Here is a 72,089-nt window from a genome sequence, read left to right as displayed (position 1 = left end):
AAACAATAATGAAACAAACTGTTTTATAAATAGTTTTTTCTGGTTAAAAGAAATAAAATACTCAGTAAAACACTTTTAAACTACAGTATATTGGTCCCTGACAGAACAACACTGAAAAACACTTTGTAACACTGCAGAGGGTTTCTAAATGGAAGTGTGTTTAAAACTGGACTGAACCAACATAACAAAAGAAGAACATCAGAGAAAAGGTTCCTCCAAGCACAACACCTTCGTTAAAGTTAGGTAAAGATGTTCAAAGCTTCATGCTTCTGGGACTCATCCAAAGTTTTTGTGGCTCTAATTTAGTTCTTTACAGACGGGAGTCATGACACGGCCGCAGAAGGTTTTTGTTAGATGAGTGTAAAAACAAATGAGAAGACTGTCTCAACTTGAAGGTTTGTTTACAACCTACTCGTCTTTCTTGACCTCCCTCTTGGACTTCTTTCTAGTGATGTGACTGTGGTCACAGTGGTGAGCTCATAGTGCCAAAAGGTAATGGGGTACTGTGGGGAGACTGTGTGAGACAATAGACGTAGTCTCCAATTGGTTTCCTGTTTTGCTGTTTTGAACTTCAGTGTGTGTTCGTCTTAGCGGTGCCTATCTCCTGGCTAATCCACAAATGGGCACAGAGGTGGTTTGTGGATGGAGTTCAGGCAGTTTATCTGTACGGCTCTCTGTGACAGTCGTTGGCTAAAGCTTGAAAACAGCCAGTCTACTCTGGCTATATCCACCTGTCACTCAAAGAAGCTCCGCCCCCTAATTTTTGTACCTGGCTGTAAAAATGTTTGTTTGTTTGTTTTCAGCTGTGAAATTGAACATTGTAAAAGGGCTGACTATGAGGATTGAATTGCTTTTGGAGTCACCCTCAAGTGGCCGTTTGAGGAACTGCAGATTTTGGCAATTCTGCATTGCCTTTTTTTATTTTTCAGTCCTGGAGGTTACTGCATGGGGAAAACACACTATTATCACTTTTACAGCTTTATATGATGAACAAACAGCGACAGTGTAGCTAAAAGTCTTTTGACTAGTGTTACTAATAAAAAGAGAAAAACATTTTATGCTCATTTCAACAACAGACAGAAGACTTGGTAGACTAGATACATTTTTCCCCTAAAACACGAAAGAGGTTTTGGAACCTGGAAACTTTAACACCTGGCCAAGCAATCACTGAGTTACTGGTATTGATCAGTAACCCTTCGCAGACATAGCAGCGTCATCATGTTACACAGCGGGAATATGTGACTCATTGCCACTGAGAGAGAATCCCTGCAGGGGAAACTGTAATGCAGATTCAGGTGTGTTTAGGTGCATTGTTTGTGTGGCTGCTCAAAACAGCCGAGCGGCCTGATCACTGAGATGAGTCTGGAACTCAACGCTGTTTCCACACGCGCAGATGGCTTGAAAGGGCATGAAGTTGAACAGTGAATCTTTTATACTTTTCTATAGCCTACAGCCTTTCCCCTATGGCTTATGTAACTTTGTTATTTGCTGCCTACTCACACCCTTGGAAAATTGCTTTTTCTCACCGGTTATAACAGAATCTGGATGAAAGTTTTCATTTCCCTTCATATTTGACTTTTATTTTAGGTCTGTAATTTAATTTTGTGTGTGGAGACCGAGTTGCTGGCAGACCAACAAAAATGATCATGAAAATGGTCTTTTAGTTAAGGAATTAGCCATTCAAATGCCAAGCGTCTCCAAAACTATTATGTTTTAGAAGCACTTTGCCAGAGAGTTGAAAATAAATTTTCCTTTTGCATAGCAAGCACGTGACTGAATACATGAGATTTGTCTCACATGGGTCGACACATGCCAGCTATCTCTTGTAGTGAAAAACATCTGATTCAATCTCTCCAAATGCACTGTAATGTTTGAGTGTTTTTTAGCAGTCAAAGTCAAATAAAAGTTGTGCGTGCGTGCGTGTACTCGTCCACTATCACATGTTTGCTCTTCATCCAGTGAATCTATTAATGCAACATGTATTCTCAAAACTGAAATAGCATTTGGTACCCACATGGCAATTATGGAAATGGGTTTGTTGGATTTATTATATTATATGTCAACAAGTAAAATCTTCAAGTCATACTGTATATATAAGTACATGTCAGTCTCTACTTAAAAAAAAATCTTGATAACAGTAATTTCTTGTCAGATTTAGTGTAATCCTACCCCAGTCATCTGTAACTGCATTTTCAGAGACTCTAGTGGGGGATCATTTAATGGATATGCTACATTTATTTTCCACTTTTTTGTTTTGTTTGGACTTGTAAGAGTCCCTGAGATAAATATGTAGGGTCGCAAGATGATGACAGAGATAAGAAACACAAACCAATCAATCATTTCTGTTTCATATATTGTTAAATATTTTTATTTTGGGGACATCTAAAACTCCTTTAAATGAAACTATCTGTGAAGGTAAAGTCCATTTCAACTGTTCATAATTCATGTGTACATATGGGACAAGGGCGACAGGCACACACTACTTCATTTTAAGGGGTCACGTGCCAAAAATATTGAGAACCACTGTTTGAAGGAAATATGAATGTCATTACATGGACTTGTTTTTCTTCTTCTTGTTTTTTGTTGAACTGTTCAAGTAGATAAGATACATAGTGCAACCCAGTACAATCAAGGGGCACTATTTTAGTGCAGCGCAAGGGGCTTGTTAGCACTCTTGCACTGATTTGTAGTTTTGGATTGATTAACATGAACCCGGGCGTCCAGTCCAACAGGGGGTGTATCGTTGAAGATGTGCCGTGCAGCGCTGCTAGCTCAGACCAGATCAAAGTGTGTCGCGACTAATTTGCTGCTCTAATGGTGTTTTCGTAAAACCGTCTTTTACTAAAAGCTCAAAATCTCCGCCCTCAATAACTACACTAGCTACTGTTCTTAATGGGGATATCAATACAAACTGGCTAATGTATATCTTCCATTATTCAATGACGTTGATGACATGCTGTGATCTGATTGGTGTGATGCCAAAGGGCAACTGGCTTTCCTTGACATAGTCCTGACCCGACCGTAGCCTGATCTGATTGGTTAATCATATGTCGTAACTGTTTGCTAACACATTTATCTCATCAGCTTCATAAGGTTTTAATATGTCAGTGCTGTCTTTTAGTGTTCCATTTACAACAAGCTGCTTTAGTGTTTAATTGAATGGAATAAACAACTTCTGCAAGTCTCTGGGTCTTCTTTACAAGTAAGGGTACGAAGTAGCGGAGGTTGACAGGCAGATCAGTGCGGCATTAACTGCAAAGCAGGCGTTGTACGGGACTGTTTTCGCTGAGAGCGAGCTGAGCCAGAAGGCAAAGCTTTTGATTTAACAGTTGCTCTACGTTTTGACCCTTACCTATGGTCTTGACCTTTGGGCAGTGACTGAAAGAATGAGGATACAAATGGCTGAAATGTAAACGTGAAATGAAACTTTAGACAAGGTAAGAAGGGTAAGAAGCTCGTTGACGGGCGACGTCCGGAGGGAGCTAGGAGTAGAGACGCTGCTCCTTCATGTCAAAGGGAGCCAGTTGTGATGGTTCAGACATTTGAATAAAACGCCTCCTGGGCACCTTCCAATGTGGGTTTTATGGTCCCGTCCAACTGGTAGGAGATCGCAAAGAAGACCAGAACACGCTGGAGGGATTATATATCTCATCTGGTGTGGGAACGCCTTGGGATTACCAAGAAAGAGGTGGAAAGTGTTACTGGGGAGAGAGACGTCTATTCTAACTTGGTAACCTGCTGCTGCTGTGACCAGACGCTGGATAGAAAATAGATGGATAGACGGACCTCCGCAGGTTGGCAACTGTTTTTAAAATAGGCAGCTTTATACAAAGACCATTATGGGAAATGTGATTAATCAGAGTTTGCAGTAGAGCACGGACCCGTCATACAGCAATGAGAGGTCCACACTAAACACTGTGTTGTTCAGTATATCATCGTGCACCCCAAGCTGGCTCCCCTCTTCTCCCACTTCCAGATATACAATTGTGTAATGCACCACTCTGCTCAGGGGCATTAGTACTAATGGAATAAACGGCTCGGATACAAAGTGATAGGCTATAAAATGACTCTTTATAAATGTCAACTCTGGTCTTTAACATTAGTGATATTGCAAAGTTTACTGGAAAAGGCTCCCGGCACACAGTGCATAACAGGTACCATGCTGGGACGATGCGTGTAGCTCGCCTGGCTGAAATATTTGACCACCCCTTCTTCATATTATATTTTTCATTACACAGTAATTAATATGTATGCATATGTATGCATATGTATGTGTAACATTACTGTTGTCCCATTTATCTTGAATTCCACAGTAAGAAAGGAGTATATTGTAGCTATTAGTGTGCTGTGTTGGTACACAATATTTACTAAAATGCCAGGAGTTACACACTTCACTCCACATAGTGCCCGTGGGTATTTTACTGGCACTTCATTCATACATCTAGATTGCATTGTAAATTGCGGGTGGTTGCGAGCCTGGCTCTCCTTATTGGTTTTGTTTTCTTCATTGTGATTATACCCTGTTAAACCACTCTAAAGAGCAACCAATCAGCGACCGGGGTCATGTTTAAATGCAAAGTTTTTTTTTCTACCACTTTCAACACTGAGTTTCAGACAGTTTTAGTGATTGGTTGGCACATACCGACTAGTCAAAGGCTGCTGAAGTGACTTCTATTGTTGAGACTACGTAGAGTAGATGCACACAAATATGCATATGAACCCTGGTAAAAAAGTATTTGCCAAAGTTCACTAATGCCTGCAGAATCATTTTGCCCATCCTTGTGAGGAGAAGATCTGGTGAGTGCCTGGTGACACTTTTGCAAATGAACACCCGGAGTCATCAAAACAGAGCGTCGCCTCCAGTTCACCATTCCTGATCTGACTCTGTGCAGGCTTCTGGAACAGTAACCGAAAGATAGTGACGTTATGCTGCAGCATGCAGCCAGTCCAAGTCTTGCTCTAATGTGGATGCTTTTGACTGCGTAATCTCCCACTGTGTCGAGCATGAAGTGAACAAGCAGGCAGGCAGACAGTCGGCCTGTAACCTTGTGATGACCATATAAGGCAAGGGATACACTTGCAGGGCAATCCCGCCAGTTAGCAAGCAGAGGCCCTCCAAGTCACACAAACATTCACACACATACCACACACACACTTTTCCTTTTAGTGCTGATGGCACTACTCCAAAAAAAATTGTTTCAATTTAATGCCTTCGTCCCACCGATCAAACTGTACAATGTGACAGCAGAACTTTACACCACCAAAAGGAGCTCTTAAGAGCCAAAAGCCTCCTCAATAAATCAAGCTTACATAAGTACCTAGGAGTGCCATTAGACAGCCTCATAAAGCATGTTGTAGACTAAGATGCAAGAACATCTCTGTAATGTTCCAAAGAAATCCGACATTTAAGATGCCTAAACTGCCAAACAGCTGCAGAGGGAAGACCAGATGCATCACCGGCGATGTGTAGTGCACCATCTGAGCTTAAAACCCTCCCCAACACTGCGGCAGTGCTGTTGAGAGTCACCAACCTTGGCACTTATTGGACCATTAATGTCTGTATTACACTCTGCAAAATTTCTAGCAAGTCAAAATGACAGAAAGTAGTTGGAATGGAAAAGAACACCCCATCCAACCTAACTGAGATGCTAACAACTTGTAGTAACAAACCAGTATGTTTCTTTAAATCCCATGCCCATGTAGATGCAGCATGTATAATCAATATTTCAATATCAACATTAGATCAAATACTATGTGTAAATTGAAAGGGGTCACTCATAGCGACAAACCTACAGAGAATTATTCTACCATTTTTCTCAACTCTACAGAATTTTGGTCTCTTTCAGCTCATTGTTTTGGTTTTAGGGCCAACAGCTTTACTGACGTGCTTGAATATTGGAGGTATTTAAATAATTGCTAATAATGTTAAATGTCTGCTAGACTAACACTATGTCAACATGTCAGTGTTTGTGCTTTTTAAATGCCCCAAAAATCCTTACAGGTTGAAAGTTTCCTAAGGCAGATTTAAAGTGCTTCTGTTGAGATGAAAGTTGTGTTAAATTTGAATCAGTCAGTGAAACGAAACCGCCGGATCCCTTATGTCGTTATCATCCATTAACCACTCAGTATCACATCAAGGTATGTAATGCACATCAGTTCACCACAGCTTACTTTCTCACCACCTCACCCAAGTGTGAAAAACTACATGGTTAGGTTTAAGCACACAAACTACAGGATTAGGGTTTGGAAAAGATTTCTATGAAGAAATGAAGATCACTTTTTTACAGACTCGTACCCCAGTCTCTTCAAAAACCTACCTCTGTGCCACTTTCGCACTTTTGTACTTCATCAAATTAACTCTGTCACATGACCTCCTTCTGTGGAGCCGGTCATGCGTGCGTGTACTTTTAATGCCTGGGCGAGGCACAACATGACACTAACTCGGTACCCTCTAGTGGACCGACAGGTGTATTATATGCTTTGGTGTGACACTGAGCTGTCATTATACAGAAAGTACACTGAAACAAAGCACAGCGGCCACGTTCACTGATCAGCAGTAAATAAAGAGTTACATTTAGATGTAGACTTGACGACAGCGAAACAATGGTCAGGAATGAAAGCTACACTTTTACCTACAGGCAGGAGACCAATGACACATCATCTGCTGGGACCTCAAACTGCATCAAAGGTGAAGACTAACTGTTATGTAAACTGAAGACGAGTTATGTAAAAACACATGGAAGTATTTCCCTAAAAAAAAAAAAAACACTCAAATCTTGAGAGCCACACAAAGGCGTACAGCCTCATCATAGGAGTCGATTACTACACAGGCTGCACACAGAAAAGCTTCAAATTGATTCTTTTAAAACAATAAATCTGTGTCACATAAGTTAAAGCAGGAATATGTGGTGTGCCTGCAGGCAGCGGCTTTGACAGCTCTCGCTTCTGTATGTAAGGGGGTTCTCCTTTCTTTCAACGAAATTATGAGTCCCAGGGAAGGAAGCCACCTTCCCAGGACTTCAGTAGGAAGTCAAGATCGCAACCACGCTGTACGGTGACCAAGACGTGCATTAAAGGTTGATCTGATTATGTAACTGACTGGATGGTTTGCTATTGGAAAATGTGCGACTGGCCTACGGACAGACAGGTGGGCGGATAGAGTTTGGAAAGAGAAACTGAGCAAGATTTTTCAACTTAAAATCTGGAACATTTTCACATGAATAAATATGTTTTACTACTTACTATCACTCAACGCTAATTGAAAGCTTTTACATTGACTGTTGCAAATGCAAGCCATCTCTCTCTTCCCCCTAATACACACAATGTTTTGTTTTACTGCGTGCTTCTGTTTAGAATAAACAGAGGAGGATGTGGCTAGTTTGCGTGAGCTGTGGTGACAGCTCACAGGGAGAGAGCGCTCGGCCTAAAGAAACACTGATGAAGAAGGAAAAAGTCCATCCAGAAAGGAACTTCATCACCACACAATTTATTTAGGACGACTCGAAATAACATTTTGAAAGGGTGAATCGATGGTCAGGATCAGGAAACTAAAATACATGGTTGTGAGAAAAGATTGTGGTTACTGTCAAATATAGATATGGATTTATCCAAAATCACAGTGTTGTCCACAAATGTAACAAGATGGTTTTGCAGGCATTTACTAATAAAGTGTTTGACTAAAGAACTAGAATTATTCTCTCCTTCTGTTCCTGATTTATGGTGTTGTAAAAATGGCCAGAAACATGTCCTTACTGAGCATTTTGCTGTCACAGTAAAGCTGACCTTTGACCTTTTCGATGATGTCACCTCACAATTTTGTCCTATCAGACACATTTTGTGAAATTCCTTCATAATTAGCAAATTAATTATGGTCAAAAACATGTGAGGTGAAAGTAACCTTTAACCTTTGGCCACCAAAATCGAATCAGTTCATCCTTTGGACCAAGTGAACGTTTGTGTCAAGTTTAATACAATTTCTTGAAAGCTTATATATCTTGAGATTTGATTTTTATACACTTTATTAATCCCCGAGGGGAAATTATCGTGTTAATGACAAGGGAATGAACAGATGGACGAACAACTCAAAACATAATGCCTCTGGATGTATATATCACTAGTTACTGAGCAGATAAAACTTCTTTTTTTTTTAATGAAAACCTGAATTTTTTTTTTTCCAGCGTTTGTGAATGAATTCAAACACAGCCAAACTCAATAGGACGTTTAAGGGAGAGGTAAAAAAAAAAAAAAAAAAAAAAAAAGTAAATTTCTTGTCAGGCATCATTAGGTTGAAATTTGTGATATGATAAATTTCATGAAAATAATCCATTAGTTTCTAGACATTTCACTCCGTATCACAAATTTCAACCTAATGATGGTACTTAAGTCAGGAAATCCTCCGAGTGATTATGAATGTTGATACAAATATTTGATCCAATCCCTCTGGTAGATATTAAGATATTTAAAGTGTACAAATTTGGACCTGCCTGCTGTGAAGTAGTCGCATGATCACAAAAAAAATCATTACTCTTTGCAATATGAATGTACAACGAATCCATTAAATATTTGACAAGATATTTCACCATAATAAAATTCACAGATTTCCGCACGCAGCAGCCTCAGAGAGGCGAGATAACAACAACATTAGAGTTCTGTTTTAAATTCATAGAATGTATTCATGCCTCTTGCAAGAAGTGGCGCCACTTCAACTTCAATTCAACTGCTGACTCGGACTCATCTTCAGCATTGTAAGGTTCATCTGACCTGTGAGGTTCAGTGTTGTCCCAATTTTGCCATGCACCTGAAGTTGAGCAGAGAGCGCATCTCGAAGTTTGTCATGTTGGAGAACACAAGTGCCATTGTGCCACAGTTCAGGTCAAATGCACCGAATGTTTTCCCTTTAGATGCCTCAGAACATCATTGGTAGAACTCCATGTCTGATCCTGGTGGACGAAGTCACTGTGCTCAACCCTGCCATGTACCAGGAGAACTCAGCTGGTTGCACTCCTGACTTGATGAGTCTTTTTTTTAAATTTAAGACAGGGACATTCTACCCCTCTTGAAACATGAATGTCTCTCAAAACACTTTGCCTGGTCCTTTGCTTTAAGCTTTCTCAATCATTTCAAGGGTCTTTCGAGGGTGTACCAAATTTAAAGTCATTCTTTGCTACCTAATGGCACATTTTGCCTTAAAAATCATGAGGTGTGGAGTATTTAAATATGTGTAATTCCAAAAAGCATCACACAACTGATATGCTGCATGATTGATGGGAAGCGCAGTGCAAAAACACCTCCCCGCAATGACCTAAATGATTTAATATGGCAAAGAGAAGTGTCTGGAACATCATGATCAGAGACGGAGTTCAGACGAACAGCAATAAAAGGAGGTCTGTACAGAAAGCAAGACCTTAGTTTTAATTAGGCACATGATCCTCCAAGCTGATATTGTTAGATGTTTCAGCTGACGTCACTCTGACAGTTGAGGTGCTCGGAATTCAGAAGACAAAGGCCATTTTACTTTGATGCGAGGTCTTGTCTAATGAAAATGGTACAACACAAGGTTTGGTTTGGCCTGTGAAATGTTAATGTAGGCTAGGGGACAATTTGGACAATCAGACAGCTCTCCAAACAATGATCCCATTGCCCTCTAGAGGCAGCAGAATTATCGGACGTTGTAAAGTGACCAGCAAAGTGTGTGTTTTTTAGTCCTTAAAAGCCATGAATACAAGACGTCGGTTTATCACTAGAAGCCCTCTGGACTGAAGTACCACATGTTTACCTTCAACTTCCTTCCTTCATCAAAACACTTTGGGACTCCACGTGATTCAAAGGAATTTACACTGGAACAAAGACTGGATGTTCCATGTCTGGCTAAAATGAGACTTTAATGAGAACAGAATAAATTCTGAGCTGTAGTGGAAATAATCAAACATGGAATTAAGCTATGAGAAGCTAAATGAATGGAAATTGACATAATACAGTAGATGGATGAAATGATCGTATTGCTTCTATTAGAAGGTATTTGGTACAGTGAAGCTATGGTGGTCACACATGAGTGAAGCTGCAGAAGAGGGAGAAATCATCTTAGTCAAAACATCTCAGACGGCTGTCATCAATGTCCCTGAATCATGGAAAATAATGGAAGAAACGTATTCACTCTTTGCATAACTGCAAGATGTCAGCTACACGACTGGCCAGTAACATAACCCAGGTCCCCGGGTCACTTCTTATAATACAGAGCTTGAATGTCTAACTATTATTTTCTGTGGATACAAAAGGCTAATGAATCTGGCAAGGATGTGATTTGTGGAATATTCCATTGAATCCAACCCCTCCATTGATTGGGAATGTCTGACATGTGTATTAGTCATGCACTGTGTTTTATTTTTCCTGGCAGCGAGGCTCACCGCAGTATTATCACTCTCCTCACAAACTGCTGTATCCAGTTTGTCTAAAATCTGCCTCCGGTCGTTCACGTCCAGTAGATAAGCCCCAAATGTAAACAAGTCATAAATGCATCTGCAAACACATTTTTGGCTCTGCAGTAAAAGTTTACAAGGAACAAAGTAAGAGCCCAGCGTTACGCAACGGGGCTGTAATGGGGACAATGCATGCAGGGTGAAGGGGAGGTGAATGATGGGTTCCATCGACCCATAAGTCAGATTCATCCACTTCTTTTTTACCCAACAGGTTCACTGCACTTTTGTTTTAACCTTTTACTATGAATAATTAGCTTCCAGCTGTTCAACAGTATAAACAACACAGTCCCATAAAAAAACAGCAAGGCCTTTACATAGTTCTATTTTAGAAAATATGATTTTCCCCAATAACTTTGATGCATTTAGATTCCTCTTAGAGAACTCAAGTCTGGGGTAAAGAGATGGACTTTATCTGATGGATCTAATATTTATTAGAGTCCAAAACCAACAAAATTTCAACAAAATTCTGTCCAACCAAAAAAACACAGTGTCATCGACCAGTACATGTGTCTTATTGACTAAAGATTGCCAGGAAAGTAAAACGTTGATTAAGAAAAATAGATTTTCTCCAGAGCTTGATGTAGTAATCACGGTTTTTAAAATAAAGAAGCCATCACGGCTCTTTGTTAGATAAATGTTGCTTTAAAAGCAATAAATTGTTCATTCAAATCTGAAAATTATTGAATTTTTTTTAAATTTCCACTGCAAAGGAAAGGTCAAACCCTCATTAATGACAAGTGTTATTTCCATAAATTCAAGACCCAATTTGGTCTTTTTAAGTACGTATGTTCAAACCAACTGAAAATTGATCACTAAAAGCTCTAATGAAAAAAATAATAAAATGCTGTAGCTTTAGCCTTCAATCCAGATGTTATTTTATTGAGTGTAAGCATACATTTGTGTACATTTATTACATAGTTGTAGTGCTGCTTTTCTATGTTGTAATGGAAGAAATGTCAGAATGACGCAACAGGGAATAACATCTTGGTTTTTTGGAGCCAGCGGTGACCATATTTGGGTGAGCTGGGAAGGAGCGAGTTGTCGATAATATATATGCCGGGCCACCTATAGTGGAGGCCTGACTGCACCCCATGGCAGAGACACCCCCCGAACATACCTCCAATTGAGATCTAATATCTAATTAAATGCGGAAGTGTTTTCAGAAGGATCACCAGAACACTGGTCAGGAGTGAATTCAGCGAACGGCATCATAATAACTTGTGGAGAAAATATATGAACTTTCTTATTTCATGAGAGAAGTTAAATGGAAGTCTATGGAGGCCGAGGCTTTTTGGAGTGAACCCCTTGTGTCTGTTGGTGGTATTGCACTTTGAGGGATTATTTATTTAATGCCTGTGGTTGTGAGATTGCCCGAAAATGTTCATGCTCAAGTGAAAATATAATGTTAGGTCAGCTCCAAGCTCCTATACACAAGCCTGTATAACAGGTGCCAATGTTCGAATATGAGTAACTTCTATTGAAATATTAGCTCATTTGGTGTAATATCCACAGGGACAAGCAAACTGGAAGTAACAATCTATGGAAATCAATTCAAGAAATACATTTTGCAAGATCTCTTTTGCTAAGCCCCTGTGGAAGGTTGGCTTCTACATTTTCAAAGACAACAGCTGTGTTTTGGTTTTTAAAAATGAAAGAAAAACATAGTAGTTAGCTCTGGCGGCAGCTGTCATGAAGGCAGACGAAGAGAGAACTCAAATTTCATCAACACAAATGAAAGGAAGAAGAAACAGATGAATTGCTTACAGGCTTACTGTGACAGCACATGATTAGTGGTAAAAGTATGCTGCGAAGGCTGAGCCTTTGTTTTCCCAGCAGCACTATCAGATAATGGTTTCATTGGTTGCTGTGAAACGCTGAGATTTTTGTGTTTTATGTTTATCTGCCAGTTTTATTTAAAAGACAAATATGATATTCCACTGGAAAAGGTGAGCTGCATAATGTCCAATGCAGAAAACTACCAGTGTCCGTTAAGTTCCATGACAAACTAATCAATTACCTATCGAGACATAACTGATGCTTTACTTATTTTACCTTTTGTTACTCATCCAAACTCCGCCACGTGCCTTTGAAACAACTCCAAAGGAGATCCCGAACTGTTGAGCAGCTGAAATCCTGTATCAGGCAAGAATGGGAAAACATTTCACCTTCAAAGTTCCAGCAACTGGTCTCCTCAATCCCAAATGTTTACAGTGTTGTTAAAAGGAGAGGTGATGCAACACAGTGGTATACATGACCAGTTTCAACATTTGATGTGTTGTCTTTGGTCTATTTACAATTAAATATAGGTTTACATGATTTACAAAGTTTTTTTATTTACATTTACATCAAATCCCCCTGCCCGAAGTTTACCTGTCTCTGACCAGTCTGTCAGCAGAGGGCAGAAAGGGGTGATTGGTTCGTTGGACCAATCAACTGTCGTCATTATTGAGTTGAAATATTATTAATACACCAATTAATGCGCTTCGGAAAGTTTGAAAGTCACGCTCAATCTAACACTAAAATGGTCAACGGTAAAAAAAAAAAGTACTGCCAGGGACCGCAAGGAAACTTTGCCGTGAGTGCAGTTCAGACTGCTCATCATGTGTTGCAGGATTGAACAGGAGGACAATCATCTCTGGGCCCAATCGTGAGTGAACACCAGCGTTGGCCATCCAAGATGACAAACACTCCAAGAAGTGAAATAATGATGCGCCATGCAGATGTGACTCCTCAGTGAATGTTAGTTGGGGCAGTGCCTGTGTGGAGCCTGGAACATAAATACACTGAATTCTCATGAGCATAACAATGATGCTTTGACTATACTCAACAAAAATATAAACACAGCACTTTCTTTTTTTCTTTTTTTTTTACTCCCCATTTTTCAGGAGTTGCCGTAAACAATCTGACGCTTCTTCTGTGCACACGACAGCTGTATTTCTCAAAAATGTTGTTCACAAATTTGTTTCGATTTGCGATTGTGAGCGCTTTGCTTCTGCCAAGACAGTCTGGTCACTTGACAGACGTGGCACATCATTACGCTGATTAAACAGCATGATTATCGCAAAGGTGTGCCCAGGACCGGTCCCCATGAAAAGGCCGCTCTAAAATGTGCAGTTCTATCACGTAACTCAATACCACAGATGTCACAAGTTTTAGGAGGGCGTGCGATTTGAACAATGTTGACTGCAGGAATATCCACCAGAGCTGTTGGGTGTGAATTGAATGTCTCATTTAACCACGGTAAGCCGTCCCTCGACCTCGTGAATTTGTAGTACATCGCAACCGCAGGCAACTGCATAGGTAAAACCGTGCCGCCGGCCCATGAACGCCACATTCCAGAGACTTCACATCGAAAGACCTACTCTCGTCCCACTCATCCACCGCCATCACCTCGTGTTAACCTCGTGATAACGTACGGCCCCATGTTCCAAGGATCTGTACAGAATTCCTGGAAGCTGAAACCATCCCAGTTCATGCATGCACGGCCTGCGTACGCGCCAGACCTGTCGACCGCTGAGCGTGATTGGGATGCTCTGAATGGGCGTGCGTCTAAATCGGTGTATTCTAATTCCCGCCAAATATCCAGCAAGGTCGCACAGCCGTCGTAGAGGAGTGGACCAGCACTCCGCAGACCACAATCATCGACTCTATGCGAAGGAGATGTGTCGCACTGCATGAGGCAAATGGCACATCTACACTTATCGAGCTTATCTACACAACCAATGATTGGCTTTTTTTGGTGACCACTCCCAGACACACCTGTGCAACAATTATTCTGTTTACACTTGGCAAAGGTGAAGGTCTCACTAACACAGATTTTTAACAAATTCATGAACAAGATTTGAGAGAAATACTTTTTTTTTTCTTTTGTATGAGAGAAGTTCTTAGAGCTTTTACGTAAACTCATGAAAAGTAAAAAAAAAAAAAAGCTTCCCAACAGGAGACCTCAGAACAAAAGTCTCATCTGAGGAATCTGAGTTGTAACAAAGTCAATAATTTGAAGCCGGCCGGAGATCTCATCACCTTTGTCATTTCACAGCAATCTTTCACAATTTGTTTTCAAATAACAGAAAGAAAAGTGTAGAAAATTTTACAAAATTTGAACTGAAATACAAAACTTCAGCTGTAACGAGGACAAATCGGCATCATATACTGTGTAGTCTTATGCCTACATTTCTCTCTGTATGTTGGTATATATGAGGCGTTTTTCTGGAATGCTGCTTCTCTTCTCGTTTCCTTGAGTCTCTAAAACACGGGTGATTACTGCAAAAGTTAGCATGACACATAAACCCACAATGGCCACATAAATAGGAAATAAGCCAGGTTGCAATAAACCGAAAAGTATCCATCATTTAAGTAGTATGACAGGATGGATCAACTGTACAGAGTCCTGTTAATGGGGGATTAAAAGATTTTTCTCATGACAACTTCCACTGGGATCATTAGACCCCCGGCTCATACGTGTAGGATGTGAGTACTGGATTAAGATTGATTAGTAGAAAATATTACTGTACTTTAACATAGTTTAAACCCTTAAAAAAAAAAATCGGATTTTAAAAAATCTACTCAGAAGATTGCTCTCCTACATTTCTTTCTTAGCGATCATATACAGTCTATTAAATGTATCACCAAATTCAATAAGCTATTGCTGCTTTGATTAATTAATAAATCCTCACACAAGTTCATTGTCTCATTCTGACTTAAGTTTTTTTTATTTACATTTTATACTTTTACAAAAACAACTCTTTTTTTTTTTTCTTTTTTTTTTTAAGAACAACAGGACTGCAAAGCCAGAACACTAGCAAAGATCAAGAACAACCATAAACTCTTAAATACAGAGTGGTCTTGTCAGTTTTTGAACAGCCAACTGTGGAACACGATCCAGTTAAAACACTCAACACCACAAACGTCAGTTCTCCGTATACAGTGTGCAGGTTGCGTTACTATCTGGGACGTTTTTGTACAGTTTCTCCAAACTACAATTTAAATACAGTATCAAAGACACAAAATACAACATCTGTCTCAAAGCAGATTGTAATCAAGTAGCCTACAGTATAAAGAATATGCAACATAGTATGAGTGTATATTCTGTATATTTATATATATACACACACTGCAGACAGTCACAAAGTGAAGACTACCAAGGCCCCCCATACTCCCAGACTAAGCTGTTCTATTCACATTTAACAAGAATATCCAAAGATGCCATGAAACAGCAACTATAATACAAAAAATCACCAAAAATATATGTCATTATGAAGAGCTACCAGGGGTTTTTTTTCCTTACATTTTTTTCCTACTTCTAAATAAACCATATTGGACTGGAAAACATATACAACATCAAGTGTACATTGAAAAGGCATGTCCTGTATATAATAAAGATATTCTTTTAAAACATTGCACATAAAAAGGGATAACATACAGAAAAGAAGAGGGCATGCGGAACAAATAATCAGAGCTACGCCAGATGAAGAGTCAACAACAAATAAGGCCTTGAACAGAACGCACCGCCAACTCAAGACATGCTCTCCTTCCACTTCACAGAACAATATGAACATGCAACTATAGAAAACAAACACAAGGGAGCTGAATAGAACCAGTCGTTTGATATCAAAGCTTTGATCCTCGTTTCACAGATCAAATGGGGTCCTTCGCCTATTTGTTTCACCTTCAGTCACATTTGATTCAAACAAAATGATACATTCTTTTTTTTTTTTATTTAAATATATGTCTATATAGATATATATATATATATCTATATAGATATATATCTATATATATAATTCACCATTCCAAGGACAAAATGAAAACCTTTAAAACGACACCAGTCCATTTATTGCACACCATCGGTTCACAAAAATATTTTGGGCACTTTTGCGTTTTCAACAAACAGCAGCATTTCATTATAAAAAAGTTATCTGTTTACACACACCGAACACAACAGATGAAAAGCATGACATACAAATGGAGAATAGAAAATCTTCTTTTTTGTAATTCTGACATTGTGCAACTAGAGTTAATAGGTCCGTTTACTAAGGCTAGCCTCTTAAATGCACAACATCATACAGTGTTTTAAGGGGCGAAAACAGCAGGACCCCTTTGCTAAATAGCATGGACCACTTAGAATGATTATCTCTTTCTTTTATTATGTGCAATTATTGATTGCCATGGCAAATCCCCAATGAGACAGAGAACATTTGGTCCTGTAGGAAAAAAGCTTGATTTGTACCCACACAAAAAAGGGCAAATGGCACGACATTTAAAAAGTGACTGAAAGGATGGCACAGGGTGACACCAGCTCTTATTAAGACAGCTCTCATTGGATTTCAATGACCAGGACAAGGGGGGGGGGGGGGAAACTGATGCCCTCAACCACAGCAATATTCATCTTCACATTTACAATCAACCCTGTATGTGAGGTTTTACATCCTGCTGGGATAATCCGAACGTTCGTTTGTCCTACTTTTAGGGGTGGGAGGGAGGGGGGGGGGGCAGAAAACAACAGTGAACAAGGAGCCCAGTTACAGTCAGTAGCATTCAACTCGTGGATTATCACGAGCGTCATTATCTTCTCAATATACAGGCACAACAATGAGTACGAGAGCGGCAACCATGTTGGCACCACGTGAGTAACAGGAGTTGGAGGTTTGACCCAAAATCAGCAGAGAGAAAAAAAAGAAGTGAAATGAGTAACATCACGGACAGGCTACCGCCGAGCTGTGTTGATCAGCTCCCGCTTAACACGTTTATCGTTTTCAATGGTTCAACTCACAGTATTTGCATTCACACGTTAGCACGCAGCTGGTCGCTTCTCAAACGACGTTACCACGCGAACACCCGACGGCCTCTCGATCCGCGCCGGCTGAAAAAAAAAACAACAAAAAAAAAGTGCCATCGCAAGACAGCCGCCATACTGTTTGTCTCGCTTCCCGCTTCCCAGGCTGCAGATTTACAGTAAATGTGCACTCACAGAGCACTTTATTAGGAACACCGGTGACAATGCAATGCAACGGCACAACAGCTGTCATAAATTCCACTTTTTACAAAGCGCGCATTTTCAGCTTTAAATGATAAATCTACTTTATGTTTATATTGAGGTCGTAGCAGGTGGTGGTGTTATTATATTATGTTAATCCTCCAATGATGTGTTTTAATTGGAGGAACCCAAAAAATTAGGAACATGTTAAGAAAAAGGGTGACATTTTTGGTAGAGCTTTTGTATTGGATTGCATTAGATTGCGTAGGTATTTCTAATAAACTGCTTAAACTGCTCAGTGAATGGAAAAATAATAAGTTGGTGGTTAACCTCAAAGTCACACAAGGCTGAAACTTTTAAAAAAGACAATCATGTTGTACCAAAAGAAAAACGTCACTCCAACAGACATGCATCCTAAAAACGATGTGACGCCAGATATGAACATCTGTAACAAACTGAAAATTAATTGCCAAACTTCAGCTGGGATGAAATGCTACATTTTCACATCTTAAGTGATCATTTGGATATACAACACTGCAGTTGTGGGCCAACCTTGTAACTCCATTTTTTTTTGTTTTTTTTGTTCTTGTTGAACATAAATTTTAGTTTTATTTTGTGGATTACCCGGGTTGGATTTCCAAACAAAAGATGCATCAGTGCTGATCCAAGTTGATTGTTTAGGTTTTAGTTTTTTTTTGGAGAAACAAGGTTTGATTTAAGTGTTCTTTAAAAATAAAAATAAAAATGTCAAAAAAATGATATATGTGTGTGTCTTTAGGGAATATTTTGTCAATATATTTCAAGTTTTAAACATTTAAAAATGAAATGTACTGTGTTCATATTGATCAAAGAAATGCACATACACACCTGACATTTCATATTTCACAACACCCAACATACACAGCATTCAAAATAGTAAAACTACAGTACAAGCTATTGCAGTATAGATAATATTGACATTTAACAGTTTGCCTATAGCGACGGCACTGAAGGAATAACACAGTCTCTGCCCATACAAACTAGCCTTACCACTACAAATGAAATACAAGGAGTTTTTTTTTCTTTAGCTCAGTTTGTAAAGACTTGATTTGTCACTGTTGGCAAAGTCAAGACCTTTTCTTCCTCTCCACGTCACTTGGGTTAAAATGGGAACTCTCAGGCACTTTCCAAAAGTAGAGCAAGGCTTGGATTTAACAGACCTCAAATTGGCTAAGACAGAAAAGACTTTAGTAGCTAGTGCTGCATTCACGTCATATGGGAAAATACAACCTTCCTGCTTCAAATGACTCTGAAAAAAAATACTGCCTACTTGCATTTCCAGGTGGTAAAAATGCTTTGAAAGTCAAACCTTCTGACTTACCGGAACCTCATATCATCAGTCAAGTTTAGGAACTGATATAATCATTGTAAAGACAATTATCTTACTTTGCTGGATTTGGTTTGGTGTAAAAACAAATAAGTGCGTCTTTGTTGCTTGTTAGAAAAATGTCATCAAGCCAACTGATGTCTTCGGAAAACTTCCATCACTTGCGTTGTGACGGCTTCACGTGATGATGATGATGATGATGATGATGATGACGATAACGCGTCCAAGTCGTGCCTTTCAGCCGTCAAATCATTTCAACAGATATTCCCATATGACATGACTGCATAATAAGACATGACGGGCAAGTAGAAGACTTGAATCACTCTATGGTAATGGAAGCCACATCCTTGGCCTGAGCATGCTGCTGCTGCTGCTGCTGCTCTTCTTCAAACCCCTCTGGGGAACTGCCTCCTTCACTGTGGTCCATCTTGGCCTCCTCTGTCATGGCTGCCGTCTCGTCGGCGTCCATCTTGAGGGAGGCTGGGGCTTCCAGGGGATCCAGGGGCTCGGGTGAAAGGAAGCCAGAGGAACTCTCACAATTCTGGGTGGAGGAGGAGACCTGGGATATGACGGGCATCTGGACTGAGGAGGAGGATGAGGCGGCAGTGTTGGTGGAGGTGGAGGTGCTGCCCGGGTAGACCGGGTGATGTTGGGACTCCTCCAGCTCATACTGGACTCCCAGCGCCTCCTCCTCCTCCTGTACCTGGCTCAGGTAGTCGGGCACGAGGAAATCACTGCAAATACCAAGAGAGAACGTTGAGTTGACCGTCCTTTCATTTGGTACCTTCACACAATTTTCTAATTTTCACATCTATACAGTGGAAAATACACGTTTACACACACACACACACACACACACACACACACACACACACACACACACACACACACACACACACACACACACACACTGTAAAGACAGCTGCTCTCTAAATTACTGCACAGTAAACCTTTGTGATTTGAAATAATTCCCTCCAAAAACGAGGCGATGTCTTCACTGAGACTGTGCCTGACATTTAAAAAGGATACTTTAAAAACCTTCAGAGAAAGCCATGAGATGTGGTATGAAGACAAGACTTCACCACTCGTGACACAGAACATTTACCCAAACCATGTAAAAGTGAAGTGACAGAGACTTTATTCCAATTAAAAATAGGATCAAAGTGTTCAAGCATTCAGTAATTTGCAGTAAAGCTGAGATGATTGGTCCATTAATTGGTGTGCCGATCTAAAAGGTTGTTGGATTGGTTGTTTAGGTCAAATTTAAAGGCTCCAGCATCACGAACGTAAAGATGTGTTGCTTTTCTGTCTTATGTGATAATGAACTGATTATCTTCAGGCTTTGGACTTGCAGCCTTGCCCTCCTCGTACTCCAGTAATTTGGTATTTGGTTATCAGTTTTCCACCATGTAGGACGTATTCAATCAGAGGGATATTTCCCACGATGCCTTTTAACAGCAACAAGATTTGTTATCCATATACTCAACGGTGTTACGGTATTGAAACAGAAATAATCAATATGCAGGTAAATTGTTTTTATCCACCCATCCTCTGCTGCTTATCATGGGACCGTTTACAGTCAATTATCCTCCCTGAAAAAACACTGTGTCGTTGCCCCAGTGCATTCTGGTCCAAAGAGGCGACTGCTTCTCTGCGGTTGGTATTTAAGCGTCGTCTTGGATTTTATCGCCGCGTGACAGCTTTGTTGCATGAAGCGCAGGTTTAAGAAGGTGTTTCACATTAAGAAACCTGCAGCTAACAGAACACATTGCCGGCTTTGCGCCCGCTATATTGTGGCTGCACTGAAAATACCTGAATGTCATGTCTTTATCTACAGAAGGCCAGAGAGGACGAGGACCAGAATCCCCCTCTGACAGTCCTAAGGCTGCACTGCAGCTCTATTAGGATCACAAACACCAGAATTACCTCCAAAACTCAGAGGTGCTTTTTGTGATTAAGTTTGCAGGATCGGTTACTTTTAGCCTCGACAAACGCAAATAATGCCTGAACGGTTCAAGCGAATACACAGAAACCGGTGCTCGTCTCAGCCACAACAAGGCCGGGCTTGCGCTCTTCATCACGTGATTAGTACCTCCAAAAAAAAGTCCATTTGGAGTCTTATGGCAGAGTATCTTTAAAATGTAATCTATCAAACACCACGTTCCTGCGGCAAACAGTGGGGAATAAAGTGAAGAGGTCAAAGGTAACTGACAACAACTGAATCTGACAAACTGTTCTGGAAATAAGCGAGTTAGAAAAAAAAAATGAAATAAATACAGTGGAGTTAACATATCTTTTTATGTGAAGACTTAGGGTGGGAGTCAAGAGTCTGACTGAACTGCCAGAGAATTCTCCACACTGTTATAATCTCAGGCGCAGACCTTCTGCTATAAAACTTTTGAGGAGTCAATGGCCCATTTGAGTCCTGCTGACCTGTGAGGGCTTGAGTTGATTAAGAAGTGGAAAAGTCTGGGAAATAAAAACACACTTTGAGTTCATAAAGACACTGTGTTCTGACTCTCAGTGGGCTTTGTGGGCTGAGCTGCTGTTAAAAAGCAAACAACCCACGCTATCAAGTTAAGAAAAGCCAATTCATGTAGAAACAAATACAGATGACAAAGGGATGAAAGTTGTGTTTTGCAGGTACTGTATGACTTCATAAACAACACTGGAGCTTTGTCAGGTGTTTAGAACACGATACAGCTGAGTGATCATTTTGGCAGTAGGTCAGTGTATTAAGAAAGCAGCTTGAATTTGGACACCGGATAACCCACTTCAACCTCACATCTTATGGGATTTTGTCAGTCAGCAGAGTCGAAACAGACTTGAGGGGTTTGCAAACTCCTCTCAGCAGTGGATGTTAAAGTTTGACATTTTGGGAAATGCACTGATTCCCTTCCTTGCCGAGACTGAAATGAGAAGATTGACACCACTCTCGTGTGTGCAGGAAATATGAAGCCACGGTGAGCAGCTGCTTTACTTAGCAGAGAAAGAAGACTGGAAACAGCCTGACTCGGTAAGAATATCCACCCAGCAGCACTTCTGAAGCTCTTTAATTAACACGTCGTATTTCAATCGCTTCGTCTGTACTAAAACTGTGGTACATAAACGGTATTCAACGAGTCATGGGTAGTTACGTTCTGGGCTATTTTTGGATCGATACCAGTTTTAAGACAGCCGGCGGAAACGCCAGGACTCGGGAGTCCGGAGCATAACCTGGTGTAAAACCAAGAGTAGTTGTATTTTACTCCCCCTGCTTCCACTTTTAATGCCAAATGAATCTAACCAGCTGCTGGTGGTAACTTCACAGATATTAAGAGTGGTTTCTGATTCTCTCATTCAACCCTTGCAAAGAAAAACAAATGAGTGCACTTCCAAAAATGTCAAATTGTTTAAAACAAGCACACAAAAAACAAATCAAAAATTTCCCACAGTCAAATACGACATGTACATTTGATCTGAGCATTCAAATCAATTGCAATCATCTGAAAAAAAAAAACAATTCTACACAACCAAAGTCACGACAACGATTCCAATGAAATTCAGGTGTTAGAAATCTACAACTGAAGTTATTTTCTGATCCAGGTGAGATCTGAGTAAATGATGGGGGTCGGCGCCCCCGGACTCCTCACCTGCTCTGGAAGTAGTTTGCTAGCTCGGATGCCTCATGGTTCAGACTCCTCAGGTGTACAATTAAATTGCCAGAGTTGGTGAACATGGCGCCGCACGTTTTGCACTCATAAATCCGCGGCTTGCGGATTATGTGTCGGGAGACCCTCATGTGGTGCTTATATTCACCGAAGGACGTGAATGTGGCGCTACAAATCTGGCACCGGAAACAGCGTTTACCTTCGTGCTTCAGCCGATGCATCTTTAGGGAGTAGGCCCGTGTGAACTTTTTCCCACAGCGGTCACACTGGAAAGGTTTAATGCCTGAAGGGAGAAGACAAAGCCAATGCTTGTTGATCTGCACGTTAGCATCACACGAGTGTCGGTATTGATGTGCGGGGTGAGGTGGAGGGCTTCACGTTGACCGCGCTTAAACAGCACAGTCAGCCTCAGTCGGTGCTTCCCAGAACGCTTCGCAACAAACAGTCTCATGGCCAAGGTGGCTACGAGGCACGTGAAAAGTGCAGCGACCGACTGCCGCTCAGCTCTTTATGCAGATCTCCGTTAGCGCGGCCTACTCGATGTCGAGTTTTGACGAATTCCAGTTCACAATTTAAAAGGACACCGCTTATGCGTTTTCCCGCATTTTCGTTCATCTGTTAAATGTTACAATTGTCAGATGTTCGTATGAAACGTGGCCAGAGTTTCAAATAATGAGGTAAAGATATGTAAAAGTAAGGTTCGACTGCTCTGAACATTTAGTTTGTGCCGAGCTCACGTCAGCGTGTCACAGATATCGTCATATGGCCGTCTGACACTCCGATCCGGCCCGCTCTACGTCTATATCGCCCCAAAAAATCCCCCGAGTTGACAAACAGTCGTTAGTTCAAGCCAACGGTCGACGAGTCCTCGCGTGTTTATGATATTAATTTCATTATTTAAACACATTCATGGGGTTGAAGGACTGTGAACGTGTTCCCCGAGGTCAGACAGTCAACACCGAGTTCTACTGCGATGCACTGAGGCGTCTGAGGGAGAACAGACGGTGAAAACCAACCGGACTGTAACAATGGTACATCGTGATATGTCTTTTTCATGCCCCCACCCCCACCCACCCCACCCCCATTTCACCTACCGGAGTGTATGAGCATGTGCTGCTTCAGGTTTTGAATGCGCGTGAATCTGACGCCGCAGGTGGGACACTGAAAGGGCCGGTCGGGGCCGTTGGTGCCGGGCCGGGCCGACGGGCTGATATAGAGGTGGTACGGATACTGAATACCTTCCAGCCTGAGGCACAAGAACAGGGAAAAACAAATGTTTATATGTGTTTATACATACAAATAAAGCCATTCCGATACGAATGCTGAAAGGCATCATCTTTGACAGCTTAGTAAAGTTACTCTTTCAATAAATCCTCCTGAATCCTGTAAGTTTGAAAGAGTTTGAGGACATTGGACACTGTGTGGTTGGTGACGATATTGACGTGCGGCAGGTTGGTTAAAGTCGGAGGCTACGTTAGCTTTCACGTAAAAGTGTATTACGCGTGTTTAGTGGCTCGAGGCTGGCACAGTACATGACCAGCATTCTTTATATCACCTACGTTTATTATCGAAACAGGTGTGGCTCGCCCAGTCGTGAGGCTCACACGTCTATATGTTCTTTCAGTGCTCGTGACTCGTTCGCTGCAAGTTCGAACAAATCGTGATACCTCTCATCGTCTTCGGCATGTCCTCCAGCGCTCGAGGTGCTCTGCATCGACGGCAAGCCCTCTGACACTCCCTCATCCATCGACCCTGGAGAAAGGAAGAAGAAGAAGAAGAAAAAAAAAATCACTCACGGTGGCTGCCGACTAACTTTCTGACTCGAGTATAAAAGCCTGAAGCACGTCGTCTTGGACGGGGTTAGACTAATGTACTTTAGATCTTTAAAGACTAATCCCCTATTTAAGGATTGATGCTATTGGATAACAATGCACTGGGCTATTGCACAGTTTAGGAAAAACTGACGAATGTTTCCATTTTCTCTTTTGTTTATGGCAGTCGCAGAAAAAAAGCCTTTCAAACAGCATTCGGGCCACTGGACAATAAAACTTTCCACTGAGACCAATACAAATAAAAAAATCCTGTGGGTGGCAGGCAGCTCGGAGCAGGGTGAGGCAGGTCTGACTGCACGCTTTTACAAAGTAACACTGTGTTAACTGGGTCAGGACACAGCCTCTATTTCAACAGCGATAAAGACAGCAACACCGGCACTAGAGCTACCGTTATCTTTAGTCTACCGATTAGTCCATCAAATAATTGTAGAAATTGGAAACAAAATACTTTTGCTTCATTAAAAGAGCAACACTGAGTATACAAAAGAGAAAACCAAATGCAATTGAAATCTATTGAGATGAACAATTTTCCCTTTTCCTTTTAAGAAAAATCAACATGTTTATTGCTTAAATACATTTAGTACATTGAAGTGCCAAAGTGAACTGCGAGTACTGCATCCTTTATCTTAAACACCGAATGCGGATCGTGTTATAGGTGTACTGCTGCATTCACAGCCTATGCAGCTCGCGCAGCTCCGCAACGATCAGTGAACATCCGTCCTGATAGCAGCCAACGCTGCTGCTCCACACACACTCTGCTACATTAAGCCAGTTAGCCATTAGCCTCCACACGGCAGCCAAAACACCGGTGATGCAGCTGGAGCTCATCGCGGTTGGGCAAGAAAAAAAAAAAAATGGCATCGAAAATCCAGTCGGACTTGCAGTTGCATATCGCATCACTACATCACCCTTCAATCCCCCGGTCTTTCAAGTGGGGCGAGAACCGCATTGTTCTTCTGCAACTACGCGTGTAGAATAGTTAGGAAATCATTTTGAGGATGAAGCTTTTTTTTCTTTCTTTTTTTTTTAATAAAACTAAAACAAAGCAAACTGTAATAATTGTGTCGGTAGGCTACAGCGCGAAGCAGGAAACAACAACAACAAACACAAAACAGAAAAAAAGAAACCATTTTAACATTTGTTTGAAAATGAAGGAAAAATGACCAAATTAAGGAAGTCAACAAAATCAGGCAGACAAAACACTTCGCTTCTGAAATGCTTCCGGTGGGAAATAAAGCGACACCCGTGGGTGACGTGATGGAGCAGTAGCCAATGGAATCCCCCGGTGAGGACCGCATACACGGCGGAGTCATTGCTCTTCAACACGACTCACGTCCTTAACTTACAATTACCGACAAAAGTTTGTTAAATTGAAAAAAGAAAAAAAAAAGAAAAAAAGTTTAGTTACACAGAGCAGATTTTGGGTCGTGTGTGTGCTAGGCTAGTTCAGATGTGGTTTTAGTTCAGCTTGAAGTGATCCTAAAACTTTGGACACGGTATCGTTTCCTTTGCTCTTCCTCAATTTCTCTCTTTCTCCCTTTGGCAATCAGCACCACCAAATCATGTCTTCCTCACCTCGTGTGTTCACAGCATCAGTGTGTTGCACGACAGTATTAATCCTCTTTGCGCAACACAGTGAGCTGCATGGAGTTATGTGGACAAATTACACAAGTTACTCGAGGAATCTTTTCAGACCTAAATAGCACATTGTTATGAGATTCTTTTTACAGTTTTTTTCTTTGAAATGAGTATTAATGTAAAGTTAAATCATAAGACACAAAATGCCCACCTATAGAGGAGGACTGAGGACTGATAAGGAGCTCCTCCTGGACCTGCTCACTCCCTGGCACTGTCTGCTGGTCACTCAGTGAGCTCTGAGAGGCACTGACGGGCTGCGACGACGCCTCCTGGACCTCCTCGTCGCTGAGACGCTCCACCTTCACCCTGACGTCCTCCTCTTCTGCCGCTACGGGGGACGACACCACCTTAGAGCTCTCGCATGTCAGGAAGTCACTGAGCCGCCGGCCGACCACCACCTCCGAGGTTCCCGGGGTGCCCTGCTCCAAACAGCGAGGGCTTTCCGGGAGCTTTGATTTGTCCGAGTGGAACCTCCGGTCGATGCCGAAAGGGAAGGTCCATGGAAAGGCCAGGGAGGACTCCACCGGCTGGGCTGTGCTGTCTGAGAACGAGGGGGATGGGTTGGGGATCTGAGGGGAGGTGGTGACCATCTGTGTAGTGCATTTGAGCGGACTCTCGGGCGACGCCATTGTGACGAAGCTTTTGCGTTTCCGTCGGGATTCGCGGCAAATGGGAACATTTCTCTCCATTACGCTGCAGTCAGACGACACGGGAGACACGCTGCCGTCCAACGGCGTCAGGGCACAATTCGACGAGGCGCTCTCTGGTGCGGATTCGTGCGGTTTATCTGCGGTCATGTTGTTGTTGTTGTTGTTGTTGTTGTTGTTGTTGTTACCTGGGCTCCACAGAATACTGGACTTCATGAACTCTGAGCAGGTGCTGGCCACAGCAAACATTTGCATGTAACTTGCAGCCGCCAGGACATCAATGATATTCTCTGTGCTGATGGAAAGGGTTGATGTGTAGGCATATTCCAACAGAGGTGCAAAACCACTGACTGTCACGTGATGAAGGTCCAACACAAACTTGTCCTCCTCCTCTGGCCGGCCCACCAGTTTGGAGCGGAAGAATTCACTGCAGCAGGCCAGGACCACTTTGTGGGCCAGGAAGAGTTTGTCTTGGACCCGGATGGTGACATCACACAAGTGGCCCTCATTGCGCAAAGCGTTAAGCTTATCGAGCATCTCCTGGCTGTGGGAGGTCGAGCTGTGGGTGAAGGTTTTAACCCCCATTTTGGACTCCCTTTCTGACTGTGTACAGGAAATGCGTCCTGCAGAGAGATAAAACAAAACAAAAACAAAAGACTTTAGTTCAAAAAGATCTATCTCTGATAAGAAAGAAGGGGGCGGAGGGGGGGTGGGGAGGGAGGGGGTGAGGGGGCTATTGGTAAAAGAATATGTATGCTGGGCTTTGTTATTCTGATTAAACAACATCACATCAATATCGTGCGTCTAAGGTCATGTCAATGTGTCCGGCGTAAACTAAACAAAAATCCAGGCTCGGCAGTCAAAGTACCGGGTGTGAAACCACAGATGTCACAGCACACACTCACTGACCCGCTCCGCTAAAAACCAAAAGCACAGCGACAAAATGAGTTGTTGGCGGATGAAAATAGGAAAGTGCACTGAGGAAGGCAGTGGGGTGTAGGTAGAGAGAAATACGAAGGTGCACTCTTAGGGGAAGGCATGGCAAGGCGAGCGGGGGTGGGTTGAAAGCAGGGTAGGGAGCACGGAGGACAAAACGCCAAGTTATGTAACCACAATCAAAGCAGATGCGCAGCGATGCGAGCCAGACCCATGTGGAGGCCAGTGCACTACAGGACGCTCAGCAGCTGTCTGTGAGACATGTGGATTCTCTGAGGCATGAGATTTTCCATCAAACAAAAGCTCAAGTGAAGGGGCTCTCGCAGGGAGAGCGCGCTCCCCTTCACACACACACACAGACCAAAGGAAAATACTCTTAGGCTATGTTGGCCCACGGAAAGGCAAAGTGAATTATAGACCTGGGCTGCAGTGGTGCAACAGGAGAGTGCCATGTCTGAACCAGCAAACAGGGCTAATAGAAAAAAGCTTTAATTCCACCGGAGGGTGGGGGTGGGGGGTGGGGGGGGGGGGTTCACACGGCTACAACTTCTCCTGTCAGAGAACTTATTTAGCTACATGAAGTTCTTGCAGAAAAAAAAAGAAAAGGACAGTCTTCGGAGTATATGCACTTGAGAGAGAAAATCAATGCTCTCTCAATAAACCATAAATATATATATATACACCATCTTGCACAATTACATTTGTAAAAGTAAATGCATCTACTGATTCTACAAAATATTTGCTAAGAAAAAGTAAAAACCTCTATTTTGCTTTATGTTTTGCTCCAAATTAGTCTCTTAACTTGTTGATTAAAGAGAATCATTCATGTTATCAACAATATGTAACTGATCAAATAAAACTATAATAAAACTTCAACAGTAGCTTTGATCAACAAAAAAATCCTACCCAATATTTTGATGATAAATTTATAAATAAAGGCCTTGTGACGGACTGGCGACCTGTCCAAGGTGTACCTCGCCTTCGCTGCTCAGTATAAAGCAGGTAGAGATAAAGCAGATGGATGGATGGATTCATAAAGAAAAATAATACAACTTTTCTGGCTGCAGCTTCTTAAATATGAGTAGCATTGATTGTTTCTGTTTTATGTTAATTGTACACCTTCGCTTTGTTTTGTTTTTTGTTCCTTCATGTGGTCAAACTGAATGAGCTACATGGATCTATCACTGTGCCATAGGTTATTAGTTATGAACATGGTATAAACATAGAGATGAATTTATCAACAACAACAACAAGTTCACAAAAAAATATTCTCGATGGCTGTAGAGCAGAGGGGGCGTGGCCTTGGGACTTCTCTGTTTACATCACGTACGAGCAAACGACCACCGGCGCTGGACACCGGGCAGGGCTGGTCGTCCAAGTCAAGCAAAAAGTGTGTGTGTGTGTGTGTGTGTGTGTGTGTGTGTGCGTGTGTGTGCGTGCGCGTGTAGTTTCTAATGCACAAGATGCTCAGCAACCATGCTTACAACAACAACCACAGTTTAGCAAACACGAGCTAACAGTATCAAGCCAGCGTAACAAATCAGCCAGGAGATGAACAGTACATCCGATTATAACTGTCAAAATAAAAGACACGTGGCTGTTGCGACGCTTTTAGCGTATTATCAAAATGCAAGTAGTCTTGTGTGCATGGATATACGTATTGGAAAGGCAGCAGTTCTAAAATATCTATATTTACATGTCGATGTAAACAAACATGTCCTCGAGTTTGAAGTGATTTAACATCTACTGTTCGTGAACTGTTTGTGTATTTTATACGATTTACACTTTTCCATCCCACGTAAATACAGCCACTGCAATTCACACGTCATGTTGGGCATATCATTAAAATGTACAAAACTCAGTTCGGTGCGGTCCATTTATTTTGAAGATGAATTCGCTCCATTTCCGTTTCAACTGTTGTGTTTTGACGCGGCTGCTCCACATTAGCTTACTGCTGTTAGCTACCAAGCTTGCGCGAGCTGACACAACAACGGCGCCATTAGTCGGCTCGTTCGCTCGTATCAATGCCGAGACGGCACAGCAGCCGCGCAAGAGTCCACACAGCTGGGTCAGCGACATCAGACACACCGCACGGAGGGGATTTACCTTGCGGGGTGAGGCCTGTGATAGCGGCCGGGCCTCGGGATGCGAACAGCTCAGCTGACAAAAGCGGTCGGAGACAGCGGTGCGCCCTGCCGCTCCACTCCGCTCGCTCACTCACATTCCCCGCTCTTCCCCAGGCGGTTGTCAGCCTGCCAGCCGCCAAAAGTCACAGTCTCGTTAACGCTCGCATGAATTCACATCACAACGAGCCGACGTTAAAAGTTGTCGAGGTGCTGTTTTCATTCCTTTGTGCTCCCCGCTGTCCTTTCTGCGCTGGTGTTTGTACCCCCACAATGCAACGCGCATCTCTCACTGTACCGTACTGTAAGAAGCAGGAAGTGTCACATTTAAGCGACATGTACAGCCCGGGAGTTCCCGCTGTTTATGTTTGGATGGCCTCTGCGGACTTGTTAAATCCCATCGTAACACAGCCTGGTAGATGTCCTGGAAACACACATTTTATTCAAAAGATTACACGCCTATCTTTAAATGTATTCAGATTTTTGGAAAATATTATTTCATTTCTTTGGCTCACTAGAACATGCAGGTGTCGCTTCACAACCGTCTTTTATGCCTTACATAAAAACACTTTGCTGTACTAGTCACTTTTTTTTTCTTTTTTTTTAATTATTCTTCTTTTTTTTAAACTGCTTCTTTTTATTCACCTAGATATTTAATTCATTATGGCAAATAATGTACAGTCGCCATGGCCGGATTAAGAGTAAATTGGTTCCTGGTCACTGATATGTAAGGGCCCCCCAACCCTATGACGTAGGAGAAACTGCCTTTTTTGGTTTTACATTGGGCAGAAGCTGTGGATAGTATGGAGAAAAAAAATATGATATATATATATATATATATATATACATATATATATATATATATATATATATAGAGAGAGAGAGAGAGAATAAATATTATATATATAAATTATATCAAGGGCACGTTGCTACTTGTTGTTCCCATGTTATAATTACTTTGTAATTCGTCACAGTTTTATGATTATTTCAGTCCCATGTTTTGATTAATTAGTTACCACATTTTTATTAATTGGTGCACATGGGATACGTTTATATTTAATGAGACAGTACAGCACAACAGGCACCTTAAATTACGGTAAGTCAAGTTAATCAGTTTTCCAGGGCGTTCCAGTCGACCAACTATGAAGGAAATAGCATCCTCAAATATTATTGCCGATGATATAAACCATGAACTCTCAATATCCTTGCTAATTGCCTTTTACTAACAATAATCTCTTGCGAAGCAAGGGTTGTTGACATGTCTTGATAATTCATCCTCAAACTAAAGTAGGCTAAAGATTAGTTAGACAGTCTCCATCCATCAACAGCGAGGACAAGTGCCTTAAACAGGTGGTGGAATGATGACTTGGCTTTGTGCACTGCCAGGAATATTTATTTAATTTGTGGGAGTGGAAAAATGAAAACATGCGAACAAATTAATCAAAATGTGGGCATGAACTAATTCAAACAAATTAATCAAAACATAGGAATTAATTAATTAAAACATGGGAACAAGTTCTATCTCGTGTACACCCAACAGCATCCCCTTCAAAAATAGCAATGTAGTAAAACGAGGCCTCGATATAAATATTTCTTCCTTTCTATGACCACTCCGGGGCTCTGTAGTATAGTAACTGGTACCTGGAACTTTTTTTTGGTACAACGTCCATCGAGGTTCTGAACATTTCTGTGTTTCTTTGTACAACCCTGTTTCAAAACAAGTTGGGACGCTATGTAAAATGTAAATAAAAACAGACTTGCAAATCACATAAACCCATATTTAATTGAAAATATACCAGACATATCAAATGTTGAAACTGAGAAATTTATTTTTGGAAAATATATGATCATTTTGAATTTCTCGCCAGAAACACGTCTAAAAAAAAAGTTGGGACAGCGGCTTGTTTACCACTGTGTTGCATCAACTCTTCTTTTAACAACACTGTAAACATCTGGTGACTGAGGAGACCTTTTAAAGTGAAATGTTGTCCCATTCTTGCCCGATATAGGATTTCAGCTGCGTAACAGTTCAGGATCTCCTTTGTCATGTGTTTTCATTTCATGATACTCCAAGTGTTTTCAGTGGGGGACAGGTCTGGACTGCAGGCAGGCCAGGTTAGCACTTGGATATTTCTACTACGGAGCCATGCGGTTATAATACGTGCAGAATGTGGTTTGTCATTGTTTTGCTGAAATAAGCAAGTTCTTCCCTGGATGGCAGCATATGCTGCTCCAAAACCTGTGTAGATCGTTCAGCATTCATGGTTCCTTCCCAGATGTGAAAGCTACCCCTGACATGTTTCACTAATTACATCCCTATAAGGTCACGGATGCTGGCTTTTGAACTGTGCGCTTTTTGTATAAATGATTTGTTCTTTTCATGGTAAAGTTTTAACAAGTATTTGCGGATGTAGCGATGAACTGGGTTCACAGACGATGGTTCTCAGAAGCGTGTCTGAGCTCACACAGTGTTTTTAATGCAGCGCCACCTGAGGGCCCGAAGATCACGGCCATCCAATATTGGTTTTCAGCTTTTTCCCTTGCGTACTACGTATTTCTCCAGATTCTCTGAATGATGATGATATTATGTACTGCAGATGATGAAATTCCCAAATTATTTGCAATTGTACATTGAGGAACATTATTATTCATTTTTGCCTAAGCAGTCTTTCGCAGAGTGGTGAACCTCTCCATATTTTAATTTCTGAGAGACTCTGCCTCAGGGTTTTTTTTTTTTTATATACTCAATTATGTTACTGACCTTTTCCCAGTAAATGTAATTAGTTGTGAGATTTTCCACCCGGTGTTTGTTTGAGCTTTACACAACTTTTTCAGTCCCAACTTTTTTGAAATGTCTTGTTGGCATCAAATTATTGAGCATATATTTTCTTATGTTATATTTATAAAAAAAAAATAACATTTGAATTGTTGTCTTTTGTCTATTTTCAATTAAATATGAGTTTTAAATGATTTGCAAATCATTGCATTTTGTTTTTATTTACATTTTATAGAGCATCCCAACTTTTTTTTTTAACGGTGTTGTAGTTGTTTTCCATGTGTCATGTTGTTCAGTGTCACCACTGCGTTCATTTTGCATCACTTTGTAGTCATTTGATTGACTACCCAAGAGCTAAATATCACGTCGCCGCTTTTAAATACTTTTTAAATGTCAGACATCAAAGGCCTTTTTCCTTAGTAATTAAGCTTGATAGTTTGTAAAAACAATGGTATGGAAACCCAAACCACCCCAACTTGGTATGTGATATTATGACCATGTTGGTATTTGTAATTTATTATGATGTTCATATCTACCAAGCTCGGTCTGCTATGAATATAGAATAAGAGAGATGTTAAAAACAGGACACTGTTAAGTTGTTGTTGTGGCCTGTTAAATGGAAGTTCCTCCCTGACCACAACTACTGATTATGTTTTCATATGGCTGTTTTTTTTCCCACATGTCTAAGCTAAAACGTTATTCCAATGCGGAAGAATTTTTTCTGAACACCGTAAGGGGTTTCAGTTTGTAAAACCAGCAAAATCTGCCTCACCCTGTTTTTAAAAGCTGACGGCCCACCTAAAAAAAGTCCACTAGTCTGACCTTCAGTGGACAGTTTTAGTGTCATACAGTGGTCTATTTATGGTTCATTTGGAAGTTTGATCTGATAGTGGCAAAATTGCTGACGTGTTCTCACCCGCCTGCACACAAGAATCGATAAAGTAAGATTACAGGGTTTTTACACACTGCTTTGGATGCACAAGCTTTCAGAAATGTTAAACAAAGTTTCTTTTTGGTTGTCGAGGAAGATAGGTCACAGTCAGAGAACAGAAGCATGTATTGGCATTAATGTGTTTATTTGACCATTTTATAGACAAAAATGTCAAAGACAGCATCTGCCATGTTAATTACATGTTAAAGGTAAAAACTTTACAAAAATAAATAGCTTAAAAAGGAAGCTGTAATAATAAAATAGTATGGTCCTTCACTGAAGGGATATAGGCCTAATGCTCCATCTCTTTTGTTTTATAACATACTGTAAATTAACAACAGGAATGAAGAAATCAAATATACATACAAGAGTTTAAAAACAACTGAGTGGCAACATATAATGAATTAACAAATAAAAGTCTGAAATGCATAAAATTAATGTTATTCTTTGTATAGATAGATAGTATACTTATCACCTAGCTTAGTAATACTGACTCCAAAGATGTTTGTGGCATTGCAGATTGTTTGTACTTCACAACTGCATTTTAATGCACATGGAAAGAGGCCAAAATTCGACTACGGGGCAGAGGAGAATTCTCTATCATTTTTTTTTTCTGGTCAGGACTGACTAATCATTATCTAGTCTAAAAAAAATTACACAATGTGTAAAACTCAATTTCTATCAGCTTATATAAGCTCAGTATTAAAAACATATTTTCATGTTGGCTACAACTGGCACATTGAAAAGTCATTATCAAATATGGTGTCAGTGAATGGTTTGCCCATAGCCCAGCAATGCTCATTTTCAGGACAAAAGCATGACATCTTCACGACAAGCTCTTAACACAGATCACGTTAGTACGTGTGCGGCATAGAGAAGTAATCATACAAGAGCGCATTTCCCAAAGGCTAAAAATCTCCACACCTCAGTCGTATGATTCATCTCAATAACAGTTAAATGGCTCCATCGAAGCTTTATAGGGGGTTGAGTTCTACGGAGGGCGACTGGAGGTATATTTACACTGTGCTGGTGTTTGACAGCAGGTTTCATGCCATTGTTCTAGCCCCACTTTGAGTGACAGCTAACTGCAGATTAAACCAAACTTCATCCAAAAAGTTTGATCCTTTTGAAGTGGGGCAAGAAAAACTTCTCATTCTGGAGAAAACACACACTGCACCTTCATCTAGCTTCAATATATACTGTAGCATCACATGTATGTCCTGAGGTAGATTTCCATTGTTCCAAATTTCAATAGTGGTTGTCAAATGTCAACAAAAGATGACGAAAACAATATTCAGGTAAAAGCCCCTGATGTGACTTGATGCAACCAGTTGGCTAAATGGATGGGTTATGAGACAATGGGCCGCGGGACACAGACATATAAAAGCCCCCCCCCCCCCCAGTCCTGTCACATAGGGGCAAGACCCCCACAAGAGGCACACAAAAAGACTACTGATGATACATTCGATTTTGCAGGTAAACCATAGCTTTAAGAATCGTAGAGACATATTTGTTTTGCATCTCTTTCTTAGTCCTTTTTTTTGTTTTTAAAGTCTGTTTGTGATCATTTTGCATATTTATTTTGGCTGTTTTTGTGTGTCTTTATAGTCTCTGTTGTTGTTTGTGCCTCTTTGTAGTCACTTTGCCCCTGATCTCCGGGCCCCTAGGCCTGTCCCTGGTGTGCCCCTTTTAGTTTGCCCCTGATCTCTGGGCCCCTAGACCTGTCCCTGGTGTGCCCCTTTTCGTAATGTACCCATCCATAGTTGGCAAGTGCACTCAGACCAAAAAGGGAAAGTTCACTGTACTCATGTTCTTCATAAGCAGTCCTGGTTGAAACATTCTCCAGAGACTGGCTCTGGGATTTTTTTCAGATCGCACTTCTCTGTCTCAACAGTCTTCCCAGTGTAGTCTATACAGAAGACATTGCGGCGGCGCTCCCCCTGGCCACAAGTTCGTGAGCAGGCAGACCAAGGTCCCATCTGCCATATGGGACATGGCTGATCTCCGCATGGCCTGATGTCTACGGGCTTCAGATCTTTGTCACACAGGCTGGAAAGGAAGCCTTCGCTGTTTCGGCATTCCACGTTCCTCCTGGACCATCCGGAGCCGCAGCTCTTGGAGCACTCAGACCACTCTCCCAGTACCCAGTCAGGCACACCAAACGGATGGATCACATGCAAAGACAGGGAAGAGCCCTTCTTCTCCTTGGATTTGTTGAAAGTCACATCTCTGGGAATGAAAAAGGTATATTTGACCTTGGGAGGGTTGGCATCACCTGCAGTGGCCAGGAGTTGGATGGTGATGGCCTCCTTCAGCTGCCTGAAGCTCTGGATCCTTTCTAGTGTGGTGGAGGAACCACTGTACTTTAGTACTGCACCCAGCACCGGAATGTCCTGCTCCACTGTGGATACAGAGAAGTTACCGTTGAGGATGTAACCACCTATCTCTTTCTTTATAGCCAGGTAGTTCCCGTCATGTTTGATTCCTCTGTGGCTCCGCTGTTTGATGTCAATGTTTGTTGCACCAATGGGAATTGTGACAATGTCACTATATCCGTACCTGATAGAGAAGACAAAAAAACTAATTTAGACAATACTCACTTAATACACACTTTTCATGTTTGCATCCAAACAGTTTGGGTTATAAAATTATTTGCTTTTTAGTTAGAAGACAAGTTTGATAGCATCCATTTTTCTGTGTGTTAAGTGGAGGGCTCAAGCTTAAAGGTGATTAGCCTGACATGAAGAGGAAAGCATCTACTGTCAAAAGGTCAGAAATCAGCCAACCAACATCAGTAAAACTACAAATCTGATCTAATCTAACCTAATCTAATCTAATCGAATCGAATCGAATCTAATCTAATCTAATCTAATCTAATCGAAATGAATCTAATCTAAACTAATCTAATCTAAACTATTTACTCGTAAACACAATAGTTTAACATTTTACATAAGTATGAAAAGGCCATTATGTTGAGAAGTGTTACACGATGAAGCTACGTCATGATAAACGGTGACTACGGTTGCGGTGACTATTAAATTATATTTTCAAATACATGAATTTGTTGAACTGTTTCTTTAAGCCTTTAAGAAATAAAAATAAAAACAAAGTTAAATTTTTTTTTAATATATTTGTTTGTGTTTTTTTTTTTTTACATTGTTTCTTTTCGTATCCGCTAGCTCTAATATGCCCTGAGACTGGTCTTTTAGCAGAATTCCTTTCTTTTTGCAGATGGTGATGGTAGCAAGAGTAGCTGCTTGTGCATTGTTAGCAAACAGCAACAATAGTGAAAGGAAATGGAAACATACATTTCAGCTAATCTAAGCTTCACTTTATCTACATGTACATCAAGTTGTAATTACATATGAGGTCTTTTTTTTGAGAGAGCTTACGTTGCTTTGTTGTAGGAGCCTGTGATTTTTCTACAGGTAAGTCCACTTCCTCCGCACTCTCCACACTTATCCACCCTCTTGTTGGAGCCAATCACCTGGTCGCAGCCTGCCTTCACACACTGGCCTTGGACACACACCGATGTGGTGTCAGGGCCACAGGTCGTCCCGTCAATGACCTGCAGGAACACAGCAAGCATTGGTACATGTTTCATTACAGGTGAAATGCAACATTCATATTCACCTAATAGTAGGAGATTTGTTATTGTTTCCTCACTTCTGATCCAGTCACATCAACCTTTCAATTAAAGACCAACTTTAACTCAGGCTCTTCATCAATGGTTGACGGTCACAAATAAATTTTGGACCTGATTATAAACCAAAAATCCAAGGCCATAACATGAATTTGAAAGCTCAGGAAAGCAAAGTAAACCTTTTATGAATCTATTGTTTTCTAACATACAGTAAATAATAACTTTGATGCCCAAGTTTGTTTTACTGAAGTAAGACATCCGATTTTTGATTTTCCTCCCATTGGAGGGCTTTGGATATGCATTCATACAGCTGACACGAAATTCAATAGAGCATGCATTAGCTGAAATGAGAAGATAACTTCCAGCCTAAAACTACAGTGTGTGAGCGGTGCTGCTGAGTGCACAACATACTGTACCTTGGATTCAAACACCTTAAATTCACTGCTGCCTCTGGCCCTGCAGAACAGCTTACACCTGTCTCTGGGAGAGACGCCGGCGTACTTTGGTATCCACTGTTTCATGTTCCCGTTGTGGTCCAGGTAGTTGGGGGTGTTGTACTTCTCACACTGCTCCTCTCTGAAACTCTTACCTGCAGCTAGAAGAAAGAACGATGAATAAAGTTCCCCCACCAAAACATTATTTCTAATAAAATAGTAATTTTATTAAGTCTACATTTATATTTCTATAATGGTATAATTAAAACAATATACCAGCAGCATTGGGTATATAAGGCTGATATTGCAGTTAAAAATGTATATGGCCCAGACTAAAAACATAATGGTATTATTGATACAGACCCACTTGATTCTGGTGAGCCACTGAGGGAAAATGGTATCGAGTACTTTAACTCAAGGACCCTTGAGGACCCTTCCAGAAATTATGCCACTGAGTTTGGTGAGGATTGGACTAAAAATGGAGATTAGAGAGCCAGCTAAGTTGTTGGCAATACAAAACGAAATTAGCATTAAAGCTGGACAGACATGAATATGCCCTTGTAAAAAGCTAGATCAAAGTCTCCTCTGTCATTGAAAGTTTAATTTACACCTCTAGGTTAAAAGATTTTATAGTTACACAGCCTTAAAGAGGTAGGTAATGGTTGTTATTGTAGCAGCTCTTGTGGACGTAATTCCACCGAACTTGGTTTGCTGGCTCAGAGGCCTTACATGCACGTGTCTAGTCAGAGGTTGAAATAAAGTGTCGTATTGAAAAGTTATCACATCACAATTTCAGGGCATCCTTTTTTCCTGACCTCTGCTAAACAACTGTAGAAAAACCGAAAGTACTATCGTCACCAAAATTACCATTCCATTTCTCCATCGCTTAAACACGTTTCACACCAGATTTGGTGACGATTGGATGAAATATGAACACGGTGTGGGAATTATTCACAGTAAACTGAAATATTGAGTAGCGCACCACATGGTGGCACTATTGAGGTCATTTATTTATGAGTGAGGGAAATGCCAGGGGTATTAGTCTTACCAAGTATAATATCATTTGCTATTCGATTTTTTTTTGAAATATTACAACAACAAAAAAACCTCTATTTTGAAGCCATTCGCCAAGATCACTGCTTTTTTCGCGATTTGTACAAAAATGATACAAGCAGCATTACCACCTTCAGTGCAAGCACACTGAAATAAATATAAATATCTGAACACCGGCTATCGGCAGTTAAAGATATTGGGGTTTTAAACCTGTACTGTACTGATTCTCACCTTCATTATTTTCACATGGCTGTATGTTGCAGGACTGGTACTGAACTCTCTGTCCCTCACAGTACTTCCCTCCGTTCTTCGGCACTGGGTCAGTGCACTCCCTGTAGGAGAACTCCACGCCGCCTCCACAAGTCCTGGAGCACTGCTGCCAGGGTCCCCACGAGCTCCAGCCGCCGTCCACAACCATCTGCGGTAAAACATAAAAAAAAGAAAAAAAAAAAAAGAAAAGAAAGTGCAGTAGGAGTAGTTGGTTAGAGCTCAGAGCCAAAGCCAGACTCAGCTGTGCAGCCTAAACCACAGTCTGTGCTTCTGGGTTTGAGGCAGCACAGTGTGTTGGCGTGCTGCGACTCAAGGCTAAATCTGTGTTGAAGTTCGGCACGCGCCTGCTGTCTGACTCTACCCACATTCCTGCCACATGTGTCACTCACCGCTAGTGAAACCTGCCATGCTGCAACTTTGTAATGCAAAATTGAAAGTTTGTGTGGGTATATGTGTGTGTATCTGCTAAGCATGGTCTCCAGAAGTTTTATGAGTTTGGACCAACTAACATCCCAACTGCCAGCATAAACAGATGTGTTCATAACACAAGGAGAAGATATCAAGTCAAGCAAGCTAAAAATGAAACAGTGAGATGTATAGGCCTAAATGTTCTTTAAGGACATAAAAAAGGCATTATGAAGCAGCTGCATTTAAACTCACCAAATTCTAAAATCTATACTCCTGAAGAAGAAACAAATATCTCCTAACTTTACACTTTTAAAACAGCCAATTTTCAATGGACGTTTTGTATTGGGTGGTTTATTGAAAAACACAAAAAACCTTATGATAAGTGCTTTGGAGTTTTGACAGGCTTTTCCTTTTTTGAGCATTTTAATAAGGTCTCCACAATAATGGCAATGACAAGAAAAGTTCAAACTACATGTTTTGCTGTAGGAATGGAATACACTGTTGAAACTTAAAGAGTCAAATGGAACTTGGATTTGAATGTCTGTAGTCACCTGACTGGAGAACTAAATTCATTTACGAGGTCTTGTCACAAAAACACCTGACCTCGGAACTTGATGCTCAAAATTTCATGATGTTTTTGGTCAAGAAGAACCTGTTTCAAATCAGGCAAATTGGCACAGCTGCACATGTGCCGATTTGCTGAAACATTAATGTAAAATGATAAGATTATTGCTAGAACTAACTGTTAAACACAGAATAACAGACATAATTTCTTAGATTATCAACAAACCCTGTGTGGGATCAGAAAAATCTCCTGAGGTAGTTTGCTCAAAGTAGTTGACTTCTGATTTTTCTAACTACAAACTTGATTACTCTGTTTCTCAACCAATGAGCAGAGCATTTTAAAGGAAGCGACTCATCAATACCTCAACAGCGAGCACGTGCAAATAAACATCGTCAGCTTGCAAGATGCAACAAGATGTATCTGAGGTTCAAAGACAGATTACTGATACGATACATACGATGCTTTATAAAAAAAAAAAAACTACTAACAGCTGGGAGACCAACATGGAAGATTTCCTGATGCAGCTTTGACATGTTCTTGGGTGAAAATAAATCTTTCATCTTAAAGCTGCATTGATCCTTTTTTAAAGGCTGATCGACCCCTCCCTGCTCCCCAGCTCTTACAAACATGCTCACTTCTGTCTCAAAAACAAACAAAATGGCAACGGCTGAAATACTTGAGGTTTCAAAACAGTAGTTCAAAAACCAGTGGGTGACGTTACACAGCTGACTTTGCTTTAACATTACCCACCATAAGCTATTGATCTTACCAGACCAGCAAGGACTTAAGCAGTTAAACCCATGAGTGCATTAAACAAAACCTGGCACCGTTTTACTGATAATGACTTTAACTCTTCATTTGTAAGATGCAGAGTCTCACTTTGATAAGGGAAACCGCTTTGTCTTTTTTTTTATTATTATTATAAAAGTGTTGTCTTACCGGCGGTTGCATCACCTCCTGGGTCGACATGCAGGCTCCATGGAGGCACGTCCCGTTGGGGCTGCAGGGAGTGCCATCAGCCCAGGGCAAGCTGCCGTTCTTGGTGGAGCACTGCGATGTCCCGTCCTCTTGACACCACAGCTGGCTGCAGATATCGCTGTCTGAAGTGTTGGGGCAGTGGATAAACTCCTCTCCAAAGATCTGCTGGCACTGCTGGTCTAGGCTGTACTTGGTGCCTGGCAGTTCTCTCGGTAGGGGCATGGCACTCTCTGGGACATCCAGCAGGCAGTCCCCTGTGATTAACAGTACAAAACAACACTGTATGAGATTGATTATAGTGTGGTTTATAGAGATTATGGGCTTTGTGGCACTTTGACAATTGTAAATGTGCTGCTCTTTGTGTGTGGTATGACAACAGTGGAAAGATATTCAAAGCAAGTTGTGTCCTGACATTAATAATGAATAAATGAACTTGAACTAATGCAGCGCACTTTTATAGGCAGCCTAATGCTCTGACTCTGGAAATTTGACAACTTAAATCTGAATTTATTCATTATTCCTCTAATGATGTTTATTACATTCAATAAGCTTTGTCTGGAGTTGTCAATGACATCCGCAGTTCGGAATGAACATTCTCAGCCATATGAGTTTTCATTGGAGACATTTTCCAACTGATAAAGAACATATTTTGCTGACACCAGCTGTTGCTTTTGGCTCAGGAGGTGGAGAACAGGAAGAAGTCCATAGTGTGACTCAGTGGAAAAGAAGGTTCACCGATAGGTCTAGCAAGGATACAAACAATACAAGATGCACAACACGAGATGGGGGAACGGGAGCAACTGAGGCAAGGCGAAGGCAAAGAAACAGAATGGGTGAGGAGTGAGGAGAAGAGGATGTGGAAAACTAGGGCAAGATAAACTATCTTTACAGCCTATAATTTGAGGGGAGCAGCATGTTTAAGCAGGAAAGCCTTCACTCACGAGACAATAAGAGGAACAGTATGTTTTATTCATCTGTGATTCACCACTAATAACAGAGCTGCAGTCGTGGCAGATGTCCACATTGGCAGAAAGTCTCTACATACATTTTTGACATTCTGGGGCAACAACCGAAAATCTTCCTTACCATGCCCGTTGTCAAAGAATTCAGTAATGTGCAGAGCACTGCAGGGAGACCAAGGTGCAGCCTTGCTGAGGCTGACAAACAGAGGAGCCATCAGGAAATGTCCTCCCAGGTCCCCAAACAGCCTCTCACATGTCTTGGAGTCATCATGAGGCATACTCAACACATGACCTGCAGGAAGGAAGGATGCAACAAAAAGATTTGTAGGTTTGCAGAAGCCCAAAAGTGTCCAAAAGACTAAATCTATGCTGCTGATTACACTAAATTTCAAAGGTGTCTTCATTATTACAAAGCACACACCAGCCCACCCCTATGACAGCAAGTGTGACCTAACCAAGCTCATGTGCAGCTGTGAAGGCAGTCTGCAGGCCGCTGTCTTCGATAACCGAGCAGCTTCTCTTGGGATCACACATCGTCCCGACATCGGCCACACCCAGCGTGTCACAGCTTTTCTGTCCGCAGATGTCCTGTAACTCAAACAAGGAGAAAAAGCACTGAAACTCACTGAAAACTGAATACATACTGAATTGATGAGATAAAGATGAGGATGAGAGTTTAAATGTGTCCATTTTCATGACAAACATTTTTTTTTTTTTTTTTTTTAAATCATTTTCAGCAATTATGTTTTGTCAAAACTGTATTGAGAATTTTCTCTCAGGAACAGAATGATGGTAATGGCATATTCTTTTATTATCCAGGAAAGACAACAATGTGCTTTGACCTTCTGGGTTATTTAATACATGAGAGCCATAAATGGGACTAGGTAATGTTGTTGCTGTGTGTCACATAAAAATGGCATATGCCACTTGTGCCCCACTGACAACTGCTTCATCTACCTGCAGTCGTGTAAAATTTGTGGCTCAGCCTATATGCATTATATCATTATAATGGAACAGTGGCTCCCAAGTTTGTGAGTTTAAACTGGATGTTTTTTAACTATTTATTTAACAATTAATGATATAAAAGCCGATATTGTTTTGTTTGTGTCTGTGTACACCTACTGTATTTGTACATTGGTCTTTGTATCTTGCAGAGCACAATATAATAATTTGTTGTGAAAATGTACTTTTTATGTTGGAAAGGTTCAATAAAACAAATAAAAAAAGGACTTTTTATAAGTATATGGTATTTTTTATACAGTTCAAGAGTCTGTGTTTTGGTTGATTTGGACAAGTTTGAATTTGCAATGTAAGTGGCAGAAGCTACATTTAAACAATTATTTCTTGCCAACAATATGTCTGGTACTTTGAACTCTGTGTTACCTTTTGGTACCAAGTCCAACAATGAGTTCAACAGTTTCTTTTAGCTAACTAGTTCATTTGTCTCATTAGGTCATCTATTCTGCAGCCATTAAATACTTTGAAATAATCATTTTAGCTAACCAGTTCCACAATTTCAATTTTTTTTTATTAACTAATGTAAGTTTCTTTTAGGCAACTACTTCAACAGTTTATTTTTCACATTAAGCTTCCTATCATCTAATTTTTGTTATCCATCTCTTACTACTATTTTTAACTGCCTGTAGCTGTCTACATCAACACAGCGTATGCTGCTGTTAGCTCAGTGTTTAGTCCATACTTTTAGCTGTTTGTTAAAATATTTTGTATTACTTTTCATCCATTATCTTTAACTAACTGAGTTTTTGTTCACTAGTTTTCAAACACGACTCTCAGTCACAATCGGTGGCGTCACAGCCAATAGGCGCACATTGCACATTGAATATATTTTTGAATAAAATCATAATTTTTTTTTTTCAAACTAGTTGTGCTACTAATCTATTAGCCCTGTAGAGCCAGCACAGTCCGTGTAGCATTGGATAAAGTTTGACCATCGACACTGGCATCAATGTGATGTGTGTGTATATAATTTATATATATATATAATAAAGGCTATATGTATGAATGCCAGTAAGTCATAAGATTCCAGTGGGGAGTCATTCAAACAGCTGTGACTATGAGTCAAAGTGACATGAATATTTCCAACCAAGAAATAATGTACAACATTTAAGTCACACGCATACCTGCATATCATAATCAGCAGTGGCATACAGTATGTCAATAAGGATCGGTATGTACTGGTGGGAAGTGATGATTGCCAGCTGAATATAAATGACATGGCATTTATAAGTGCCATTTCAGTCAGAAGAACAGCAGTGGCATAGCGAAAGCCAACAGTGACATACCACTCAGAATCAACACATGCTAATGGAATAAGAGCTGCATACCGTCAGATACTTTTTAATTGCTTCAGAGCCATGGGACACCAATGTTTTCCACTGACACTAAACTAAAATGCATACTTGTATTAGATTCCCACTACTTCATTCTGGTGGGATTAAGATATGGGCAATCAGACAAACAGTTGACCAATCCTTCAATTAACCTGTAACTGGTGACATATGGATTACAGTCGTTCCAGTGTTTAATACATACACACCACATATTTGCTTGATACATTATTATTAAATGGCATTTGAGGGCTTTTTTCCATAAAAAGTAATGACAGTTTGCTTAAAAAAACGCTGGCAGACTGGACTATTGAAGAGTTAAAGGTAATCAGTATGTCAAATAGTAAACATAGTAGGTGTATAGACAGCCCTGATTGACTCATATTATTTATGCGGGATGGCAAACCACCATCTATTTACAAATCAAAAACATGTTGCTCAGTGTTTCCGTCATTAAAAAAAGGCAAATAAATATACTCAGCATGCAGCGTACAGAGCTGTGATGTGGGAAAATTAAAAGTGTGGTGAATCAGAAATCTTTCCCTATATGAGAAGACGCCTTGCTACGTAGGATGGAGACACATGCATCCATGGCCTCGCCTCAGGCCCCTCAGAAAAAGAACCACAAGGCCAAACCCTCTGTGATTCAAAAGACATCTGGACTTGGAGCTGCAGTTTGAACACGGCACAGCGTGTGTTTATACACCTTGTTCCACAACAGCAACCATCACTCTTGTATGCAGACACGCAGATGCCAGGTTAGATGTATGGGTCAGTACTCAAGCCATGGTATTGCATTTGCAGACAGTTGAGGCAGGCTTACAAACACACAGTATGAGACCACAAAAATGCATGAGAAAAATGTTTCCACTACATCCAACACAGTGTAAGTTTTGAGTTTCACAACAGCCAGTAGTAGCAGCAGCCTTCTCTCATGACTGTGGGATGCATGGCACACATTTTCAACCTCGACCCGCATACTCGAGCCCTGACCATTTAAAGTGGCTTCATGATGTCAGGGCTGATTTGTGGCAGCACTAAAGTTAGCTGATCCACGAGGAGCCTTCCGTCCTCTATGTTTCAAAGCACATCTCCGCGGAAATGGAAAAACAAACCGGGTTTGCGTGAATGATGGTTTCCCCCGATCGAAAGCTGCCTAAACAAATCCACCCCAAGACTGCAAAAACCCATATGTTCTATTCATCATTTCCCTGATCCAGAGTCAGATTTACATGCTAACGTCATTCGGTAGGCGGATAAATGCCAAGCCTGTCATCAAATCAAGCCACAAACCAGGGCCCTTAGCTATACAAATTTAATAATAGAGAAGTTCCTCGCCTAATGTATTGTCTGCTAACACCTTGTCAGCATGCACATACCAGATGGTAGAAGGCAGCCAAATACAGCGGAACAAGCCAATCACAACTCAAACCCTAAGGACTTGTGAACTTATTTCCTGTCGAAGCATCCATAAAGTACAGTTTGTTTGCTCTATGTTGACATTCCCCCAGCTTGGAAAAGATTACAGCTATTTCATCTCTACAGTCTGTTTTCAGCATCCTTAATTTACTGAAGGAGCAAGAAAGACTTTCCTTTCTAACCTCACCTTGTTTTGTAATTTTTCTGATCTCACATCAGCTTAATAAACAAAATATGGCAAAAACTGCTCCAAAGAAAGAGCTGTTTTTCAACTAAGACTCATTAACTACAACTGGCCCTAAAATGCACCTGTGTTACTGTACGGCACTTTGGGTTTGGATAATTGTTATGTGGTTGAGTGTGCTGTCTGTGAAACCACATTATGTACCACAGTTGGCCCGGGACCGAATTCCTCCAGGGCTTGTTTCATGACTCATTCTGGCTGGGTTATTGCCTTCTGAATGGGAAACAAAATATACCAAACTATTATGGGTAAGATTGAAATAATACACTGTAAAGCACTTGGATTGTTGCTTTGAAGAAAATCTTGAATTGCTCCCTTTTGGATTCACTAACCCCAGAGAAATATACATCACCCAACAGCAAATGCTCAATATGTCCATCAGCTATCGCCTAACTTTGTACCCAAAAACAATACATTTGCAAGATATAAACAAAAACAATGAGCTGAAGAAGCTAAAATGTCTTGTAGCACTGACAGCATCTGCACATTTGGGTCACAATTCTCTGGCTTTCACATAACATGGCATTCAGACTATTGGTTCTATGAACAATATTCATCAGTGCAGCTATACATTGTAGTTTCATAACTAGGTATTTTATGCAATCAACATTTCCTGTAGGTAAAATGTTCCAATAAAACCCATTACACTTTCAAACCAAATTAGGTGTTCCCCAAGGATCCATTCTTGGGCCACTGGCATTTATAATTTACATAAGAATTCTAGCAAATACTCAACAAGGTCTTAACTTAAGTCTACTTGATAGCTTCTTTTTTGGGGGGGGGGAGGCTTGACTGCCTCTTTCTCAGCGGATGGCTTAGTTGTCATAGAAACAGTCTGGTTGTCATCACCTGATCTAAGTATTGAACTTTAATTATATGATAATAGATGGTCCTATATAGATGGAGATAACCCCTGTCTTTGTTCAAATATTGTTTTTAGCGTCCTCCCTGATGTGACTGTCCTCTCTGATTTTTCTCCAGCTGTCCACTGACTACTAGTCAATGACCTTTGAACCTGTACCTGACCAGTTTTGGTCTGGTGTTAACAGTCAGCTGATATGTTCTGTTTGGACTGTTCATTGAGTTTCTAGTTCACAATTCCCATTCATCCTCTTATCAGTGTAGTCTTTGTGAGCGCTGAGCGAACTATAGCAGCTGAGGAAGACTACAAGATGAGAGTTGAAGCTCCAGAAAGAGCTAGTAAGTGGGCTTTAGGTGAAGATTATGGTCACAAGTTTAAATCTAATATGCAGATGATGGAGTGTTTTATTGCAGAGGCCACAACAGCCATTCCACATGTATACAAAAAACAATCCCAGATCTGTGGGTGGCACTCACCTCTCTCGTGAACAGCATGGCAGTGTCAAAGTGCTCTGGATGCCTCTGGCTCGGTGGGTTGAAAAGCTGCTGCCAAGAGCAGAAGTTCCGCAGAGCCACGCCTCCGTTGCTGGAGACCATCGGTCCCACATCCTCATCCTCCACCACCAACATCTTCACCACCACCATGTTCACTGAGTTCTTTATGCTGGGGTGCTTGTAAAGCTGGGCAGTCATGGACATGAGGGTGAGAAGGTAGTGCTGTAGACAAGAAGACAAGTCACTTAATTTAGTAGCTAAAGGGCACATATACAATCGCCTCCCAAAATACCTCTGTTTGCAATATGTGCTATATGACTACATTATTTTGTCCTCTGTATTATTAAGTATAATTATTTCTTGCAGCTCTGCCGCTGTAGGACAAGAACCTCCCAAACGGTGACCTAGAGAATCCTGCCAGCCCAATAAACTGTCTGAGAGGAGCAGATGTCATTGGCCATTATGGAAGTCTCACATGTTTTTGTATGTTAAAATTACTAACAATTTCAGGAAACTTATAAGCATTATTATTTATTCACTAGCTGTGATTGTGTCATGGGAGGTCGAGATGGGAGGAATTTCCAAAGAGCTGTGCTGGTATTGTGTTTTAGTGGAGAGCTGGTAAATCACAGTAAGTGGGAGGGACTTTGCCATGATGTGTATCCTTGCTGAAATCACTTTTTCTAGGGTGGGATGATATTCCCACATAGAAAGTTTTTCCACATGTGCTGTAAGCACACCCACAGAACCGCATGTTGATTTGTGCCTGTGGTGACCAAATCACTAAAGATTGCCCCTGCTCATAGAAAACCAATGTAACAGATACAAATGAAAATATACCTGTTATTTGTAATGGAAAGTCAATTCAAGCCCCATTTATCAGTCTAACCTTTGTCCACTTGACCTGGTGTCTGCTTGCCTGAGTGTTATTGGGGAATACTGCAGAGGATTTGGCATCTGAGGAGTGTGTTAAATACAAACAGACCAGAATCTGGCTGGTGCAGAGTGTGGCAGAATTATGGACTTTTGTTTTGACTCTTGTTATAACCAGAACTGATATGGAGGATGACATAAATACACAATCCATTAAATTTAGTTTAATTTAAATATGTGGACATTTTACATGCCATGCAGCAGGAAAGGCTATTGAGTAAAGATAGAAAATGAATAAATGTTGTAAACCATGCGAATCCACTCAATTGATTTTGCTGCCAAATCGTGATCAAGTCCTGAAGAATGCAGCTCAGCATTTCTTGCATTTCTATTGCCTGACCTGTATCTCAGCCTGTGGAAAACAGGGAGACCACCGATTTCCTCTTAACCCTCCTCATTGCCAAACATGTTTTATGGAGCTGCAGAGTAAAACAAATACCTGCCGCTATATTTTCTAAGCTATGAATTCTGAGTTAGCAGTCAGGCTGGGAAAGGGGAAAAAAGTAGATGACGTCTTAGGAGTTTGTTTGCAGGACAGTCTAAACTGCGAAATGTAACTGAAGGTTTGTTTAGTTTCCTATGAAGTGTGTAGGTGCAGGAAAGAATGAGTTCATGGCGTCTGACCTTTATTTCATCGCCATAGAAGTGGGTCATGGTTGAGTCTGTTACCACCAGGGTCTCTATGAACCGTGGTGCGGAAACAAAGCGTCTCCGGCGAGGTTCCCCATGTGCGTCACTGTCGCCGTGCGTAAAACTTTCCCCGTTGTGCTTCTCCGTTCCGCTCTCCTCCGCCGGGTGATCAAACTGGAGGGGAACACCGTGGTTCTCGCTGTATGTCCTTCTCTTGATGACATGCAGCTGTTCGGCAGAGTGTGACTCCAGGCCGCCGCGAAGTTTGGGCTCAATTAAGTACTCCTTCCCTTCCGTTATGAAGGAGCCAAAGATGCCAGAGCACAAACTGACAGCCACAACCGAGTATTGATCTTGTTCTACGCTCCCCGAGTAAAAGCAGCTCCTCAGCTGTCCTTCACTCTCCTGTGTCTGATTCATAAGTTTCTGAAGATCCGCGTCCAGGGCTGGTTCGGCACCTGAGGCGCTGCGTAAATCGCCAACATCTCTGGCTCTGATGCGCTGTATGGTGAAGGAAGGCGCGATAAAGCTGGTATCGGGTATGAGATTTAAAGTCAAGTCCTTGCCAAATGCGTTGACGATAAACCTCGGGTGCTCCTCGCTTCTCTTCCAAAAGCGGCCGCTGATTCTTCCATTTATCCGAACAGGTATAACATCTTCTGATTCAAATGAAGTAGCAAGTGCCGCGTTGACTGCGCACAGTAGTAAAAACATAAAACACACAGTGGAACACATCGTCTGCAATGCCCTTAAGAGTGATCAAAATAAAGACTTTAATTTGACTTATGTCCTTGTGCTCTGGTAGGTGGTGAGTCTTCTTCAGTGGAAACGATAGCTTCTCAACATCTTTTCAAATTAAAAGTGTTTTCCAGTGCTGTAAAGACAGTCTTGGTCAAAGAATATCTGGTATTTAATTTCAGTCTGTCTGAGCTGTCGTTTCTAATTCCCTAACCAAGCTAAGTCTTGTTGTACCACTCACCAGCACAGCTGCAGTCTGGACATATCGGGAGTATTTATACTTTCTGCTCTTCTCTGGACATGAGGGGGTTTATTTTTGATATCCTCCGTTGCTGGAAATTCTCCTCCCACTCGCACTTCATGAGAAACTCGCGGACGAAACGGATCCAATGAGAATAGGCCGACACTCCCCCCTTCTGAAATAGCTTGACAACCGCGCTCCTATTATTAACCCAGCGTGCTATATGGCAGCGGCAGGACATCTATACTACGCATAGCTGGAAGTCCGCTACTGGAGTTATTTCGGAGCCTTGTGTGAGTGGCAGGCCCCCACAGAGCTTGGAGGCCCCCCCAAGGCCGAGCTACTTTATCCCCTGCACAAAAGACCACCGCTGGAGGGAGAAAGGCACCGTGTGTGCTTGGAAGTGACCGCCACCTTGAACACTGGCAAATGTTGAATCACATTACTGGACCCACAAGAGAAATATTAGTATTTCATTGGGTGGGTTTGGGGTTTTCAAAACAAAATCGTTTTGTGGAAAGTTTTTTTAATATCAAGATATAGCATGGCTTTTCATACAATTTTAAATTAAAACAAAAACAAAAAAATCCAGTGTGTCCAATTTTAGAGTGCCATTTAGTCCTACATATCCGGAACAGCTTGTTTCTTTCCAGCTCCACTATAGAAACATTTTATTCATGGAGCTGTTTCCTTTAAAATGTTTCTGCTGTATTAAAAGACTAAACACATGTCGTGCCAGGCTCCATGTGAATTACTTTATTCAATAGACTTGGAGCCAGGCGAATGCCCAAACTTTAAGCAATCAAGATGATCCCCGAGACGCAGTTTAACTCATCAACCGGCAGATAGCGCCAGAGCACAACGAACTGGATCCCGAGCTGAAGCGCCAATGGACTTCAGGTGCGAACAGGTGTCGCTGTTTGCCCACATTTAAGTTTGGGTAATGGCCTTTGAAAGTTGTCATCTGCAAAATGACAGAAAAGAAAAATGTTTGCTTGTATGTCGGTGTTTACATTATTAACTCAAACTGATTTAATGTGTTTTTACATTTATGGAAAATAGAAAGAAATTAAATTTATAAATCACTTTTTTTTTCTTTAGAAATTACAGAGTTATGTTCCACCATTAAGGTGACATTTTGAAGGTTATGTTTCAGCAGCAGAACTCAAAAATTAATGGAAAGATGCCAAACCTCCAACATTGACCAATCTCGGTGCAGCTGCCTTTGGCTCCTTGTGTGTTTACTCCCATTGCACTGAGTCTGTGCAGTGGGAGGGGTGGTGATGCTCCAACTCCTGTCGCACATGCTGTACAGAAACAATAATATTTGGAGAGTTACAAGAGGCTGCGGTCTGCAGTACAAACCGAGAAGCATGACCAATGAGCTCTCTCTTGCGTATGTACTCAGATTTCATTCAACAGCGATCGTTGGTGTTTGTGCACGACTTTAAAGCTCAGCAGCTCAGAGAAGTTGGTGTCCAGAGAGGAAACGGTGTTAGACGGGAAAGAAGCTGCAAGGAAGCGCGGGTGAATAGTTTTTTTGAGGAGACACAAGCGGAGCTCGGTGCCATTGCGCACAACTTCTTGCTACATGCAAATGCACCGCAGCTAAATTACACAGTTTACTCTCCTGAGCAAGAGCAGAGATGGCTGTACTCATAAATTATTTTCTTATTTTCACACAGTCCTTACTTTACTTGAAGCTAACATGTTGCATGGAGATAGATTTCTGCAAACCTGTTCGCGTGGATCATGAAAAGCATCTGCACCGGCATGCGGAGCAGATGAGTGAAAGACAGATTTCTTTTAGACTCAGTGCATTCAAGCAGGAATTTTACCTCCACCTCACACCGGATTCTAGTTTCTTTGCACCTGGCAGCGTATTGCCTGAGAGTGACTCCTCAGCATCCACCGCCTCTGCAGCTGCTGACCTCAGGGAATGCTTCTACTCCGGTAATGTCAACGAAGACCCGGACTCCTTTGCTGCACTTAGCCTGTGCAAAGGTCTGCAGGGGGGGTTCTCCTATAACGGCATGGAGTATCTCATCAGCCAGACCAGGACTGAGGACGCATCAGCTGCCTCCCCTGATAGGACGCATATTATCCGCCGGAGACGCGCTGCGCACTCAGGCGGCAACTTCACCAGCAGGTGTGGAGTTACACCTAACACCAACTTCACCGTTTCCCTGGAGAAATACAAGTACATGAGCCAAGTGGCGATTGATGGCGTAACAGAAACTGTGTTGAAATCCCTGGGAAGGTCAAAACGGTTTGCCTCCATCCCCAGGTTTGTGGAGGTGCTGGTGGTGGCAGATGAATCTATGGCTAAATTTCACGGGGATGACCTGAAGCATTATCTCCTGACCCTGATGTCAGTAGCAGCCAGGCTTTACAAGCACCCCAGCATTCTCAACTCCATAAACATAGTGGTGGTTGGCTTCATGGTGATGAATGAAGCTGACAAGGGACCTAAGGTTTCCAGTAATGCTGCCCTGACTCTGCGCAACTTCTGCTCCTGGCAGAAGAAGTTGAATAAACACAGTGACAAGCACCCCGAGTACTGGGACACAGCCATTCTGTTCACCAAACAGGTAAGCAGAGGGCATGATGAGTTGCATTGAGAGACTTGAACTCTGGGCACAAACACGTAAAAGGTCCCCCACCTAGTTATTTTGCTGGTGATTTTGGGTCTGAGGTGTTTTTGCATCTGTTTGTACTTCTTTTTTGTCTCTGAGTGTTCCCTTTATGTTTCTTTGGAGTTGTGTTAGGTCTCACCATGTTTCCCTTGGGTTAATATAGTGAGACATAACTGTGTTAACCTTTGTGGTCATTTCATGTGTCTGGTGGATTTGTGTCTTGTCATGTTTACTTTGTGTCTTTGTTGTTTTGTCTCTCTTTGTGTCTCTTTTGAGTCATCTCGTGTTGCTGTGGTTGTTTCATGTCTTTGTGGTCATCTCCTAATCATTGTAAAGAATCTCTATGACCTTTAATATGACTTTATATATGCTCCGGCCCAGGAGCCCATTCAAGCGTCTGAGTTTGTGCTCAGTTGGTTCAGTAATCCATCCATGAACTTTTGTGGTAGCTGTCATTTGCACAGCTCTACAGGTCCCAACCCTTTACTTGTGTATTGGCTGTTGCAATGAGTCACTGGAAAAGACCAACTGAGCCAGTTCTTTCCGTAAAAGACCTCACTTAAGAACGGAACGTCTGCTTAAGAACGGGATCACTATCTACCTATAATAACATTTAATAAGAATCCACTGAACATTTAAAGGAGTTCCTCATGCTTTCAAGCTGATGTAAGCTGACACTATCTAAAGCATCCAGCCTGGTCACAGCTGTCAGATGATCCCATGTGGCCACTAGCGAGTACATTTTCCTCCATAGTTACGAACTTCTCCCTGTCTCCCCCTTTGATTCCTGGTCATCACTGCTGCTAGCTTTCCATTAGGTTCAGTTTGGCTCAGGCTCACCATCTGATACACGTCTTTTGTCCTTCACTGCATAGCAACATACAATAACACTTCAAGGTCAGAAAGGGAGAAGAATCATCCCAGTGCCAGGAAAGATCCCTTATTTACAGTGAGGGCTATTATATAGAGGAAAATCCAGGTCTGGTGTTGTTGTCCTTGTAGGGCACAATGAGTACAGCTGCTCCGTTGGAAAAAACCTTGTAATAGGTTACGGAGAGGAAATGGTGTGGAATACACATGGCTGGCAGAGGGTGCTTCTGGCCATCGCTGGGCCTCAATGTAACACTTGGATTAACAGGTTCATCATCAACTACAGTAGGTGTTCATATTTAGCCTTCTCTAACCACAACAAAATCACTTGTTGACAGAACATAATTCCTGGCCAGAAATATTGAAGCTGAGACAAAAGAAGTTCTACACACATCCAATAAGCCTCAGAACAGATCGATGTCACTGATAATCAATGCTTCAGGACCATTATTCCAATAATAATGAATTGTTCCAGTGGAAAAAAGCTCTCAATTTTTCCTGTTGTGTTGAACGCCAAGATGAGAGTCTCCAGCCGTATGTGAGCACAGTGGTGCTTTGAGCTTAATGTTAACGCCAGCCTGTGAACATGCTCAAAATAACAATGATGTCATGTTGATGTTAAGCAGGTGTAATGTTTACCATGTTCCCCATCCTAATGTTGCATGTTTGTATGCTATCATTTGCTAAGGGAGAAACAAACATGAAGTACAGCTGAGGCTGATGGAAATGTGATTCATTATGCAGAAAGTTTGCCATAAATCAAAGCATGGGCCAAAGTTATGAGGGACAATCAAAAAGTTAAGTGACAGCTGCTGCTGCGCACGAATGAAGCGCAGAACTGTCACGTGCACGGAGCAGAAATAAATAAACTTCATGAGGAAGCATTCCGAGTTTCACTCGATCAACATCAGCACCTGAGTTACACACGGTCTTGTTGTTGAGGGTTAGAAACGCGGAATCCCTCCGATTCCTCAGAGCATCACAGCAGAACTTGCCATTAACAGTCTGATCCTGTGCATAGCTTGTAGAATGTAAAAGAAAACCCACCTGGTTGCGCTCCTGACCTGATGCACTTTCTTTGATCTTGGACAGTGAACTTTTGGCCCTCAGGAAACACTAATGCCAATTTAAAACTCCTCCCCTGCCTCATTGCATCATTATTGTAGGCGTTCAGAAGCACTTAAAGGGTGTCTGTTGTGCATTTCTATAGTTTGACACAAAATTTTATGTGCACTCGCTGCTCAAGTCCGTTGTGAAATTGCAGATAGACTTACAAATGATCAAAAAAAGGTGTCGATCAAGACACCGACCTTGGAATATTTACTCACGGAGGTTAGAGCATCCCCCTGCACAATGTGATCCATTCATGCAGCAGGAACAGTCTTAGAACTTTTTGATTTCCCCTCATATCACTGTTGTTTCTGAGGGGGACGTGAAGATGTGTAACAAATTTCATCCATCCAATGGCTGTTGAGGAAGTTCATTTAAAGACACAAAAAACGACCTTGAGGAAAAGTCAGAAAATCCCCAAAGTCAAAAGGTTTCCTCCTCTGGGATCATGAATGTGTGTCGTCAATTTTATGGGAAACCATCCAACCATTGTTGAGATATTTCAGTCTGGACCAAAGTAGTGAGAGATTTACTTTTAGAGGGAAACTTGTTTTTGAAAACCTGGTCCATCCCAGTACACTCACTTGTGGTATTTGGGAGTAGTCAAGGTCCTACTTCCAGTAATTGTTGTCTTGCCTAAGTACCCACTAAGACTTCAAGTACTACTTCAAGGTTTTATCAGAGTTTTTTAAAGCTCAGAAGATTTTCTAGTTTAATTTACACATAATAAAGCAGAATCCGTGCAGTATTACAATTAGTCTGATGACGTGCACACAGAGGAGCTGAAGTGATACCACTGATAAAGCATTTAACTTGAGGGAGAAGTTATCTAGAACTTAAAACCAGTTTACAAATGACCACTGCATTAAACTGGTGGAGCAGACCGAACTGATTTGTGGGATGCACTTTGCTCTGAACACAGGCAGCATTAAGATAGTTGTTGGGTAATGTATTTTGTTTTGGCATTTTTTTTTAACGAACTCTATTTGTGTGAAATCTTTAAAATAACTGGGAGCAAATAACAACAGCGTGGTATACTTAATATTGAATACATAAAGCAAATAATTTTGAATTGGCTGTACATTGAATCAATACTTTCTGCTGTTGGTAGACGAGGTATGCCAGAGACATTATACTGTAAGGACAATTTGGTAAAACACTGAAAAGTGCAAATCAGCACCAGATTCATTCTTGTTTGTTTGTACCCTTGTTAAATTGCAAAGGAAGAAAACAAAAAAAGTTGTGTAACATCCTACCAGATGTTCATGAGCAGTCCAGTCCAGCAGTTGACTTTAAGCTGTTTGATAACTAACAATATATGTAAACATAAATAAACTATAGAAAGAAGTAGCAACAAAGTTAATGATTAGTGGAGTTGATGTGGATTTATTTTACCCTGGGCTATGTGTTGCAGGTATCTCCCTACACATCCTTAGAGAAACACCAAGAGGAAATGTGTGGCAGCCTATCTCTCCTGACCCTGTGCTTTAATTTATTTTAAGAACAGAGAATAAGCAAGCAAATCAAAGTCCCATATGCTTTACATTAGTGCCTTTCATGGTCTGTTCCCTCTGGAGCTCACAGCCCAGCCACACAAAACATGTTTGGAGCATGGCTCGAGTCCAATCAGATTTCTCAGGCTTCCAATAAGAATAAAGAAATGCAGTCTTCACAAGTCACAGATTTGTCCCTGTGTCACCAGGATCTCTGCGGTGCCACAACCTGTGACACGCTTGGGATGGCCGACGTTGGGACCATGTGTGACCCGAAGAGGAGCTGCTCTGTCATTGAGGATGACGGCTTACCCTCTGCTTTCACAACTGCTCATGAACTTGGTAAGAAAGTTGTTCAACGGCAGGGGCTGAACACTCACATGATGCATTTCAGATTTATGCTAATGCACATTTGGCCGCAGAGCGACGTATGCTCAAGGCGAAGAGCTGCATATAACCTCAGCTTAAGATGTCAAAGGAATTCTGCAGTTGGATTTGACAGACGCATACGTTCATAACCGGTCTGGCCTGAAGGCTTTACAACTTTCCGAATGATCTTTATTGCTGTGGTTCTCAGTCCTGGTCCTTAGAGGACTGCAGGGTTTCAACCCAACCAGCTATTATTATATTCAAACGGATGTTCTGTTCGTCAATCAGTCTCCCCGATCTTTGTGGGTGAACAGAATCAGAACCAGCAGGTCTCTGGGTCTCACAGACATCAGTGCATGTTCAATACTACAGCTGCAGCACGTAACTTTGCGCACCAGCAGCTGCAAATGGCAAGTGAGAAATACGTGTTTGAAAAATCTATAAAAACGATTTCACATGATATCATAAACAGTCGAGCTTGTCTGTGATGCTATGACAGCAGAAAAATGGGAATGCAAGCAAAGGAAATATTACTGGCATGTTCAGTTCATTCATTCATGGCTGTTGAGGAGACACTTTGTATTACCAAAAAGTTTCCCCCTATCTCTGATCTGCCATGTTGACCAGCGGCTGTCTCTTTACATCTGGGGTGCAAATGACATAAGGATAGTTAAACATTTTGGGATATGTAGTAGGTATTAGATTTCTTTCTGAGAGTGACATGATAAGATTAATACCATGTCTGAGCATTAACTGGAGCCAGGACATGGATAGCCCAGCTTAGCATAAACACAGAACGATGGGGGAACAGCTTTGCTTTATTCAAAGTTTGTAAAAAAATAAATTCCTGTCAACACCTTTAAAGCTGATGAATTATACATATCCTTTTAACATAGTAAAGAAACGTGAGAAGTTATATTCCACTTAGTATTTTGTGGCAAACAACAGCTACATAACCGTGCACAGCTTCCCAAGGTTTTGACAGTCATGCTCATATAACTTCCTCTAAAATGTTAATTTCCCATTTGTTTTATAGGGATTTAAAAAACAAGATATGTTGTGTATATAAGACACATTTAGAGATGCTGATCAGCATCGTTTTTCACTTTGGATATAGCCAGGCTACCTCTTTCCCCTCCACCTTTTCTGCTAAGCGTGTAATAAACACCCATGATGTTGGTAACAACTCTCGCTCTCATAAGCTAATAAGTGCATTTTTTTTAAAAGTTTACTTTTATAACATTTAAAACAGTTTCTAATACTCTTGCTAACTAGCTAGCTATTTTGGGTTGTTTCCCAACTTGACCACATGGAATCCACCTAAAAATTCTGAGATCAAAATTCACAAGTTTTATTTAAATGTCATATAACTTGATCAAATATGTTGATTGTACAGCACCTCAACTTCCAATAAGTTATTTTTTTCTCCATACTGTACCTCTAGTTTTTGTTATTTAGATTGATATTATGGACATATTTGACCAAAAATATCCTTCTAATTGCAGCTAAATTAACTGTTTAAATCTGTCAAAGGTCAAAATGAAAAAGAGATGAAGTGAAACACTGCATATTCGTTCATGCCCGACACTGTATTTTGATGCTGCTTAATAGATGATGCATGTGGTTTTACAAACTTCTATGTCAAAGTAACAGTTTTTTGAGCATTTTCAATAATCAGTGGTTGAAAAGGCTGTAAAATAAAATAAAAGCAGGGCTTGTGCATGAAACCAGATGCACAAGTAACTCCTGAGGCCCAAGAGAGGCATTGGTTTACACTGTCCTCATGTATGTTAAGTAATTACACAATTTCCCCCTCAAAATGATCCAGTCTCATGATTAAACATGTTAAAACCACAATTTGTGTTTTTCTTTTTTCTTTTGGAAAATTACTGCATGTTCACATTTAGGGAATGAAATTATTTCCTTGGGAACTAAATTCCCCTGTCAGGCCTGGTTTAGTACGTGGATGTATGCCATGCATTATACTCCCATTTACAACTGCATTCCTGTCTGCTATGACATCAGCTTCAAATCAGTCAAGAGTTCCTTTTGCCTTATGTGTATTTTGATGTCTGGTAAAAAGTTTGTCTTTAATTGTGCTAATATTTTCATAATTCCCTCTCACCGTAACTTCACTGTGTCTTCCCAGTAACTCGTTCAAATCCTGTTTGACTAAAAACAACTACTTGAATCTAAAGTTGTGACCATGATGTCTCTTTTCCCACCCTCTCCCTTCAGGCCACGTCTTCAACATGCCCCACGACAATGTGAAGGCATGTGAGGAGGTATTTGGGAAACTAAAGGACAACCATATGATGTCTCCCACGCTGATTCAGATAGACAGGAGCCGACCCTGGTCTATGTGCAGTGCAGCCATCATTACTGAGTTCCTGGACAGAGGTCATGGTTAGTAAACACTTCCTCTATGTCTTTCTGGACTCAGATAGATCACTAATTCTGTCCAGGCTTCATCATCCAGCTTTCAGCTGGTAGCAATATAATTGTACCCACAAAAAACAGACCTTGGCACTGTTTTTTTTATTTTTTATTTTTTTTTAATTTTTGGTACTTGAAGCCAAAAATATTTCTATTCTATCTGTTTTCACTGATATGTCTATTTGGCTTCAAACAAATCGTGCCTCACAAGCATCTTAAAGTAATAAAAAAGTCATAGTAGTTTATTTTAAGAAATACAACTTCAAACACACATCACAGACAATAACACAATAAAATGCAATAGCAAGAGGGTACAAATAGCAACATGTCTAACATGACAAGTCAGACAAAACAAGAGAGGCTTCATTTTGATTTTGAAAAACTAACCGAGAGCTACACTTTAAGGTAGCTCAAAGCTGGCTATTTCACTTGGTGTCTCTTTATCCATATTAGTATCTGAGTTACTGAGGATTTTGTGACCACTGGTACATGCGTATTTGCAATGTCACCATGGACCTGAAACTGAAGCAAAGGGTCAAAGTTTTTGAAAAAAGATAGAAGTCACAGGGAGCGTTGTCATGTTGTTTGCACCGATAGTTTTCTTTCCCTGGGGGATATACTCATGGTGCACAACCCCACGGATGTCAATAAAACCCACCTGGTTGCGCTCCTGACCTGATACACCTTCTTCGGTCTTGAACAGTGACGTTGTACCATTATTGAAATGTGAATATCTTTCAATCTTTGCTTCATTGCCATAGACTTTCCAAAGCATTTCAAGGGTCTCTATTACCTGGGTTTCACACAAGATTTGATGCATGCTGTCTGCCTAAGTCCATGTTGAAATTGCAAATATGTACATGCCAAATTGTACTTAACTAAGCCACTGATGTTGATCAAGCAATTTGTAAAATTTGGAAGACTTACTCACGAAGCTTCCTTCTGCTCCATCACATCACGGTAGTGTGCACAGTACATGCGGAACCAGAGAAGTCATTTAACTTTTTGATTTCCCCTTGTATAAAATATTTTCATGTAACAACATGAAACAGGGAATTATAACATGACTTTGCAGGTTCCTTTGGAGTTCCCGGCAGAGTGTTTTATTATCTCTTAGCTTCGGGATTTTGTTTTCCTGCTGTACCAAACATTTACTGTTTTGGTTCACTTATTGCCCTCATGAACCTTGTTTATAGCAGCAGCAAGCAAAAAGGGACCAATCACAATAACAATGAAGTAAGAACATAATGAACAATGTCAATTTGAGAGGATTTTTGGTAGTTGCTATGTCATTGGTCTAAACAAAAGGCTTAGGGTGTTTTTTTTCTATCAGACAAATTCATGATGGGAATTTGGATATTTGGCAAGAAATCTTGTTTTGGCATTAAACTCAAAATGACACATCATCAAGTTTGTTTCCTCTTAGCTTAGAAAGCTTTGAACTGAGTGTCTTCAGGTATTTGCCGGTCAGACTTTAAAAAAGGACATTATTGATGTGGTATCTGGGTTCATTTTGTTGCCTTTTTATGTTGGAGGTGTGGATGAGAATAGACACATTTTGGTAATTTAAGAGTGAATTTCAGATTTGTAAGTCAGAAAGAAAAAAACTAATTGTAGTTACTTAACTAATCGTTGATACCTGATTCTTATGACCCTCAACAATTCGCAGCGTGCAGTAAATACATGGAAGAGACCGAAGTGGATCCCAGAACTAAATTTCCCTTGAGCTGTAATTTCAGATGCTGATGATATCCATATTCCATATAGTGTACCATTCATTGTAGTAATATATCATTCAGCTTGTTCTCCTCATGCCAAATCTTACAAGTGACTGCAAGTGGATTCTGTATGATGGAGTCTTATTTATTTTTTTAAATTAAGACAAAGTGCTGAGTTGTATGCCCACAACCAAGTCCACAGTTTACTTTTCCTTCTATGTTTGGTCTCAGTGAATGTCATAAATTACAATGACCTATAATTTTTGTAAATTATTTACATAACTTCATTACCTCAACACTGTTCGTTTCTGCAGGAGACTGTCTGCTGGACCAGCCGCAGAAGCAGCTGTCCCTCCCAGACAACCTGCCCGGCTTTAGCTACAGCCTGCACCGCCAGTGCGAGCTCGCTTTTGGCCACAGCTCCAAACCTTGCCCCTATATGCAGCCCTGCTCCAAGCTCTGGTGCACTGGGAAAGCCCGCGGACAGCTGGTCTGCCAAACCCGTCACTTCCCCTGGGCGGACGGCACAAACTGTGGCAACGGCAAGGTCTGCTACCGAGGAGCTTGCGCCGATAAGAACAGCACTGTGCACACCAAAGTGAGAAAGTGTGAAAAGAAAGCAGTGGCCCGGCTGGCTTGGTCATTTTATTTTTTAATCACAGACTGAAAAAATATTGTGCCTGTTATTTTTTCTGTGGTCTCAGGTGGATGGGCGGTGGGGGAAGTGGGGTGCATACGGAGACTGTTCCAGAAGTTGTGGTGGGGGAGTTCAGCTGGCCAAGAGAGAATGTGACAACCCTGTCCCAGAGAATGGAGGCAAATACTGCTACGGCCTTCGCATCAAATATCGCTCCTGTAACCTCAACCCTTGTCCTGATACAGGTACACTACAGTCCCCGACACACGTTAAAGGCTGCAACTGAGCAATCACTAAACCCCTCCTCAGAACCACTGTCCAAATATACCTCAGCATCAATAATAGGCACCCAAAACGAAAAAAAAAAAAAAAAAAAAGTTAAACTAAACCTAACATGTTTAGTTGTAACTTCTTTAAAACACATTCGCTGAGAGGTCTTATTAGTTACCATAAATAGCTAGAAAATTATGTAAATAGCATTATTTAACCATGGTGAGGAAGCTTCTTCCTGGTCTATTCGGGAAGTTTACAGTCCAGCACTTAAACCCAAAGTTACCCAAAATATCATTGCATTCTCCAAACATCAGTTCGTCCTCATCCTAAGCATCTTTTCTCTTACAAGTGTAATAGAGCTCGAAAATAAGAGCAAGTATGGAAGTTAAGTATTTTATATTCAGAAATGCTGTTTTCAACCAACTCATAGAACTTAAGTTCTAGGTAGTTAACTAAAGCCGATAAAATCTGCAAGTGAGTTATCACTTTATTTGGTAAAACTTAGCCTAGCTACGCCTGATTATTGCTCATGTCTTTAGTCTTCACTGTGATTGTAGCCTGGAAACCCTGTTATCATTTAGGTTTTCTCAACCACAGACTAATTAGTGACCTTTGGGGGTGGTTAAAAGCGATGATGTTGAAGTATTCTCAACAACAACAGTGGCAATGGCACACAACGTACAGTATATGGTGACCAATGCTGATTGGTTAAAGGTTGCTCCAATAGTTTCCAAATTAATCTGATTTCTGTTCCCAATAAGGATGCGTTATTCGGAAGAAGTGCGGTCACTGGTCACCAGCTAGAAATTAGAAGCCTGCTTTTATCCACCTCGTCTAAAATTAGGGACCCAATTTTAATTTTTTTCATCTCCAGGTAAGAGCTTCCGTGAGGAGCAGTGTGAAGCGTTTAATGGCTTGAACCTGAACACCAACAGGCTGGGCTCCTCTGTAGTTTGGGTTCCCAAGTATTCAGGCATCTCTCCCAAAGACAAATGCAAGCTCATCTGTCGTGCCAATGGAACCGGATACTTCTATGTCCTTGCTCCGAAGGTATGCATCAGATTTACTATGTTCATTTAACCATTCCTCCAAGCAAACACAATGTGATTGTATCTGTTTTATATCAACTGTTTCTCCCTGAAAAAAATTAGTTGGGTCAAGAACATCAATTCTATGTACGAGACAGCTCTGTGTGAATGCTGTTCCAATGAAGCAGAGAAACAGCAATGACATCGAGGCAAATGACATAATGACTTCTTTCATATTACCAGCAGAACTTAATTACCTGACCATCTGGAGGCTGGTTTGCATGATAACTGCCAGCTGTTGTGCAAATAGTATTGCAGGCTTCACACGTTACAATGCTGCAATGTTGTCAGCTTTATTTATGCTGCTGAGTAAAAAACAAAGTTCTGCCACACTTGGGTATGTCTAAAAACCCTTGACATTAAATGAAGGAATCCTCTTAATATTCTGAGCTAAGTGGGTATCAACTACTGCAATGAACTCCTCGCCAGTAAGCACCTCGTGAGTCATGAGTCAAAGCCTAATGAGAGGTGGAGTTGAGACATTTATGTCGAAATACTGAGCATCTTTGTTCACAAATGTTTAAGAGGTTAGTGTGTATGTTTTGGCCCTCCTCCACGATGCAAGAAGTAATGGCATTTTTCATTAGATACAAAGCAATGTGAGGGGATGTATTGGTGGTAGTAGAGGATAGATGGAGTGGTGAGAAAGGGAAACATGCAGGGACAGTATCACCTCTCAGCTGTGGCTTGTCAGCGACTATTTATGCATTCAGCAGGGAAAAAAGCTTGTAACAGAAATACGAGCCAAGATTTAGTTACACTGAAGGACTCTGCACAATCCCTCTGGTGCTACCTCTGGTTATTTAACCTATTTGTTTCATTATGTTTGTTTAGTCAGAGGAATAAAGTGTGTAAAGCCTGGTAGGCCCGACACACATGTAATGCATGTGATGTAATGTGTGACCTAAATCCGGCAGGTGGTGGATGGGACACCCTGCTCTCCCGACACCCCAGCTGTGTGCGTTCAGGGAAAATGCATCAAGGCAGGCTGCGATGGCAAGCTGGACTCCAACAGGAAGTTTGACAAGTGTGGTGTGTGCGGTGGTGATAACCAGGGCTGCAAAAAGGTCTCAGGAATGTTCACCAAGCCTATGTAAGTAGTCTGCATAGACAAGTCTTAAGTGTTATATTCTGTGAATTTGTCTCAATATATGTCCGGATAAAACTCCAAATTGTTCGATAGCATCATTAATATATGACATCTTGCCTCTTCTCTCCAGTCATGGCTACAACTTTGTAGTGATGCTGCCTGTTGGTGCTTCCAACGTTGACATCCGTCAGCGCGGGTACCGAGGAATGGTCAGTGACGAGAACTATCTAGCTGTGAAGAATCGCCATGGCAAGTACCTCCTGAATGGCAACTACGTGGTATCAGCCGCAGAGCGCGACATGCTGGTGAAGGGCAGCCTGCTCCGCTACAGCGGCACCTCCACATCTGTGGAGATTCTTCAGGCCGCCAGACCCCTGCAGGAGCCTCTAACTGTGGAGGTGCTCTCGGTTGGGAAGATGACTCCTCCCAGAGTGCGCTACTCATTCTACATTTCTAAGGAGAGCAAAGAGGAGAAGACTCTGCGGAAAGAGGAAAAAAGTCACAAAGCGCAGAACAGTGTCTTGGCTGATAGCAACAAAATAGAAGCTAAGAAGCAGTTGATGGGTAAGAGGCCGGTCAGTGACTGGGTGACGGGACCATGGGATTCCTGCACGGTGACTTGTGGGAATGGTCTGCAGAACAGGCTGGTACAGTGCCAGAGCATTGAGGGACGCCCTGCAGCAGACTGTGACAGTGCTGACAGGCCTGTAGCAGTGAGGGCGTGTGGGGATCCGTGTCCCATATGGGACGTAGGGACCTGGTCCCACTGCTCCAAGTCCTGTGGGAGGGGCTTTAAAAGGCGGCCAGTGCTCTGCATGACAGAGAACGGTCTGAATCTTCCCAGAGACCACTGCTCTGGAAGGAGGAAGCCTCAGGAACTGGACCTGTGCAACCTGAGGCCATGCTAGAGCAGAGCAGACATCGCGTCGGGACTTATTTTTGGCAGTCAAAGTGAACATTTGACATGAACCTTGGCCCAGATCAGCATAATGATTCCAATGCTGTGTTGGGTCCAAATTGAACACCGCCTGATTGTGTCCGAAGGGGTGTCTGCAACTTTTAACGACAGTCAGTGGAGACGGAGAGGGTCTTCCTCCATCGTCTGAAAAGACAGACAATTGTTTACATCAGAGATAACAATGACAGCTGTCTTCTCGTAAAATATCAAACCATCTATGGCAGGTTTGACTAATGGTTAGTCTACCTCTACCAGAACTGATGGCTTGTGCATGAACAGAAGCCCTTTTGGGGCATGGAATACTTAAACATTGCTGCTTTATCAAGTTTTCAAAGTGACGGTCATTCAAAAAAATTTCTTTACAGCTTTATTCAGACATGCCAAGACAGTTACGGAAAGACTCATGTTAGCCACATGAACCCTGGCATGTAACTCACAAGACTGGACAGTGAGAAGTTATGTATGATGTATGAGACCCCTACGATTCCGTTTGAGCTGACTACTTATGTTGTCCTAGTGCTTGATCCATTTATGGCTGACATTTAATTGCCAAAGGATTGAAAAGGGGTACAGAGGACAAAGATGCAGAGATAGTGATCACGTATACATCATTTCTTGGTACACTGTGCTGATATTTTATCTGTGAACTAACATTCTTCTCATGTCACTGAGGAACTGATCAAAATGTGAAACACCGTACTGTATCCATCATATTCAAGGCCTGACTGCTTTAAGCAGTTTCTTTTTTTTCTTAAATTTTTCTTCATTTGGTGCAGTTAATTGTTGATAGTTGTAGAAAAACCAAACTCAGATCAGCTTGACATTCTTCCAAGTGAAGAGGTCAACAATATATCCTACGCACCTCATACAATATTTACAAATTCGATTAAAATCAAAGAATTCATCAATTCATGACCAAAAATCGAAAGATATTTTTGTGAGAGAAATTAGTTTGTTTAGAGCTAAACTGTGAGTATATTCTATACAGTGAATGTAGTCTGTTTGTAATGTGTCTGTTCTATGTAAAGCAAATCAACCAATGCTTAGCTGTTTGTTCTGTGTTGCCAAAGAGTTCAAACCCTCCGCAAAGCTCTTACTACCGTGAAAAACGCCGCTCTGCATGAGCTGCTCAGAAGCATGGCCTGCTCAAAGTGCCCTCCCTGTATACCTGTGTCACCACCTTAGAGTTATCTTCATACTGACAAACCCTCACCTTCAGGAGGCTTAAAATCAGGCGGTCAAAAGTTGAAACGATTAGTCAGCTAACTGATTAGCTGATAAATTTGCAACTGCAAAGCAAAATACTTTTTTTCACGGCCGACTCTTTTACTCATCACAGTAAGGAAAGCACAGGTGTATTGATAATGGCCCAGTTACAATAAGTGTGCCTGTAAGCCATGAAACAATATGCACACAAGGAGGATCTACATCTGGAATGTAGCCATTATTAATGCAGCTTTGCTTTCGCTAAATCAAAAAGACAAAATGTCTGCTCTGAAAAGTTACACATGGTTTTGTGACCACTGCCGTGTATGCATTTATTCAAAATACTAATTCACCATGGATCTGAGCAGAGAGCGCACATCAAATTTTGTGAAATTGGCAAGAAAGACCCTTAAAATGCTTCAAAAAGCCAGCAGCAATGAAGCCATAAGCTGTACGAGGTGCCTCAAGTGACATTCGTGTTTCAACAGTGGCAAAACGTCACAATCCAAGACCGAAGAAGACCCGACGGGTCAGCAGCCAGGTGGGTTTTCTTTGACATTGGCAGGGTTATACACCGTGAATTCGTCCCCCAGGGTCAGACTGTCATCACAGAACTGGGACGTTCTGAGGTGTCTGAGGGAAAATATTTTGTGCAAATGACGTGAACTGTGGTGCAATAGTAGGTGTGTTGGAAACGCACAAACGTCTCGCATGCAGCAACACAAGCTCCACACCACCCTACTTGCCAGATTTGGCTTTCTTCAACTTCTTTCTATTCTATTTAATGTGCATTCTCTGCTCGTATCTGATGTCCTTGGTGACATAAAATTTTCACATTCCTTCAATCACAAAACCTCGCCTGACTCAGGTACTGATGTTGATCAAGCGGCATGACTTACAATATTTAGGCTACAAATGTTATTGTTTCCCCCCTGCTCTGTGCACATCTGGGTGCAGCGCTCCGTTCGCGCACAACAGGAACAGTGGCAGAACTTTTTGATTGACCCTTGTACTTATGGTGCATGAAACCCTCATATCTGCAAAGCAAAGTAACAAAGTTTACTTTGCTTTGCAGATATTTAAAAATTTTGGGCTGAGGGCCAGAGGGTTCTGCAGAGGGGTCTGCACGGGCCCTCGTGAACAAAGGCGAATGACGAAATGTATATCACATGGACCCACAGGAAAACCATCCAGACAATTGAAAATGGAAACCGTTACTTGGCCCTTTGTCTCCAGTTAAGTACCCAGCATAGCAAATGTTCTTGCTACGCTGGGTCTTCATTTTATTAAGTTGTTCATTCTATTTTTTTCAGTTGGACTTCAGTAGTTCAGAATAGGTGTGATCCTCTGGGTAAAATTCCTGTTGACTAGTGGCATTTTAGACATTCAAAAATGTATACGTTTCAACCATTTGCCTCAGTGCTACTCTCCTCTTCTTTATGGTATAGAGCAGGAAAAAAAGGCTTTCCCTATGAAACGAATCCACAAGGAAATTAAGGGGGAAATCCACACCATTTAGTTGTGGTAGGTGTAGCTTAACAGGAAGGTGATCAACTGTTGTAAAATATTAGATATAAAAGTCTGTTTTGGTGTCACACTCAAAAGTGCTCGGGTCATTACACAAGTTTACGATGTTCAACAATCAGACAGACACCTGAAATGTCAAACATCACAGAACATTGATGTATTTGAGGGGTTGCATTGTCCTTGATGGACACAATCTCAACATGTCTTTCAACAGAAAATGTATTTCACTTTCTTTTTTGGTTCAGAGGGACCAGTTCTACCATCTAAAAGATGGTAATGTAGAGTTAGTTTTTTTTCACATCATGTACAGATAATGTTATTTTTATCAGTTTTTTTTTTTTACTGTATACTATGTATACATTCATCTAGCTGTATAAAATAAAGTATGTATGAATATATAAGAATATAACTATGTGATGAATCATGATTGAAACTTAATTGTTTCAGGTATTCTACAGATGTTCTGCATTAAGTCAATGAGGAAACATTACTTCCCCTCTCTAAATCTGTCCTGTACCTTTCACTGGATGGCTCTCGAACATCACCCATGGCTCCAGCAGTATCCGTTACATCACATTTCTGCTGCGACACGCAGCCTTCCAGCTCATGAGACAGTCTTGATACCTAAGCTCCTTCCCAACTGAAGCATGACCGCAGATGAAAACACATTCATTCATTTGTCCACTTTGGTATTTTGCTGATTCAAGCGCCGTTGTCCCGGACATTCTGTAATAACACACCCGGCTTGGCCAACGTCTGCCCGGTAAGCCTGATGCATTGTTGGACAGATGTCTCTCAGACTTGGACACCCTCAGAATCTAAGGGTTTAATGGCCCATACTAATGTCAATATTTTAGAACATGTGGAATTTAATATTAAATTATTATTAATATTACACAGTATTTAATGCAGGTTTATAAATATGCATTAAATGCTCAAACTGGCTCGTGCCATTTGAAAATTGTGGCGAAAACCCATAAATCAGGGCCTTTACACCATGCTGGTTATGAGAAGCATGGATATATTATAACAGCTGGATACTTGATTCATAGAATGCTTACACTATAAAGCAATTTAAACAAAAAAGGTTTCTAATTCCCAGGTTTTCCTCCATCGTTGCTCCCTGCAGGTTCCTGCTCGGCCAGTAGACTTTATATTGCGATGATGTCTAAAATAAAACAACTGACTTTTTTTGCAGTCGGAGGCGTCATCTCTTTCATAACATGGTCCATGGGGACAATGCTTTTTGGGGTGCAGGGACTTTTATTTGTTGCAATACTGCAAGTGACCACTGGGGGAAAATGGCATCATGGCTGAGTTGTTGCAGTATGTCCAGCTCCTTTGACACATCCGTTTTAAGAACCAGGGGATATGTAGCTGGAATCTGATGGAGGTGAGGAAGAGAAACACGCTAAAGAAGGTGTGGATCTTACTGCAGGACAAATGAGTGACAGTTCTGTCCCTCAAGTGCATTATCACAAACAAATTCCCACTTCCTGATTGGACATATCTGCTGGTCAAGAGATGGCCTGCGACTCATCTTCTCAGACTTTCTCAGAAACAGATCCTCAAGAGCTGCCGATTCTGCAACTGTTTTTCCACGGCCTTAGAATAGGAACAAAAGTCTGCAAAGTGCCTCTTTAACTTCATTATCTACCTGGGGAAAGTCAAATTTAGGCCATTTATATACATTAGGAATTATGTTCGAGGTGCAATCGACTGTTCATGTTGCGTATGAAAAGAGCCACGCCATAGAAATGTGCCTTCTGCAGAGGGACATTTTTATGACTAAGTACTCCAAGCAACATCACGTGATCAACATCAGCAGCTGTGTTACACATGTTTTTGTGACCACTGGTACGTGCACAATTTACCCTGGACCTGAAAGTTGAGCAGAAGAGCGCACAACAAATTTTGTTTAAAACTCTGGAAATCAGCAACAGAGAGTCTTGGAATGCTTCAGAGATCATCTGCTTATTAGGTTATTATGTCCTTTCAAACGGTTATTTTGAACAGTTTATCTGTAGCAAATGCTTTGCTGATTATCCTTTGCAGGCTGCTATTGGGTCATATCAGAGAGTAAAGGAGAAACAACCTGTCTGGTCATTTATGTAGGTTGAAGGACTTTGGTTGGAAGACTCTCTGCTGCACTTGTGAATGGCTGGCAGTGAAACTCCATCCTTGTGAGTACATCACATAGCTTAGCATGATTTGACATAATTCAGTTGGCCCACAGCACACACTGGACAAACTATAGGAAGTGGTCGAGGTACAGGAACCAGGAAATTGCTGATTTTCTGGAGAGTCGATGTGAGTCAAGACTTGAACTGTAGAAAAAACTGGGTTTGTGAAATACTTTCTGGTCTTTACGGCATGTTTGTGTCCCAAACAGTTCCCACTTTGATGGTATATATTTCCATTCTGGTGTATTTTATATTCTATGCTTTTCTTATTGCCAACAAACGACCAGACCAACAATAGACTATAGATTCCACTTCCCCATTTTCAATAAATCTTGAATATTTATCCGTCTCTTAGTCACAGTAGGATGACCTCTCTTGCTTGAAGTCCACACTCTTAGTAAATATTTATCAGCATTTGAATTTATAGACGATTGAAGTGGACATCGAGGATTGGGACAGTGAGGCCTGGCCTCATTGTTTTCTTGGGAGGGAGGTGTTCATTTTCAGCCAGGTGTCCTTTCCTGTAAATATTCTTCTAAACCAACTATGCACATGCTACAGATCTCACCAGAAAAGTCTAAACCACAGAGTCAGTAAACTGTTCTTTGTTTTTTGCTTTTGTAGATGATATCTGATGAACGTTCATGCTCTCTGTGCAGGCTCTGAGGTCAGTTTTCTAAAAACAGAAACACAATTTTCAAGTCAACTAAAGCCCATCTTAACACACAATGCCATGTAATTATCCAATACACACTTTGTCAGCCTCAATCACAAAGCAACAAAAACTGAATGATGTGGATTTACATATGTGGAAATGTATGGTTGCTCCATCCACAGAAAACAAATTTTTAGATGAAACTTTGCTGACATCAAAGATAAAGTGAAGACAGGCTGGGTCGGTGAATTTGAGAATAGGTCTATTTATACAGTTTCATGTCATATTTGGTTGTGGAGTAAAGAGAATTACTGGAAGATGTTAGTGAGATGAAGTTACATAATGGTGTGCTGGGTGGATTTTAACCAGCAGGGACACTTTTCTAAAAGGGAGTCTGTTGGAGCTTGTGTTTTTTAGGAGTCAGTTGTATTACACTTTAAAGAAACATACATCTTCACTTTTCTGACCCGGAGGTTACGTCTATTTCTATATACAGCCTATGATCATGACTTTTTGCTGAGGTCAATGTTTACCTCAGCATTTTACCTTTTTTTTGTTGTTGTTATAATGTGTTAACCAGAGGTGGCCTGCTTCCCAACATTCATTCTCCTTTTAGCTCTTTTGGCGCTCCACTGTGGGAACGTCAGAGTTTTGAAGCTGCTAATTGCTCCACTACGTCACCTGCTAGTCACTAACTTTGTGTCTGCTGTTTAGTGCTAAAACCAGTTGTTTTTGCCTAAAAATAGTTGTTGCTGCTGGATGCAACCAAAACACTGAAGTTGCAGACTGTAACCCAAAAAAATTAGTTGTTAGACTCTAAAACAGTCTAAAGAGCACAGGGGAATGGTTAGGTGATAATTGGTGATACGTTTACGTAGAGTAAAAGTAAAAAACAGCAAAAGCCTTCACAATAACTATGTGACTTTGATTCATTGTTAATATTAAAATACTTTTGAATTAATTTGTTGCTCTCAAGTCGGTTTAATTTTTTTGTTTTGTTTTGCTTAACTTTTGCAAGACTATTAACTCTGTTCATTGCTTCTAAAGCTACAAAAAGACATGTTTAAACTCAATAGAAGAATATCTGACTCACTATATTGATATGCTTAACACATACAGTATGCACGCATTCAAACACATTAAGTCAAAAATCACAAATCTCTGTAATCTCAATAAAATTGTAAATTAAGTTCCAAAGACTGAACAAAGTTCAGTTTAGAAATATATTTATAATAATGGGTGTGGTAAAGGACAGTAGGTTACATAGTGTCATAATTCACATAAGTGGCTTAAAGTAATTCTAATAATAAAAAAATTATCTTTTTATCTGGCCTAGTTTAAGGACATAGATGAGAATTATATTCTGGTGTGACACAGCATTAATTCAATATTTTTATTTGAATGTGTCTGGAAATTAGATCAACTCACTGAAGCCATCCGTTACTTTTGGGTTCTACGAGCCGACACAGCTCCTCCACCCATTTTCATCTCCTCACACCATTAAAAATGAAAGGGGCTTGGACCTGCGCTGTCTTCCTTGTCTTCGCTCTTTGAGTCTTGAGCCACTTTAGTGGACCTGGACTTTGCCTGTAGCCCCCCTGAAAGGATCAGGGTTTGATTGAATGTGAGCTTTATTTGGAAAATCACCCTCTTGGAGTTCATCTTAAGCAGTTTTACCTCACAGTGGGCCACTGCTGCAGAGAGGTGTGAAGAGAACTCTGGTCCGGAAATCACATTATCTGCTCTACACAACAACACAGCAGTTGACACCAGCCTCTGCCAAGAACTGGTGGATTTTGATTTACTTTCCCCTCCTCCTCCTAAAACTGAGGCCTGTCCACCTATTCAGACCTCGCTCACGTGGCTAATGAGCATGAAGGGTTAATGTTTCTCAGTCCATGGGAACCACTGAGGCTTTAAGTTGGCCTTTCTTTACATTGACTGAACCACAAAGTCAGAATGACCAGCGTTGCAGAACTAAATGCATGTAGAGTGCTGTAAACAACTGGCTGTGAAGTTCATTTGCTCAGCCAAAGCGTCAGGGAAATACATCAAGGCCAGAACTTGGTTAACAGAGACTCTTTGTGGAGGAAAATATCCTGAATTCAAGCAATTACTTAAACTAACTACCCCTCACCGAAGTATGCAGCATAAGGAATTATAGGACAGAATCTGTCAGTTTGAAATTAAGATTTTAGTGTGTCTTAAACTTGTTTTTATATGTAAATGAAGTGGTTTGGGTTACATTAGGATTTGATAAGGGGGGAA

The 72,089-nt window shown here is 41.2% G+C and overlaps 3 protein-coding genes across 6 annotated transcripts; 1 reads left to right on the top strand and 2 right to left on the bottom strand.

Moving 5' to 3' along the window:
* Positions 1–15,168: 15,168 nt before the first annotated feature.
* On the bottom strand, positions 15,169–29,922 carry zbtb44 (zinc finger and BTB domain containing 44). 3 transcript variants are annotated; one of them, XM_069147358.1, is made up of 6 exons: positions 29,627–29,922; positions 26,089–27,207; positions 24,135–24,219; positions 23,562–23,713; positions 22,450–22,750; positions 15,169–19,551 (listed from the first exon to the last, which is right to left on the bottom strand). In XM_069147358.1, the coding sequence occupies exons 2-6, from the start codon at positions 27,167–27,169 to the stop codon at positions 19,137–19,139; spliced, it is 2,034 nt and encodes a 677-aa protein (XP_069003459.1). In that variant the 5' UTR covers positions 27,170–27,207; positions 29,627–29,922; the 3' UTR covers positions 15,169–19,136. The 3 variants fall into 3 exon arrangements, with proteins under 3 accessions (XP_069003459.1, XP_069003461.1, XP_069003460.1); XM_069147359.1 differs by having other exon boundaries at positions 19,431–19,551; positions 22,667–22,750; XM_069147360.1 differs by lacking the exon at positions 26,089–27,207.
* A 3,618-nt stretch (positions 29,923–33,540) lies between these two features.
* Positions 33,541–49,562, bottom strand: LOC138196961 (A disintegrin and metalloproteinase with thrombospondin motifs 8-like). Of its 2 annotated transcripts, none has more exons than XM_069147355.1 (9): positions 48,588–49,562; positions 47,013–47,252; positions 42,119–42,251; positions 41,788–41,955; positions 40,663–40,955; positions 38,712–38,898; positions 37,410–37,588; positions 36,743–36,918; positions 33,541–35,909 (listed from the first exon to the last, which is right to left on the bottom strand). In XM_069147355.1, exons 1-9 carry the CDS (start codon positions 49,326–49,328, stop codon positions 35,165–35,167), a joined length of 2,862 nt encoding a protein of 953 aa, XP_069003456.1. In that variant the 5' UTR covers positions 49,329–49,562; the 3' UTR covers positions 33,541–35,164. The 2 variants fall into 2 exon arrangements, with proteins under 2 accessions (XP_069003456.1, XP_069003458.1); XM_069147357.1 differs by having other exon boundaries at positions 37,410–37,582.
* Positions 49,563–51,095: 1,533 nt separating this feature from the next.
* On the top strand, positions 51,096–67,359 carry LOC138196960 (A disintegrin and metalloproteinase with thrombospondin motifs 15-like). Its single transcript, XM_069147354.1, has 8 exons — positions 51,096–52,163; positions 55,891–56,023; positions 58,289–58,456; positions 60,519–60,802; positions 60,909–61,086; positions 61,989–62,164; positions 63,120–63,295; positions 63,423–67,359. The coding sequence occupies exons 1-8, from the start codon at positions 51,219–51,221 to the stop codon at positions 64,198–64,200; spliced, it is 2,838 nt and encodes a 945-aa protein (XP_069003455.1). The 5' UTR covers positions 51,096–51,218; the 3' UTR covers positions 64,201–67,359.
* The last annotated feature ends 4,730 nt before the right edge of the window (positions 67,360–72,089 follow it).

Source organism: Embiotoca jacksoni, unplaced genomic scaffold, assembly GCF_022577435.1.
Source record: "Embiotoca jacksoni isolate LCO1_2020_lvr unplaced genomic scaffold, fEmbJac1.0.p SCAF_14, whole genome shotgun sequence".
NCBI classification, from domain to species: Eukaryota; Metazoa; Chordata; class Actinopteri; family Embiotocidae; genus Embiotoca; species Embiotoca jacksoni.
The sequence above is the reverse complement of the archived record's forward strand: the minus strand, read 5'-3'. Positions and strand labels throughout refer to the sequence as shown.

Coding starts and splice junctions, on each gene's coding strand:
- zbtb44 (XM_069147358.1), bottom strand. CDS start 27,169: ATGGGGGTTAAAACCTTCACCCACAGCTCGACCTCCCACAGCCAGGAG. Junction 23,714..24,134: donor CATGCCGAAGACGATGAGAG/GTATCACGATTT, acceptor CTTGTGCCTCAG/GCTGGAAGGTATTCAGTATC. Junction 19,552..22,449: donor GCAAACTACTTCCAGAGCAG/GTGAGGAGTCCG, acceptor TGGTATTTGCAG/TGATTTCCTCGTGCCCGACT.
- LOC138196961 (XM_069147355.1), bottom strand. CDS start 49,328: ATGTGTTCCACTGTGTGTTTTATGTTTTTACTACTGTGCGCAGTCAAC. Junction 47,253..48,587: donor TCTATGGCGATGAAATAAAG/GTCAGACGCCAT, acceptor TCTTGTCTACAG/CACTACCTTCTCACCCTCAT. Junction 41,956..42,118: donor CACAGCTGCACATGAGCTTG/GTTAGGTCACAC, acceptor TCCTTCCTGCAG/GTCATGTGTTGAGTATGCCT.
- LOC138196960 (XM_069147354.1), top strand. CDS start 51,219: ATGGCTGTACTCATAAATTATTTTCTTATTTTCACACAGTCCTTACTT. Junction 60,803..60,908: donor ACAGCACTGTGCACACCAAA/GTGAGAAAGTGT, acceptor CTGTGGTCTCAG/GTGGATGGGCGGTGGGGGAA. Junction 62,165..63,119: donor TCTATGTCCTTGCTCCGAAG/GTATGCATCAGA, acceptor TAAATCCGGCAG/GTGGTGGATGGGACACCCTG.